Source organism: Lampetra fluviatilis, chromosome 7 (genome assembly GCF_964198595.1).
Source record: "Lampetra fluviatilis chromosome 7, kcLamFluv1.1, whole genome shotgun sequence".
Classification (NCBI taxonomy): domain Eukaryota; kingdom Metazoa; phylum Chordata; class Hyperoartia; order Petromyzontiformes; family Petromyzontidae; genus Lampetra; species Lampetra fluviatilis.
In genome coordinates this window covers 14871283-14943371 of record NC_136281.1, presented here as the reverse complement: position 1 = coordinate 14943371, position 72089 = coordinate 14871283, and the positions used below count along the sequence as shown (strand labels likewise).

Here is a 72089-nt window from a genome sequence, read left to right as displayed (position 1 = left end):
AAGCGGCCTGGCAGTGAGTGGAGCCGAGCTTTCTGCGACGATGTAGAGCCCTAATTCTAGATTTGAAGCTTTCGTGACCTAAGAATATGATGTAGAGCCCACTGGACGTGGCTGGGATGGTACATTTTTTTTTTCGTGGAGTATCATTCAATCATACTTGACTCTCAAGACGTGAGCACATCACGAATTTTTTTCTTATCTTTTTCTTGCTCATCCTTCCATTGTTATCCGGGAAGGCTGCCAAGATGAGCCAGCGAATGGCACGAAATGTTGATAACTCGCGTCTTCACGTCGGGTGGAACTTAACGAGCAATCTGAGCTTAAAGAAGAAGACGTTTAATTATCGCAAAGTGAAGGGAAGCGCTGGAGACAATAGACTAGAAGCACATTTATTGTTAATATAATCGGGTCATACATTTCAAAGTGTTTATTTCAATTGGCCAACGTTGCATTTTTCAGCGTTCATTTTCTTCATGCTATTTCATGATATGCACATGTCGTGTGACCTGCTTTTTTGTGTTGAGGTTTATCGTCCTTCCCCCGCACCTTCGAATAGCACGGTTGGCTACGTACGGTGCGAAAGAAGTTCAACGTACATACATACATACGTGTGTTTGTTGAATCACACACGTGACATATCATTATGAAACTCGAAGCATTGTAGAATTCATCATGGCGTCACCTGGTCTCGCACCAATTGAGACTAGGCTCTAAAGAAAGCTGTCTCTGGTGTGGACCAATCAGTTTCAAGGACAATGCATATATTATTAGAGTGTAGTTTTTTCTGCATTTTGACTGCAAGTATTGTGGTTAATGCAGACATGATTCCTTGTAAAAAAGGTTTCAGTTGTGTTGCCGAAAAAAAGGGGGAAAACCCCTATTATTATATTATTATATTTTTATATTTTGTAACTGGCAAAGGAGGTCCAATGATGTTCGAGATTTGAAGCTTTCGTGACTGCAAGGATTTTACCGAAAAAAACAAAGAGTATGAGTCCAATGACATCGTTTGATGTGTTGCTCGGATAACGCTTCTGCCCTGTGTAGAAGAGAAGTCCACGATAGACATCTCGAGGGGCTGTCTATAGCTGGCTCTCGTGGTGGCCCTTCCACCAGCAGTGGCACAGAGCGAGCAACCGCAGGGCTGCGCCTTTAACGCGTTCACATTTTGACTGTAATGCTTAAGACGTAAAATATATATTTTTTGTAATGTATATAAGATAAAAATCCGAGCTGTATTGTGAAATTGTTGCATTGAATTGGATGTAGACGTGTTTACTTTTACGATGTATCCAGATCTTAAGATCCATAACATATGTATAAGCCAAAAAAGTGGAATGTTTATGAATATATATTCCTTAAGCCTGTCGCATTTAACTTGCGCCCGTCACTTACATCACCAAGGCCCTCGGCGCAATACACTTCTTGTAACGATATCGCGTTTTCTGCCAATAAAAAAAACAAATCCTCTTTTCTTCCCTCTGCCCTTCTCTCCCCCGAACCCCCACTCCGTTAACCAGCCTCCCGATCTAGTTAATCGCAAGCTGATGGGATCATTATGTCCAAAACACAGATGACATTCTTTTATCCAACAGGGCACCCTCGCTCTGCAGGCAGTGCAAAGAGCCAGTGAAAGGCGTGAATTAGCACCAGCTAAGAATCAATGCCTCGCAGGGGGCGGGAGTGGGGGTGGTGGTGGTGGGGGGGGGGGGGCACGCGAGGTGGGGGGTACGAGGTGGGTAAGGGGTTAGCAGTGGACAGGGGTGGGGAAAGCAGAAGAAAATTGCACAAATTGCAGGCACATTTCGTAGTGCAATCAACAATCAGGGCTAAGACCCGGTTCGCCGTTTCCTGCTAGTTTTCCCCCGCGGCGCTGGATGTGGTAAATTACCACCTTCCTCGGCAGCAAGTCAGCGCTAATGAGCAAAATTGGTGAACCATTAAATGAGGTTATGTAAATCAACTCGGCTGGGGGCCCGACTGTGCACTGAGCGGGCCCCAAGGCAGAGTGGCAACGCCTTTGACTGGAATTGGCATAAATCAGACAAGGAAACAGAGTACTTTGGTTTGTTTATTTAAATTAGGAGAAATATTTTTTTCTTAATGTAGTTTTTTTGTCGCGGACAAATATGTGCGGTTTGGTAACATCCAAAGCGCTGGTAACGTCCAAAGCATTTGTTAGCATCCAAAACATTTGGATGTTAACAAACAACAACAACGACTAAGGTCACTTTTACAAATGAGACTGCTGGCTTTGGTTTCTTGAGTTTAATCAAACGGTTGAACAAAATAAACTATTTGGAAGCGTGTTTAGAGATGTTTCATGGTAGCATCTACCAGTCGTAATACGTATTGGTGCTTCGTGGAAAAGTCATAACCAGATTGCACTGACACGTTGCGTGAGCTGTGGCAGATTTCGGGTACTTGTCAAAATATCCATGGGTCGTATGTTCACTGCAACCACGCCAGTCGTTTTCACATTCATCAAATTGTGATTCATATCAAGAAGAAAAAAAACATTACTGTGGAATTTCCCCTTAATTCACGTGAAAATCAATCACTTACAAATGTTTACGTGAACAAAGATCAAAGATCCCCCATATAGCCTTAACAGACTGTAGGGGCAAGTGCTGTTAGCGAGCACCTATGAAGGCCGGAACGGTACACGAGGGGGTGGGTGGCCAGCACCACGCCCGACCGCCTTTGTCTCCCTAGCAGCGATGTTTACACACCGCACCAGGTACTCATTTGAGGCTGAGTCGACCTAGGGGAGGCCCAGGACCGGTTCAGATAATCCGTCACTGGTGTTTGCCGTGAGCGGGAATCGAACCTGGGTCGCCAGGTTCGTAGTGCAGCGCGCTAACCGCTACACCACCGCTCCCCACGCGCGCACACAAATCATGCCGCACAGCAACACGTAAACCCACGCCAGGTCCACACATCATTATCATTCATCTTATTATTTCTGAATAAGCGTCACGTTCGCCAGGGCAATCTTGACAAGAGCAGCTCCAAAGTTTAAGCGATCGCAGAGGTTTAATAGCTTATTGCCGATAAAAAAAAGCTTTTGCCATCTCTTTGGACGCGCGGAAGGGGCAACACTTTTTTTTGTTCCCTTGAAGTTTTCAAAAATTCAGCCCAGACCGAGGCAATCACGAGTTCGATTGGAGTCAACAGGGGCACGCGCACGGAGCGGGTGGGAGGCTCAGCGGGTTCCGCCGTGCGTACAAAGTAGTCTCATTACGGGACAAATTACACCGCAAACGCAGTAATCTCACCGCAGCAACTGTCCCTTTCAGCCAGATGCTTTTTGTTGTTGGTGTTGGCCGGTAAGAAGAAGAAATATACCCATTAAGCCCCGTTTCATTTCTCCCAGATTGGAGCTGAGACGAGTGTAAACAACTGAAATGTGCCCGTCGATTGGTACCTTCGTATTCTCGCGGTAGCCCCCACCACGCCAACCCTGCTCCTCCACCGCCACCATCACGTGACGTGCCAACGGTTTCACTGGTCCGCTGCAAATGGCACCGGCTGAGAAAAGTGTCACGGGCGAAAATGTTCGTAAGCTCGCTCATTCGATCGATCGCCAGCCCGCCAGAGGCGATTACGCTTAGCAAAGTTGTTGTGCGAGATTGTTTTTAAACTTCATAAACTATAATCTACTTTTTTTATTTTTACCAAGTAAAGCCCACTTTTTCAGAAGCGACCTTGGCCACAAATAATCGCTCAACAAAGTGGCTCATCATCATCACGTGGGCATTTATAGGAGACAAATACTCTAAACGTACGTTGATTCTAAATGTGGAGCAAAACAACCGCAGGACCCGGAGAAAAATCCACGCGATTACGGGGAGTACATGCAAACCTCAAAAATACAGCAGGCGTCAGGGTCGGGACGAACCCACGACCTCCTGCATACCGGGCGAAGTAGTTAACATCTCGCCACTGCAGCGCCCCAAACTTTATCTCTCCGAAACAAAGGAAGGATGCTTTTGCATTTGTGCGATGACGTGACGACGGTGTAAATGCATGCGGGGGGCATAGCTTGGCTATAACAATTAACGATTAAGCGCAATAATGTGTGTCAGTGTGGAACGTTTGTTGAAAATATTGTCTGGTGATGATGATTATAACTGTTATACACCAGCTTTCACGACCAAATATTACGATTTATAATAATTAGTGGGGGTCGGTTACTTACTGGTGGACTCTGTTCATAAAACCCGAGGAAGTAAAAACCGAGCCACCTACTCCGAGCTGAGGGGTAACCAACCCCTTAGAGGGGGGTCGTTGAGTTATCCCCTGACCCCTCCCCCCCCCCCGTCTCTACAGATATTGGCGGGCACGTGGGAGTCGAGTAACTTACTCGGAGCTAATTCAATTAATCTTATTAAATAACACTTCACCGAATTCACGACGAGAGGAAACAATCGGCTGATCGTTTATTGTAACATTGTAACGCCACCACTCTCTTCAATCGACGCGCATCTCCGTGCCACTAGTTAACCACGTTCATCATTTAACGATTAACTAGAATCGCATTGTCACTCCACCTTCATAGCACCGCGATATAATTAATGAAAGGTTCGCGTGCACGGCTGCCCTGGTGGCGTCACGGCGTCTACTTAAGGACATTGTCAACGCCTGATGATGCTGGGTGTGTAATCCCCAGCGAAACGTCGTACAATGAAATATTGTCACGCATTGTCGCGTGATTTTCACCACTCGTCCACGGTTTGGCAGACGAACCAAATCATAATAGAGGTTTACGGGTTAGATCGGGTAAATATATCCATGTAGCGTTAAAGCCGCCACCACCCGACACAGCCAATCAGTGAGGTTTGCCACGTAAACAAAACATAGCAATTCGTTACTCGTACAACACACCGGCGTGTTGGAGAGTAAACCCACTGCAACATTTACAATTCGAGTACAAACCAAATCAATTGGCGCGTTTGCCCATCGCGTGACAACTTGATTTGTTTGGTGGTCAGGTGGTGGAGGGTTCTGGGTAAATATTAACGTTATACTTACACTAACATCTCACCCAAAATAAACGAATTATTAACACGATTATGATGATGATGGCGGTGAAGACACGGTATTGGAATTCTTCACATTTAAATTTTCTTTTAATGGGAGAACTATTGTGCCATTTTCAAATACAATTTTTTTTTCAAAGTCTAAACCATTATATCCAACAAATGCAATATCACAGATAAATATTACGCAAAGGACAGACCTTTTAGTACTCAAGGGCTGGCACAACATACAATCAAAAACATTGTGTATTCATGAAGAAAGGATATATTTTGTATGTGGACTGTGGTCATATAATATTTACTTTGACATTTTTATCCAAATAAATGGATGTTACAAGGGAGCAGGGGTGCAGCTGTTTCTGGCACTGATCTTGACCACCTCGGTTCGATTCCTGGCCACGGCTAACATCACTGGTGAGATATCTGAATCGATCACTATCACGGTTTTAGGGCTGAGGGAGGGGAGGTTATTTATCAATGACAAGAGCTGTAAATTATCATGCTGTACTATATTAGAACAAAAGTTTTGCTGGCTGGCAGGACATCACGTCTGGAGGGAGGAGACGGTCAAATCCGAAGCATGTGTGGGCTGCGAGTTTATATAATAATTACATCATAATGGCTGTAACTCAATGTACGACTCATATCATACTAATACAACAACATATGCATGAGATAAATGGACACAATACGCCCACAATCCCTACTCCAAGCCAGCCGAGCAGCTTTTGCGGAAAATATCGAGGGAGAAATTAAGCAATGGTTGTATTTTTCAAGAGAAGCAATGCGTACGCTCACGAGAGCGTGGAGCCGACCGACGACTGCGTCTTGCCCAGGCACCCACCAGCTCACAAGGGAGGGCAGCTCAAAATGTGCTGTTGTGGGGGGCACCAGTGTCGGATTATCCTAGTGGCACAAGCAGCTACACATGCTACTGGCCCCGCACTTTCAAGGGCCCCGCGCTAAATGCTTTTAAGCTATCAATTCCGTATAAGAATAAGTTTTCCCCTTTTTTCTGGCAACAAAACAGTTGTGTTAAGATGTTAAAACAGCAAACTGAAACCCTTTACAAGGAATCATGTCTGCATTAACCACAATACTCGTGGTCAGAATGCAAAAAAAAACGTACTCTGATAATATATGCATTGTCTTTGAAACTGATTGGTCCACACCAAAAAGGGGAAAACCTATTCTTATATTTTGGTACTGGCAAAGGGGGTCCCATGATCTACCAATTCCGGTTCAGTTATTCTGCACTTTCTCTATTACTATAGTACTAGACTGCCTTCAACTTTTATGAACGACTGGGTGTTTAAGGTTAGCGATTTGTCGTATTATCTGGCTGTATAGCAAATGAAAAAATACAATTACTTTCCTATGCAAGTTAAAAATGTGTTTTAATATGTTTGATTTTATATAGGGCCCCTTTATAACATATGCTACAGGCCCCGCACTAACTTCATCCGGCACTGGGGCCCAACAACTTAAGATATGACCATTCACTTGGGTCAGATACTCCACAGACGAGAGGGCCCCAATACAGCGTAGATAACTCCATATTATCTCCTGCCATTCCGACTCCCGCGAAGTTCCCTTTCCCAAACGCAGCGAGCCTTCTTGGCATGAGATGCTCACCTCTGAGTGGAATGTTTCTATGACCCTGTGGCTGACGTGGTCAGAGAGCAGACGCAGTGCCCCGTCCGTTGTGACACATGAAACTCGGCCCTGACTCTCACGCCACGGCGTCCCCCTGGAAGCGAATCAAGCGTCCGAGAGATGGTTATGGAGGCGGAGAAAACCGCATCGGTGACGTACGGACGGACACGCGAGCACCTGGCGATGCGTCATTAACTCCTGGCCATGCGTTCGTGAATTCCGTTGACGGCAAATGGTATCGCACATGCGTCCGAGAATATGACGGTCAGAATCAGAGTACAGCGGCGTGTCGTGAACGTAATGGCAGGATTCGATGATACCTTGAGAAGTAAAGCAAACCAGCTACAAGATCACACTGAACATCTTAAGAGCGTGCGTGGTCTCGGTACAGCTTTGTATGCGCGCGCGAATTGGACGTTGAAAAAGGACTGACAGAGATACGATATTTGCATTCGAAATGTATTGCTGGAGAATACCGCATCTCAGCGCGACCCAAATAGTGTCAGTGAGAAATAAAAATGTTCGACATAGAAGAAGACCTGATGGTGTAGGCGGCGATGAGAAGGAAACTGGAATTGTTTGGACGCAATATGTAGGATAGACAACAACAGGAAAATAAAAACATGCGTGTTGTTCGGTAAAACGGAAGGAACAGGAAAGAGAGGGAGACCTACTGGCTTGAAGACGACATCGCCAGAGGTCGGTGCCAAAGAGATGTGGCCACTACTTGAGCATATTGGCACAGGACAGAGGAAAGTGAAAACAAATGGCGAAATGTGCAGTGGACACCGACGGTCCATCTGGCCATGGATCGTGATTATGATAAAAAAAAATCGGTATTTATATTGGAGGAATCCGATGAGCTATGAAGCTCTTTTTCACAGATGTCCAGTAGTTTGATGATGATCGTAAACGTGTAAATAAATAAATAGATATAGATTTGAAGCTTTCGTGGCTGCAGGGATCCATACTCTTTGGTTCTTTCGGTAAAGCAGATGCCGTGGCGTGATGGGAAACGCACTAGGCTTGTGATTCACGCAGCGTCGACGCTTCGATCTCCCGACACGGCAGGCGAGACAATGTCCAGGTGCCCGATGTCCACCCAGCGGCATAAACGGGACACACCGCAGTTCATGATCGGCAGGTCATCAGCGGTGGGGTAAAATGTAGGTGCTTCCACGTCTTCCAAGATGTCTGGTCAGCATCGAAGAGTCGATCACTTAGTGGCAATAGGCGGTTGTTGTTGTTGCCTGCGGTAGGGAGCGGTGGCGCCGTGGTTAGCGCACTGCACAGCGAATCCGGCGACCCTGGTTCAATTCCCGTTGACGATTAACAATTGGTGACGAATATCTGAAACGGGTGTGGGCCTCTTCTAGGTCGACTCAGACTTAAGTGGGTACCTGGTGCGGTGTGTAAACATCAACACTGGGGAGACAAAGGCGGCCGGGAATGGCGTTCGTCACACCACCCCTCGTGTTCCGTGCCGATCTTAGGAGGTGCTCGCCTCGCTTGCCCCAACAGTCTATCCGTGGCCATAGGGTGATCTGTATATTTGTGTGTGTGTATTTGTATGTGTGTATGTGTGTGCCTGTGTGCGTGTGTCTGGCGTGACAATGACCACTCGACCCCCGCGTGTGCCGTGCTGCCCTTCATAAGGGTGCTCGCTAGCAGCACTTTTCCCAACAGTCTGTAAAGGCTATATCGGGGATCTTTGTCTTTGTGCAAGCGTGCGTGTGTGTGTGTGCATCGCAGCGAGTGTACACGCTGGTGTTAGGGCACGGCAAATTTTCATCAGAGAGCGATTTCTGAAATCCGTGACATTGGCCGGTTGAGAGGTGTTCTGCTTTTCAAGGCCACTCAATGGGCTGATTACTGCAGATACGGGCAGCAATGTCTCAAATCGATCTGCTGCATGGAGAGATGGGATGGGAGGGGAGAGGTGCGGGAGGGGGAAGGCGAGGGGGGGCTATCAGGGACGAGGCACCATCTGCTCTGGCCTGCAACACATTCCATGCAGCTCTCTTCTAAAGTGCTCGTAGAAAATACTAATGAGGACAAGATTGGTGCCGCAGGCCCAAATTATTTCGCAGAAAAAAGAGCACACGGAGATTTGGCCCGCAAAGCTGAAAGCCGCAATCAATGGTGCTCGACGATCGATAAGTTACCTTCATAACGATATTTTAAAAATATATTTTTTTAAAACACAAAGCAGCCGAAACCGAATCATTATGTAATGGTCTCTCGACTTTGTAACGTAATAAATAAGAGGCATTTCGACCACGTCTATGTGAACATATTAATAAATTGTCACATCAGTAGCGCAAAATGTTCATGTTTGTATACACGAGGGTCAAGCATTCTTAGAAATTATTATCCAAGTTTTAATTGAAAACCTGTTATATAATTACTCGACAAGGAAGACAAAAGTGAGGACACATTTATTACATTCATTTTAACAAATTTGTGATTACATTTCCAGTGTTTAAACAAATGTTCAAACTCACTGCCATTAACATTAATGAATGCACGAATTCACTTTTGAGTGATGTTAGGTCTTTAAAAAGAGAAAAGATTGCTACTGTCATCTATGAACATTCATCCACGACGTTTTGTTGTCTCAATTCATTCCGTGGCCTTGCTCGAGTTATGTAAGCGACAAATTTGAGGTGACCCCAGCCAGATTAAGAAGATAAATGAATAGAAATAATGATAATAGACTAAACAATGAAAATTAAATGCCAGTGTTCAAATAAATTAAATAACCCGATTTGTCCTGAATATTGGGCTACCCTGTAGTCTTTGGGAGAGCGATTTTTAATAAATAAAAAAGCCCCATCAATTCAGACGCGAATTTAAATAATACATCTCATTCCCCCAAGATGGTATTGTGTAATAATCGTTGCCAGAAACGGCGAACCTTTTGTCGCTTCAGTAATATTCACAAAAGCGTGACACCAACCACAGCAATCTGCGGCGAGGTCAAAGGTCGTCGTGGCAAACGTCTCTAAACGCGCCCCCCCCCCCCCAGACGTCGAGAATGCCGCAGCGTGGCATTGTTCCGCGGGGGGGGGGGGGTACTTGTGGCATTGAGGGGTGGTGGTGGTGGGAGGGGGTGGGGTCAAGAGGTGGGGCGTACAATTATCTTACGATTGTCTCAGCTCGGCCCTGGGACGCGTTCCAACTCACAACAACAAGAACAAAAGTAAAAAAGCCCGACGCGACCTTGCGCGGAAACGCCGCCGTTTGATTGGGTGGAGGCAGCTTCGGCTCAGGTTATTTGTTTACATCGAGTTGTTTCGTATTTCCGATGCTACAATTGCTGTTGTCGTTGTTGTTGTCATTGTGTGTTATTTAGAGCGGTAGTGTAGCGGCTAGCGCGCTGCGCTACGAACCCGGCGACTCGAGTTCGATTCCCACTCACGGCAAACACCGGTGACGATTATTTGAACCGATCCTCGGCCTCCCCGAGATCGACTCAGCCTCACATGAGTACCTGCTGCGGTGTGTAAAAACATCGCAACTCGGGAGACAAAGGCGGTCCGGCGTGGTGCTGGCCACCCCACCCCCTTGTGCACCGTTCCGGCCTTCATAGGTGCTACTCGCTCAAATCACTTGCCCCAACAGTCTCTTAAGGCTATACGGGGAATCTTTGTCTTTGCTTTTATAAGCGCTGTCCACACCTTGATGGGCTGTATTGTCTGAGAGGAATCGTCAGCTCTGCAGCAGTATCTGAATCCCGACGTAGAACGTGGTGCGAGATTCGGATTCGACGTGTTTGATGCCTCTGTGTGACTGCAGAGATTGAAACGTTACAGAATAATACAACGGCTCGGGATGAAAATAAGAACGGTGTCAGTGGAAATAGACGAGCCAACGTCTCATTCACATGTCCGCCTCTCCACGCTAAATATATATTAAAACAATTTACACAACCCAATGGCACAACCGTTGGGATGTGTACTGTCTTGAAACAACAAAAATACATTTGGATCTTTGTATCTCTCACAGAGCCGAGCAGCCCCTCCCCACCCCGACTCTTTCCAGTGTTAGAAAACCGCCCGTGGAAGCAGCTATCACAGAACGGCTATCTAAAAGTTCCTTCAGGTGACCTCCGGTCCACAGAGTAAGGGGACAGCACTCTGACATTGTACCCCACTGCACGTGAAAATACGCGTTTTAATTCTCGGCACTGGATATGAGCGAAATTAAGTGTAGAACGAATTGTAACGCGACATTTTATTTTATGTAGAGTAATCAGCCACAGACTGAACACCATCAACTCACTAGACCTGAGAACCCCCACCTCTGATCGGCACGGTTGGTAACGTACGGTGCAAAAGAAGTTCAACATACATACGTATGTAGCGTCAACGATTCAGAGACAAAGTTTATAGGAGGCACCTTCTTTATTAACAACTCCCACGGTCCCGTCCACATACTCTTGAAAATTATTTTCTAATTGTATTATATGGGCACAACCACCAAGATACACTCCCTCCCGCACAGACCGCTGTAGGCTGTATCACAGTCTACCTGCCTGCGCCATGTCTTCAGTTGGCATTCACGGTTGTGTGCATTCATTTGTCAGTTTTGGTCACAAGCCTACGTGTACATATAAGTGTGAATTCTTCCCAAGGCCAAACGAACATCGCATAGGTGCGTAGGTGTTCCATTGCAAGAGCAATGTCTAATTCAATACGCTCTCGCCTGGTTACATTTGCATCCTGTAGATGTTATCAAAATATGTGCTCTAGAAAGAGATACATTCATCAAATATATTGCACATATTATCATCTCTAACTAGAATATAGTGAACAATGTATTTAACTAGAACATGAAGCAGGGGTGGTGAAACTTTCTGACTCAACGCGCCACGTGGGAACATCTTCATTCGGCCGAGAGACGCGGGTCACAACAAGGGTGGTCACGTGAGGTGGTCACGTGGTCGCGCTGGTTGGCTGCTGAGCTTCGCATTTAGAAATCCGTGGGAGCGCCCTGGGAGTGCGAGGGGGAGCGGAGTGTCCCGAGTCGGTTGCGCTTCCACAGATTTCTCCTGTTTTCCAAATAAAGTATTTTTTTTAAAGTTACCAACAATGTACATGCGGCTCTATCGACATTCAGGGGCGCAGCGACGTGAAGAAGAAGACTTTTAAAATAATACAAATTGTGGTTATATCTGCTTCTTATTGCCAGAAAGGGTATAAAGCCTCTTATTTTTCTCCCCCCCCCCCCCCCCCCATAAATTTTATACTGCAAAAAAAGTATCCCATAGATATTTGATTCTCCGTTTATTATTTAGTTTTGTCTTCAGTTGATTCGAGCCGCACTTGCATGACCCGCGAGCTACGCCTGGGGCTCCCCCCGGTGGAGGCTCGCTCGCTCGCGCGCGCCGGGGAAGCAATTCGGCCCCAATGTTTTTGTTTTGGGTGGCAGACATTGGCTCAAACGGCTCGCACGCGTGGGCTGTGCGATAACGTGCTCGTTCAAAACAAAACAAAAACCCCAATATTTGTTGCTACAACTCAAGATTTGGTGCGAGCGAGTGAAGATTTAAGTCCAGTGCGACCACTGTGGGAGAACCAGGTGGGGGGTTACACCTTGAGCTAAGACCACGGCGGTCCATCGTTCAAAGTTGCAACATCCGCAAGATCTCCGCCAAAGTGACACCGTGAAATCAGAATGATATTTTATTTATGTACTATTATTTTTGCAAATCGCTCGTGCGTTCCCGGATTTTATCCCGGTTGTTCACCCAGGGAAACCGATGATTCGAGTTGATTAATACTGCGATCAATGGGTCACATACGGAAGGAAGCGATGGTGAAGTGTTGCGGCATCATAGAAAATGGTCACAATGACTCTCCACCCCTCCCCCACCCCCGACATACATGCAGTGACTTGTGCTGTATTTTAATGGTCTTAGCATAATTGCCATCATCATCATTCATCATCGTCGTCAGAGAAACGCGACGGGCTTTTTAAACGACACTTTGAGGAATTATTCACGAGAGGTTTTCGCACCGGAATGAAACACCTTGGTCGTGGAACGACGCCGCAATCATTCATTCCTCTTTTTAGAAGAGAAAAAAAACGCAAGACAACTTATTTGGGAGGATGGCAGACTCATTAGCTTTCTATCATTCACGCGCGCGCACGCGCACGCACGAACTGTTCACGACATCGTGGGGAATTCAATAATGGACCTTTCATAGTCCAAACAACAACGTGGACCCCATACATCATATTAATTAGATTCTGTATCTATATAAAAATGAATGACAAACACCATGAAGCCGAGCTTTTGTAGACCATGAAAAGCCATTTGATTAAGTTGAGTCTGATGACGTCCTCCATGGTATACAGGGGTGGGAGGGGGGGTCTGTTGTCCAAAGCCGCGCGGTAGCGAGATGTTAATTACTTCAAATGGTACACAGAAGGTTGTGGGTTTGATCCCATCCCTGATGCCTGCCGAATTTGGAGTTTGCATGTATTTCTCCCCGTGTTCGCGTGGATGTTTCTCCGGGTCGTCCGGGTTTTCCCTCGACATTTAGAAACACGCGTTTAGAGTATTTGGCTGCTGATCTACATTGCCACGTGATAAGCCACTTCGTTGCGCAACCATTTGTGGCCAGGTGGCTTCTGAAGAAGAGCTGCAAAGCTCGGTGGGCATTACCTGGTAAATAGGAGAAACATATCGTATTACACTTCACCACGCTGCTCAGTGTCGGTCTGTGAAGGGGGGGGAGCATAGAAGTGCAGCACAACAATGGCCCGTTATAAATAACCCGACGAACACACGGGCGAACGAGCGAGCAAGCGAGCGAAGTGACCAACCTTGAACTCGACGTGACCCTCCGCTCACCGCTTCACGGACACCCAGAGTGAGACGTTGACTCATAAAGGTCAAGGGGCAGCAGTTCTGCTCACCGCTAGGGTCACCGCGATATTGCGACATTGCGATATGGCGATATGGCGATATGGCGATATGGCGATATGGCGATATGGCGATATGGCGATATGGCGATATGGCGATACGGCGATATGGGTACGATATCTAAACGGTGACCGCGATTTGCGTCGAGCTCAAACGAGCATTGCGGCACTGGTGATCATCTCCTTGCAACCCGAAGCCAGTGACGGGAATTCCACATTCCTATGGCAGTGGCGAGTCCATCCGTAGCACAATCATTGTTGAGTTCCACACAAAGTAGATACTCAATTTTGGACATCGGAGGGGTGATGGGCGACGTGCTATGAATAATGGAGGGACATTGACCGAAACGTCACCGATTATATATATTTGTGTTATTTTAAGGCCACGGTGTTATTGACAATTGTGTTGACATTCATGAAGAATTATGGGGGTAAACCCCCTGAACCTCAGGACCCACCGACCCTTCCCTCCCCCCAGAAATATGTTCTGGAGCTCAGCACGGGACAGCCTCGGGTGAAACTGTTTCCCTGACTGGAGGTAAAACAAATCACAGAAATACGAAAAATGTAAAGAAACTTTTTACACTATGAGATCTCTTTTACCAGTGGCAAAATATAATGGTAGGTTTTTACCCTTTTAACTGGTACAAAACTGACACCTTTATTCAAGGCATCATGTTTGCAATGACCACAACACAAGTAGTCAATAAAGCAAACAAAAAGAAGCAACTCTGATAAGGATAATAATATGCACTGTCCTTGAAGTTGATTGGCCCACACCCGAGACGGCTTTCTTTAGAGCCTGGTCCCCATTGGTGTAGGGCCAGATGACACCTACGCCTTCTGGTGTCATCTGGCCCTACACCAATGGGGACCAGGCTCTAAAGAAAGCCGTCTCGGGTGTGGGCCAATCAACTTCAAGGACAGTGCATATTATTATCCTTATCAGAGTTGCTTCTTTTTGTTTGCTTTATTGACTACTTGTGTTGTGGTCATTGCAAACATGATGCCTTGAATAAAGGTGTCAGTTTTGTACCAGTTAAAAGGGTAAAAACCTACCATTGTAAAGAAACTATGGAGCAGTAATAAGAGAAACATCCCACGTACAGACTGTTAGTGAGCACCTATGAAGGCCGGCACGGCTCACGAGGGGGTGGGTGGCCAGCACCACGCCCGATCGCCTTTGTCTTCCCAGTGGCGATGTTTACTACACACCGCACCGGGAACTCATTTGAGGTTGAGTCGACCTAGGGGAGACCCAGGACCGGTTCAGATAATCGTCACCGGTGTTAGCCGGGTCGCCGGGTTCGTAGCGCGGTGCGCTAACCACAAAACGGATCTTACGCAATCAATTCAAACAAGCTGTCCATCATAGAAGTTTTTTTTGGGGGTTAGGTCACGCGATAATCGTGACATCGCGATAATCGTGACATCGCGAAAACGAATATCGTATCGTGGGAACAAACAAACGAACACGCACCCAGGACGCTAGTCGCGGTGCAACACCGCCCCCTTGCTGAGCGGCGCGCGCAGTGCGCGAGACACACGCGTTCCGTGACCCCCACGAGCCCCCATCACTCGGTGGAGCCGGCGGCCACCGCTCGCTCGCCTCTTCGCGTGCTCGCTGCTGCGACGTGTCCAGCACGTGCTTTGTGTTTGCGGTGTTGGTGTTCTTAATTGTGGGGGGCGGGGGGGGGGGCGCAGTCCCGGATGACGTGGTTCAAGGCAATAGTACGGAAATCGACGTTTCCGTTGATGATTGTGATCGCGCACTGGCTTGGTACATTTGCTAAATAAACCCTTATGGCAAAATCGTAATTAATTAATTAATTAATTTGTTTTGGCGACTCCGTCCCACGGCGCGCACGAACGCCGCGACCCACCAGAAACCAATCCTCTCGTTCTTCACCCAAGCACCCGTCGTTGCCAACATTGCCGTGGTCACAAACAAAACTGTGAAACTTTGATTAGCGCATCGTGTAGAGCTCGTCGAGATGAATATATTGCCGTGTCGTTCGCCTTCAACAGACGTGAAATGACGTCGCAACGCAGTTCATGCGAGAGCCGGGGGGAGGGGGGGCTTATGGGACCCCGGGGTCCCGCCATAAGCTCCATGTCTCACCGTGGTTATTCATTCGCAGCGAATTGCCAATGCGCTGCTGGACGAATGCCTCCCAACGCCGCAATCGGTCTGTTTGACCATACTTCACCACGCTGGTCAGTGCGGCTTTGGTGACGCAATGGGTGGCCGAGGCCCGGCTCAGACATCGCTCGGCAGACGGATGTTAGCCGTGGCCTGGAATCGAACTCAGGAGCCCGGTTCGGAGCGCAGCGCGATAGGTTTTACTGGGACACGTGGTTTGGATGTGGTTCTGAATGTCCCGCTTTCGTGTGGCTCCTCCGACCGTGAGACGCGTTTAGTTCGCTGTCCTTCCCCCGCTCCTCCGATGGATCACGGCTGGGCTACGTACGGCGCGAAAGAAGTCCAACACGGTACACAACGTACGTGCTCGCTGAGACACACGGCATCACTACACCCCCCCGCCCTCGTGTCTCCACCACGAGGCTACCTGGGCGACACCTGTGAGTGTTGCGACGGAACTCGCTGATAAAAGTTGCCGCATAAATGACGTCACGCGATTTTGGACGAGTCAGACCCCCCCTCAAATATGACGTCACAAAGTTCTGCCCCCCCCCCCCAAAAAAAAAAACATGCTTCAAATCGCTTTAAACTATTGTCATTGTAGTGCGTATTTAATGCGGCGCTGCACTCTGATGTTGTAGGAGAAAACATTTAATAAAAAGTCTATGTAATTAAGTAGAACGTGTTGTCTATATTTATTTAAAGTTGCGCATTTTGATGTGACGTCACATTTCTCACCCCCCCCCCCCTCCTCGTCACACATCGTCACAAATGTCTGACACCCTCCCCACCCCCCCAGGTACGTGACGTCATTTATGGACGGCCACTTTGTTGTTGTTTGTAAACCAGAACGTGGCGATGGTTGCGTGGCGCACACAAATCCTCGTCTCTGCAACGCCCGTCTCCTTCCCCGTGCAGGGGACATGGAACGTCGGCCCAACGTTAGTCCACGGGATTCCAACCACGTGCTTAGCGTCGGATGTTTGCTGGCTTACGATTTAAGATTCGCAGTGCACGTGCGGTAGGCAGCGCCTTGTTAAGTGTTTGATTCTAAGCGTCTGTCACTTCGCCGACTGACACACGACGGGATGCATTGCAATAGATCAGCAAATGCGTAAAGTAAATAAATATATATACCGCGCTAAATATATATAAAATAGGCGACTCTTCGGTGGGAAAGTTATTTTCCCTGCGATGTGATCACTTTAAAGGGAATTGTTATGAATTGTTATGAGTTTGTGTGTGTGTGTCCTGTGGGGAGCGGTAGGATAGTGTTTAGCACGCTGCGCTACGAACCCGGCGACCCAAGTTCGATTCCCGCTCACGGCCAACACCCGTGACGATTATCTGAACCGGTCCTGGGCCTCACCGAGGTGGACGCAGCTTCAAATGACTACCTGGTGCGGTGTGCGGTAAACATCGTTCACTGGGGAGACAAATGGGGCCGGGCGTGGTGCTGGCCACCCAAACCCCCCTTGTGCACCGTGCCGGCCTTCATGGGTGCTCCTCGCTAACAGCACTTGCCCCGACAGTCCGCTTAAGGCGACACCTGGAGGTGGGGGGGGTCTTTGTGTCGTGGGTAACATGGGGGGGGGGGGGGGGCCGAGTGATGCGGAAACTCAGCTAGGAATCGCGCAACTGGAGCGGCACAACATCATTGTGTGCGAGGACGCAGTGGTTACTCAAGACCCCGTGCCGAGCATCCATCTCAGAGAGGGCGGTGGGTTGGAGGGGTGGGGGGAGGAAGTGAGGGGCGGGGTGGAATAAGCCCCCCCCCCGCCGCCCCCTCCTCCCCCCCCATACAAAATATCCACAGTTTTGTTCAAATGACCCTATTTTGGGGTAATCACGGCACAAGATGCTTGGCCACGTTGTCCAGTTGAGCAGCTGAGGCCGCAGCTGTTTGATTGCCGCGTGGCTTTCGCCCCCCTCGGCTTGAAATGAAAACTGAAGGTGCGAGGAGGGGAGGGGAGGGAGGGAGGGAGGGAGGGAGGGAGGGAGGGAGGGAGGGAGGGAGGGAGGGAGGGAGGGAGGGAGGGAGGGAGGGAGGGAGGGAGGGGAGGGGAGGGAGGGAGGGCTCGCTGGTACCACCCCGGGTCTTCACAATCAGAATATTTATTCATCTTGGAGGAATCCGATGTCCAGTATGGGTGGGTCAGAACGTTAAAACAACAAACAATATTGAAACACGATAGTATAGGAAAGGTAAACAAGTCACTTAAAAAATACATACATATACAAATACAACTTAACGATGGTTACCTGACCAGGTAAAGCCCACTGAGCTCTTCACTTACTTTTCAGAAGCGACCTGGCCACAAATGACGAAGTGGCTTATCATGTGGAAATTTATAGCGGTACAAATACTCCAGCCGGCCTGGACAGCCCGCACCGGATCCTGTTGCTAAGAACTTGACAACACGAATATCTGACACGTTTCTGGACCTCCCCTATGTCGACTCAGCATTAAATGAGAACATGTATCCATGATAGACCTCTATTATTGCACATTACAATACAGTATCGATAAACCCACGGACATATTTTTTTTCACAATGTTATAATTTTTATAGTACAATGGACTAAATACGGCGAGAGATGGATGTGTCGTGGCCACAATCATTCCCAGCGCGCTAACAACCCCACAGCGCACCGTTCTCTGGCACGCGCACACAAGCTCGCACATGTAATGGGAACCAAGATTGATATTCCTCCACAAGTCTGGCGACCCACGCCTCATCCTCGCCATTGATCAATCAGCGCACGTGCACGGCCGGACTGGCCGCGCTCATAGCACCGTCCGTCCACGCGATGCGAGATGCCTCGGGTATATCATCATCATCATCATCATCGGTTGCATCGGAAAACAAATAAATGTGTTGGTGAGCGCGCCGTGGCTCACACACACACACAAAAACAAATTAAACGTCGCGACAAAAATCCAAAGTGAATAACGAGAGAGCGCTGACATAGAAATGGGTGTAGATGTTGGTGGCTCTATAGATTACGGGATGCGTGCAGAGAGAGAGAGAGAGGGGAGCGAGAGGTGTTCTATCCCCTCTAGAGGCTGCCGTATCGACGGATTAGGTGGATTATTTACTTCGCGCGATCGTGAGAGGTGGCTGCGTCTTGGGGGAGGCCTCCACCCCAGCAGTGGAGCGGCCGCGACTGATGACGACGACGACGATGATTGACAGCGCTATCTTCACGCACGCACTTAGCCCCCCCCCCCCCCCACTTGGTTATAATAGCAATGCCCTTATTTACCCAGCAGCAAAGCCTCGCTGAGTCACACGATTCATTTTCGAGAGAGGTGAAAGAGAGAGAGAAAAAGCCCTCCCCGCCCGCATCAACATGTTTCCGCCAAATCCACTTACGAGTGTATGGCCTCCATGTGTGGCGGATGAACCGAGGGCACCCCGCATAGAGGCCTCACCACACGCGCGCGCGACGAGAGGGCACTCAACGCGCCGCGCCGACCGGCTCAACAATCCACCGTTGGCTCTGCCATCTCGCGGCCACCTCCGCAGGCCGTATGCCCCGGTCCGACGGTAAACGTCGAGTTCGAGGGCGAGCCAATTCATTGGCTCGCCCTCGAACTCAGAGAGACGCGATGGAATCGTAGACAAAGCGGGAAGGGCGGTGAGCCACGCTGTGAGCCTGGCGTCCGCCGATTTCCCGAGCTCTCGCGGTCCTCTTTTATCTATTACGATACTTTCAGCCAATGACGGAGCGATGTAAAGATGTGGGAGGAAACCGGAGCACCCAGAGAGAGAAAAAAAACCCCCACGCGTGTGATTGTCAAAAACACTCAATCCCGTACGGATGGAACAGATGGGAGTGCACGCTTTGTTGTTCACCGCCTGCTTCTGGAGAGCCGCGGTACGTGGCACCTTCTCGGCGCCCACAAGGAAGGGAGTTTCGCGACGTTTGTGCGAAACTCCCTTCCTCGTTGCCTCCACAGTGCTGGGTGACAGGCCACGTGCATGGCCACCACCTCTGTCCGGCTGCACACGAAGCAGGCTCACTCTCGCTTAGCTTCCAACATCTCCACGAGATTAGGTGCGTGCATAACGGTTGGCTATGTACGGTGCGACAGATGTTTAACATACATACAAGGTGCTGGACAAGTGTCAAAGGTTAAACCTCCAGAACCAGGGTCGCCACGAGGCCCCGTTTGGTGTAGAGACCAGAGTTGTCACCTGTCCTGGTTTTCCCAGGCTCGTTCTTTGGCTGCAGTAACTATCCTGGGAAATCTACAAGTCTTCCTGGGACATTAAACGTCCCAGATTTCGCCAGTTATAAACTCAACTATTTACCGCTATAATGAGCCAATAATGTCTGTGTGTCCCGCGTGTGACGTCACTCCACGTCGGCCAGCCCCCCTCATTAATAATCATAAGCAGGTGACGTCACTCCACATTGAAACAGCCCCCCTCATTAATAATCATGAAGAGGTGATGTCTTCCAAATGGACACCCCCCGCCATTAATAATAATAAGCGGGTGACGTCACTCCACATGGGGGGGCGAGGCGCCTCCTCCCCCCTCCTCAGCGTCAACTCACAACCCTCACTACAAAGGCAGAACCCTCACGTCACGTGATCTCCATAACGCTTTTGAGCCATAGAAGTAAAAAGGACGTCATGATGAACAAGGGATTATAACCTTTAAATGAAATAAGTCTGTGTCACCGCGCCCTTACAAATTGCACACGAATTGATGCAATGAATATCACGTCGCGGTCTGCTTTTCCCTTGCAAGTTTCAGATTTACTGCAATACACCCGTTCTTGGACGGGCAAAAGTCTCGTTTATTTTTTATTTTACCAGGTTTGGCCCACTAACCTATAATAGCTCTTTTTCAGAAGCCATCTAAAATGACAGTTCAACAAAGTGGCTAATCACGTGGAAATTTACAGCAGCCAAACACTCTAAACGCGTGATATTGTTTCTAAATGTGGAGGGGGAAACAGGAGGAGCCGGAGAAGAAGCTACGCCGTCACGGGGAGAACACGCAAACTCCAAATATACAGGAGCGATCCACAAACATGGCTTGATTTGCGACATTATTTTCAGGAAATAACAAACATATTTCGCCAGTGTGGTTGTACGGAGGTCTACCGGAGTATACAGAGTTCTGTGACACAGGGTCGTTCACTGATAGTTCCAAGAGTCCTAAGCGGAAAGGTCCTTCTCATTGCCACGCAACAAACACAATTATAGCCGGATGTGTTGAATATCCGGCCCCCAAAGTGCACGGGTAAAATCGGTCACTTGACGGGATCTCAGAAGTAGTTCTGTGACAACAACTTCCGTGGAGCTCCTTGTTTCTAACACGCGGGACGATGCCTTCCGCCATGCAGAGGGTTTCGTGTGGATTGTTTTTTTCGTGCCCTTGCATAATTCTGATCGAATCAGGAAGTGGGGTCAAGACAAAACCCATTTTTTTTTTAGAAATGTCTGCTCTCATCCGCCCAGCCAAATTCCATTCCCCTTATGCGCGGCGCACTCCTCCCACAAACCGCCGTGACCCTACCCCTCTTTTCTAATTATAATCAAGAGCCTTCTCCGGAGAGGAAACACATGCTGCGCTGAAACCAACCCCTCGTGATGAACCCCTGTCTTTGTTGTAAATAGGGCTTCTTAGTACACAGAGCCACTGTGTGCGCTAATACAGTATAGCGTCTCTCTCTCGCTCGCTCGCTCTCTCTTTTTCAATCGGACCCTCCATGCCCTCTTCATGCATTGAAATTCCTCACGACGGACTGGCGTGAAATAGAGCCCAGTGTTGTTTCGCATTAACAGACGCGCACACACGCACGCGCAACTACGGAGACAGGGAGGATCGCACCTCTTAACACGCGACAATCTTGATTCATGGAAATTCGAAGAGGAAATGACAAAGTTGCTCCCAAAAGACAAAGATCCCCCGCATGGGCTTAACAGACCGTTGGGGCGAGTGCTGTTGGCGAGCAGCACCTATGAAGGCCGGAACGACACACGACGGGGTGGGTGGCTAGCACCACGCCCGACCGCCTTTGTCTCCCGAATGGCCATGTTTTTTACACACCGTAGCAGGTACTAGTTTGAGGCTGAGTCGACCTAGGGGAGGCGCAGGACCGCTTCAGATAATCGTCACTGGGTGTTGGTGGCCGTGAGCGGGAATCGAACTCGGGTCGCCCCACACATCGCCACACTCGCCCAAATCGCTTGTGTCGTACGAACTCCAACAGCCTCGCATGTTTTGTTTGTTTCGAAAAGCCTGGATGTTGAACTGCACAACTCAAAACTCAGGATAGTCGTTGAGCGAACGAAGCTGACAGCGTGACTTCCCTTCACACACATTTGGCCATGCACAGACACAAACGAGTACTTTCGGACGCATTCCGTCCCATCGGCTGCGCGGCCTCAAGGGAGCGGGTTTCGTTTCAGCAGCGTTGGTGCAAGATGAGCAAGCATTGGACCCGGCGTCGACGTTCAGTGTATCATCCGCAGAGGCAGGCTTGCTTGCATCAATGCTGCTGAACTGCCTGCTGTTTATCGGGGGGGAGGGGGGGATATAATGCAGTTTCTGTGAGATATGCGTCGTAGGTCGATACAAATCTACACGGTACACACCACAAAATCGCGATGAGCATCTTTGTGTGGAGAATATAAATAGCTAATGTAATAAGCAGACAACCCGGCTCCTTCGCATATCTGTTTCTTCACGTAAAACATTATTATTATTAATAAGCGTAGCCTCGTAATCTAGTGGTAGTGCCTTACGCTGATAGTCTCCATTATAAGTCAACCAAGATTTGTTCAGGATAATTTCGAGTAGGGAATTAAAGCCCGGATAAGGCAAAGGGACACTTCCGGTAATAGAACGGAGAAAAAAAAACATTCAGCACATTCGTTAACTAACACTGCCTTGAAAGGCAAAAAAAATGTGTTTAGTTGTTTGTTAGTCTTCCTTGTGCCACCACTGCCAGCGACGTATCACCAAAATAATTTGTTTTGTGACTAAAGCGCGCTTTGGAAATAAGCACACATAATAATAACAACAGCAACAGCAATCTCAACTTGTAACACGCATCCGCCCCACAGTGTCCGCTCTCACCCTCGTAGAGAGAGGACGACTCAGTGGCGCAAGGAGGAACCACACGCTCTGCGGTTCTCTGTATATGAAGGCGGTTACGGGCCAATTAATGGGTGTTTACGTGTGGAGGGACACTGGATCACTGGAAGAAAACCCTCGCCTCGTATGAAGGAGGTCGTGGGTTCGATCCCGACCCTGACGCCTGCTGTATATTCGGAGTTTGCGGTGTCTCGCTCCCTGTGGGCGCGTGGATTTTTCTCCGGGTCCTCCGGTTTTTCACCACCCATTTAAAATCAACATCACGCCTTTAGAGTATTTGGCTGCCATGAATTTCCACACGATGATAAGCCACGTCGTGGATCGATCATTTGTGGCCAGGTCACTTCTGAAAAAGAGCTACATTTAGCTCAGTGGGCCTTACCTGGTGAAATACAAAAAACATATAGTTAAGTTTTAGTTTACACTCTATCACATACAGATGGAACAGGTGGAGTATAACGCCTTATCCGGGCGAGCCAGGATCCGGCCCCTTCCTCACGCCCACGGCGAGTCTTCTGTGCTGTGTGGGATCTACCGACTCTCGCTGCCGCCTCCACGGTAGGAGGATTTACAGGCCAGACCCGTGGCATTTCATTTAGTTTGCCTGTCGAAGTCGCTCTGGAGGCGAGTTGGAGCCAGGTCACACACGCGTCCCACCTCCCCATTCACAATATTCACGGGGGCATCAATTTGTGACAACTCTTTGTCACAGCGGCACAAGCACCTCTTGCACGAGCCTTGTTTTGCCAAAACCATCATCTCGTGGCCCTTTAGTTTTGATTTTAGCTTTACCCCTCGACTCTTGACTCACGAGCACGGAGCGACAGAGGCGAGGCGAGTCGAAAGCGGCGCTTGAGCATCTCACGAGGCACTGCGCTCGTGGAAACGTCCGTCCCGGCATCTCCGAGGCAACAGAAAAAAGACACGGCACGCGGATTCTCTACGCGCGAGCGGTGGCGCAGCTGTCGAGTTGTGCAGGCGGTGCAACTGCACCTGGCGGGCCCCGCGGGGCCGGGGAGGTCCAGGAACCCGGGGGCTGTGATATTCGTTCGACAAGGCCCCCCCCCCCATGTCATCCCGTGCACCAGGGCCGATGCCAACCAGCGTGGGAACCTTTGGGGTGGTGGAGGAGTGGACGGTGGGGTGGGATGGGAGTGGGGGGAGAGCAGAAGTCCAGCTTCCCCCCCCCCCCTTTCACAGCCCGTACCCCCGACCACGTTTTATAATTCTTATCGAGTCGTCAACTGTTGGCGCGTGCAGTACGCACGTGGTCAAGTTCGCGGGCGGTGAGAGCGAGAACGGAATGCACGACCGGCAAAAGCAGGAATCGTACCGTCGCCGAGTGTTTTCACTTGCGGATGGAAACCGGAGAACCCGGAGATAGTCGACGGGTGCGAGGGGGCAACACTGTATCCGCGTACAGACGGAGCACGTGGAGGCCACGTTTGCCATGCCGCCGTGGCCCGTTTAACATTTGTTTACCAAAAAAAAGCATTATATATAAGAATTAGGTTTTACCCTTTTTGGCAATAAAACAGTTGTGTTAAGATGTTGAAAACACCAAACATAATTACATAAACCTTTTGCAAGGAATCATGTCTGCATTAACCACATATACTTGTGGTGAAGATGCAAACAAAAAGACATGCTCTGATACTATATGCATTGTCTATTCTTATATTTTGATACTGTGAAGGGAGGTCCCGTGAAAAGAATGCATTGACAGTGACATGTGCCCCTCCCCTCCCATCATCGTTGTGTGTCCGACGTGACACAACCCCTGCATTGGACGCCGCAGAGAGAAAGAGAGAGCGCGCGGTGATAATGAGCTGATGTGGCGGCGTCACATCTGATTGAGGATTATCGAGCCGAGGTATCTTCTCAAACTCACCCCTTTGTGTCTCAAGCTCGCGGCGCTGTAGTTGACCCAATGAGCAACGTTCATATTCTTAGGTTTTTTCGGTAAAGTCACGTAGGTAAAACATCAAAATTGTGTTGCCTCCGAAACGTCGTGATTTTTATTTTATTTTATTTTTTATTAATTTTGATGTTTTACCTACGTGACTTTACCGAAAAAACCTACGAATATTAATCCTTGCAGTCACGAAAGCTTCAAATCTAGGAGCAACGTTCATTGAACGTTCGCGCCGATTGTCCCACCAGCGGCACACCACATGTAGTCGACGCGGTCAGCTCGTGTGTGCGGTGGGGTAAACTGTGGGTACTACCCGGGCCCTTTCGAATCTCTTGTGCCTGCGTTGACTTCCTGCGGTGTGCCGCTGGGCCACAGACTTTCTGGAGAGCTCTCGCGAACGGAGGCCATTCCGTCGGCAGTGAAGTTTGGTTGCAGAACTGCGCCTTGGCCTCTGGATGATGATGATGATGATGATTACCTTTTTGGAATGATAGTGACGAATAGAACGAGTCGCCCCAAGGACACTCAGACAGCAGCAGCATTCAAATCCACTCACTGCCACCGAATGAGTCAGGGTTCATCAGCCAATTCTCTCCATTTGCATGTAGTGTGGAAATTAATTGCTGTGGGAATTAGGTCATAGACTGTTTAATTGCAGGTTGATATTCAAAGTCGCACCTTTTTTTGTGGACTGCGATGCTTGGGATTTAAAAACTGCTCACCGACGCGTTACAAACTGTGCCATGGGTCCCGGTTCAATTATTTAATACGTACCGGCACAACTTACGAGATTGGTGGTGGCTACATGGAGGATGATGATGATGATAATAATAATAACAATACTATTTCCGACAATATGGTAATATGCAATATACTTCCAAATGCATATGCTATGAATGTGCTGCGCCAAATACATTATTCATACGCATCTGTTTACCGATCATGATGCAGCGTGATAGTTTCCTCGGGAATAAACACCTGTTTGTCTGTTTGTGTTTTGTTGTTGTTGTTGGTGCTGGTGGTGGTTTTGCAGAGGCCCCCTTTGTTGGGTGCTGACAGTAACGCTCGTTGGCCGTGTGATGCGTTACGGGCAGTGCGGCAAAGGGCCATTATAGACCCACGCGTGAGCACGTTCAATGCCCCAACTTTATATATATACATAAAAACAAGAATTAGCAAAAATGTGTTCTTGACACAGGGACGTCCGTCCATATGAGGGGCAGGGGGGGTGCGGGGCCCGGGGCAAATCACAGCGCGTGAGCCCCCCCCCCCCCCCCCGACGCTTTCAAACTAAACCCGAAGTATTACATCTGGCGCCGTAACGTCGAGCCCCCCCCCCCCCCCCAAAGCGCGGGGCCCGGGGCTGTCGGACAGATTCGCCGTGTACCCTTGGGATGAATCTGCCTATGCATTACGTATTGTTCTCGTTATTATTATTATTATAATTTTCACGACAACTGCCATCTTATCTTATTTATATTTACATAGCGCCTTACTCCAAGGCGCTTCACAACAAGTATACAATTGTAAATACGATGATAGTGAGCGTATTCAAAGTGATTGGTGTTTTAGCTTTGGTGACAAGAGAACGGGCGGGAGTGGTTGAAGAGGGGTTGGGTTAGTGAAAGGGAGAGTGATAGGGAGAGTGATGGGAGAGTGATGGGAGAGTGATGGGAGAGTGATGGGAGAGTGATAGGGGTAGTGATAGGGGTAGTGATAGTGGTAGTGATAGGGGTAGACCTGGTCATAGCTGGGGGGTAGGAGAGATGCGTTACATCCCTCCGCTGACACTCCGTGGACATTTATAGCAGCCAAATACTCTAAACGCGTGTTTATTATAAATGTGGAAGGAAAAACCGGAGGACCCGGATAAAAATCCACGCGACCACGGGAGGAACACGCAAACTCCAAATATACAGCAGCAGGCGTCATGGTCGAAATGAACCCACAACATCCTGCATACCAGGCGAGGTAGTTAACATCTCCTAACCACCGTGATGAAAATGAAAAAGAGACACGCAAACTCCAAATATACAGCAGCCGTCATGGTCGGAAATTAACCCACGACCTCCTGCATACCAGGCGAGGTAGTTAACATCTCCTCGCCATTGTGTCGCTCCTTGGTGCTTTTTGTGTAACAAGAAGCCGCTGAAGACAGCGAATTAAAGTTACACGATGAGCAAACATGTACAATTGCATCCTCATGAGATGACGATCTAAAAAGCACCGTTCTTGAGAACAATATCAGGGACAGAGCTAAATGAAGGAAGGTTGATAATTGTTTTTTTACCCGTTTATCTGGCAACAAAACTGACACCTTTTTTACAAGGAGTCATGTTTGCATTGACCACAATACCTGCAGTCATAATGCAAACAAAAAACATAACTCTGAAAATGTGCACTGTCCTTGAAGTTGATTGGTCCACACCCGAGACAGCTTTCCTTAGAGCCTAGTCTCACATGGTGTTGGACCAGATGACGCCAAAAGGCGCACAACTCAAAGACACTGCAGGTATTGTGGTCAATTCAAACATGACTCCTTGTAAAAAAAAAGGTGTCAGTTTTGTTGCCAGAAAAAAGTGTAAAAAAAAAAACAATTATCATATTTTGCTACTGGCAAATGAGGTTCCAATGGTGGAAGGAAGGTTCATGCGAGCCCACGTCTGCGAAAGCGCGTGACTCGTTGAGGGAGAGGGAGGGAGAGAGGCTGTCCATTCGAGCACTCTCCAGGCTCACCTCTTGCTTAGCCTGCGAGATGTGGCGCGATCGGGCGCCTTCCAGGCGATCTGGTCATTCCGGGGAGCCGCTTTTAGAGCCTTCGAATTAAAACGGTTATTTTATTTCTTGTTGTTCACCGTAATTCCTCTCCGTGCTACGTCAGCGGAGTATATATATGAATGGGTCACCCTGCACGTATTCACGTCCAACGCAGCCAGCGAAATATGACTGCACGTCACGCAGCGGTAAGGGGAAGTTCTGTAAAAAAAAAGAATAAGAAAAAAAACAACTGTAGAATTTCGATTTAAAGCTTTCGTGACTGCAGGGATTCATCTTCTTGGTTCTTTCGGTAAAGTCACGTAGAAGGGGTTAGGGTTAGGGTTGTTTTATTATGTTTTATTTTTATTATTTTATTACTTCCCTTCTACGTGACTTTACCGAAAGAACCAAGAAAAAAAATAACTGTAGATACAGCTTAGGTTTAAGCCCCGTTCAATTTTTCAAAGCTTTCTTTAAACTCCCAAAGGTTAAGCCTTCAGACGGGAACGGCGGCCACGTCGCACGCACGCAGTATCAGCAACGGCTTCGTGTGATGAGCGCCGGCGAGCGCCACGTCGTCAACGTGGATTTGTCGTTGCTGTTGTGGTTGCTGAAATGAAGCAATGCCGCGGCTTGCATCATCTCGTTCGTATATTTTTGACGTACGTTGAGCCAGTGGTGGACATTCCACATTACCAATGGCCGGCGAGGGGTCTCTGTTATTGTAACTTGCTGATTCTGCGCCCTTCCTGGATATTTGTGTAAAAAAAAAGCTTCATAGCTCATCGGATTCCTCCAGGATAAATAAATATTCGGATTCGGATCATCACTGTTGATTTCTTTCGTTCAATCCCTCCATAAAACGGTTCCCATTTTTTTTTATCGCCCCCCGGGGAGATGATGGACCCGAGCCAACCCCGCAACCAGGATGTGTAATCCGCAACCTTCCGGCTTGTTGAGAGACGCTCGATCGATCGCTCGCTCGCTCGCTCGCTCACTCACTCTGCCCTCGCTCGCCCCGCGGTTCTAGGGAAAGCGAAATCGTCACTCGCCACGGACAGAGTGGGGGCTCCTGACCCCGTGAGCCCACGCCCGCGTCTCCAACGTCGCACGGACAACTACAACATTTTTATTTGACTTCAAATGGAAGCCCATCTGGGGCCACCTACGCGGCAATAGAGGGCGCAGGCGATGGATGAAAAGAAACCCCCCCCCACCCACCGCCGCCGCCCCCTCCTCTGATTATGTTGTCCAACGTACAGCGCAGCTCCCGCTTTAAATGCGCGCCGTGAAGCACCTTCCATTATGCGCTCTCGCTCATCGTCATTACCTAGAATTCAAAGAGCGGCGGCGTCTTAGAAAGACAAAGGGGGGGGGGGGGTGGGAAGAGCGCCCGGATAACAGGCGGGTTTTTGAGACCACTTCCACTGCAGGGAGAGAGAGAAAAAAACCACGCAAAGACAAAGCTCCCCCGCATAGCCTTTAAACAGACTGTTGGGGGGGGGGGCAAGTGCTGTTAGCGAGCGACCTTATGGGGGCCGGCACGGCACGCGACGATGGTGGCTGGCCAACAGCACCTCGCCCGGTCGCCTTTGTCTCCCCGCCAAGTGCCGATGTTTACACACCGCACCAGGTGCTCATTTGAGGCTGAGTCAACCGAGGGTCATTGGAGGCACCGAATCGGTTCAGATATTTCTTGCCGCTGTTTATCAGAAGAATCGAAATCAGAATATTCATTTTTACGGGAGGAATCCGATGAGCTATAAAGCTCTTTTTCACAGATGGCCTGTTGGGGCGGGAGGGTCTTTGTCGGGTTCGTAGCGCAGTGCGCTAACCACTGCGCCACCGCTCCCCACAAAAACAAAGATTCCCCGTATAACCATAACATACTTTTTGGGAAAGTGCTGTTAGCGAGCACCTATAAAGGCCGGCACAGCACACGAGGAGATGGGTAACCAGCGCTACGCCCGTCCGCCTTTGTTTCCCGAACGGCAATGTGTACACACCGCACCAGGTACTCGTGTGAGACTGAGTCAACTTAGGGGAGATCCAGCTAACCGGTTCAGATAATCCTCACCAGTATCGACCGTCAGCGGGAATGGAACTCGAGGTCGCCCGGTTCGTAGCAGCGCACAGCGTGTTGACCACTGCGCCACCGCTCCCCGCACAGACGAGCGCTCGCGCGAAACAAAATAGGAAAACGCGCGTGCGCATTTGCACACGGGAAATATAAAGCGAATGTAAATAAAAAAGAACTCGCGGGGTTCATGGAAAAAGCCCGTTAATCCCGGCACCGTAGACACAATCGGGCGCTTTAAATGAGCCAACGTGCAAGCACCCATTCGTTGTTGTTGTTGTTGTTCCTGCTTACGGCTCTTGCTGTTTGCCTCCCCCGCCCCCGTGTCCCCCCCCCCGTGTCCCCCCCGTACACCCCCCCCCCCCCCCACCGCTCTCCATCAATCAGAGGAGACGGCGTCTCTCAGAGGCAATTACGAGGACGTGCCCCCCTACAAAAAAAAACAGATGCGCACGCAAACACAAAAAAACACACACAATTAATTTGTCGCGCTCCGGCGGTTGAATGGGGAAGGTCATTGTCGCTAATTGAATACAAGATGCACCCCGGTTTTTGTTTGCTCGCCGAACAATCGAAAAGGAATGGGAGAAATGGGATTCTGTGGGACATCATTAATTCAATCTATATTAATTTTACTTGTGATAATGACTTTTATTTCGCGGGGCAAAATCATTATATTATTGCGCAGAGGATATGCGCTCGCGCTCTCTCCGCCGAAACCCCCAACCACTCGTGCGGTTAGGTCCCTGGCACCGCAAACAAATTACCCCCAGACAGCCCCCATGCCTCGCGAAGGTGCGTGTGTATATACGTGGCGCGGTAGTGTAGCTAACAGCACTTGTCCCATCAGTCTGTTAAGGCTACTCGGGGTGTCTTTGTCTTGTGTGTGTGTGTGTGTATATATAAACTACACGCACTGCCCATGTGCGGCAAGACAATATTCGAACGACGCAGAGAAGTGCTGATGGCATTAGCTTCTTTTGGTGCCGCTGTTTGTTTCGCTCAAATCATCCGTGTCCCTTACCAGAAATATCAGCCGCCGTCGCAGTCACTTGCGACGTGACATTTCTGTTGGATGTTTTGCGCGCGCCTCCCCCCCCCCGCCCCCCCCCCCCCCCCCGGTGGTCGCGAGTGAATTCCTCCTAATTTGTCGGTGACCTTTTAGATGCGCGGGAGGGAAAAAAATGGCAATTTGACCTTTGAGCTCGGCCTGTTTTTGCAAAGCGGATTTTCCAGGAGCGGTCTCGGCTGGCTCCAAGAGCGCTAGCGCGAGAACAAATGGCAGATTAGGGACGCGGGCCGTAATGAAGCGATAGCGTAACCGCACGCACGCGCACGCACGCGCACGCACGCGCACACGCGGCCGCGCGCGCGAGAGATGTAATTCTCGCCGCGGCGTCTTCCTGTGTTGGCTCGCGCCTGATAATTCGTTATCGTTGGAGTACAAAGCGGACGGAATGGGGGGAGGGAGGGGGAGGGCATCTGTAAATTATAGCAAACGCGCATTAAGACCGTGAGGTCACGATGTGCGTATGTATGTTGAACTTATTTCAACCAACCCTGCTAATCGGAGGTACGTGGGGGGTGGGGGGGGAGAGGACATCAAACCAAACACGTAAAGCAGTTGTTGGGAAATTAGTTGAAATCCAGAATTTGTTTTTAAACAAACAGTACCCAACATTGCGTTTGTGAGCTCCGTGTCACATCACTATAACTCCCCGTTTTGCAATGTCTCGAGACGACAGTCTCTATGATAAGCCCTGAGAATGTTAGCGTGTCTCGACTCGGTCACCGAATCAGCGATGAACTGCGTGACAGTGAATGGGTGTCAGAGCATTTCATGGTCATAATAATAATATTAACAATATTGCATGTCAAATAACATGTTGTATGTATATTGCGTCTCAATCGACAGACGCCATAAAATAATACTTAGTTACATTAAATAAGTGTGGCGAAACATAAGATAACATAGGAATTATAGCCACAGTGACGGAGCTCTCATAAGAGTCACAATTAAAACGTAACATGAAAGAACGTATGAAAACTGGGTAAACATTGGATGAAATATTAAAACCAGTTCCGACATCACGGCCATGTGGCACCTCCATGCTATGTGTATCCCATTACGCCGAGACGAACTTGCCCGTATTCTCTAATCCACGTGTTCCTCTTCCTGTCGCTCGGTGTCATTCCAAGCACGCGTGTGTTACAGTTTTTTTGCATGGCCACAGTCAAACGTTTCCCGATCCATTTGTCTCATCGGGCAAATTGTTGACAAAACAATCTCCCACGACGGCCTTCGTCCAGCAGTGGATTTTCAATTTGCTGCAAGTGCAATGTTTATTCAGGATCTAGAATGTATCTCAATTGCTAAGGTCTATTAGGACTGAACACCGTTGGGCACTTTCAAATGCGGCCGTCTGGAATGCTCTTCCTTGGGAAATTAGGAAGCCACTGGAGCAACGCACTTTTAAATCTAAATTGAATACGCATTTCTCTAGAGGAAGAGGAAATGACGGGGCCAAGATGTCAGGGGATGAGAGGGCCATGCTGAGATGAGAGGGAGAAGTGGAAGTGAGCTGCACGGAGTGGCGTCTGTTTTCAAAGGGGGCGGGGGGAAGAGAGGGATTCAGAGTGATGTAGGGAGTCACGTGATTTAGGAGAGGCTTGAGCTGACTAAGACATATAGATGGGCATTGCAGACCTCAGTGAAACACCAATTATCTGCATCAATAAATATCCGTTGTTTGACCATACTTCACCACGCTGGTTAGTGCGTGTTGGTGAAGGGGAATCCAGGACCGGTTCAGATATCACCCGCCAATGATGATGTTAGCCTTGGCCAGGAATTGAACCGAGATGGGCCACGGTTCACAGTGAAGTGTGCAAAACCAAACGCGCCAATTTCTCCCCTCACGCACCGGCCGCGTTCGAAATAAATTTGAACAACGCTTCCAAGGAGTCGTGGAGACCCATGCCATTCCATAGCAAAAAAACATAAATAAACACGTAAAAAACACTCAACACATTCGTCAATAACACCGCCTTACAAAGACAACGTAGAACACGTTTCAGCCACGGGATAAGGGGCCTTTCTTCGCAGCACAGAGGGCCCAGAGAGAGATATTGAGTTTCTCTGGCCATTCCGTCGTTGGGATTCCCAAACAGTAACATCTGGAGGAAGACAAAGGTGGGTGGTGGGGGTGGTTGTGGTGGTGGTGGTGGTGGGGTTAAAGAAAGAGAGAGATATGAAGGAAATAAATAAATAACTTCGCACCACTCCCTCAATTAAATCGTCCGCCTAATAGAGTTTGAGCGGCCCGGCGCTCTTTAGCGCGAGCAATAATCTAACGGCGCAAATGTTTGAAAATCCGCTGGGTAAATTTGCGCAGTGTTTCGCGGCGACGGCTGCTCATTAAGGGTGGAGTCCCCCCTCCCACCACCCCCCTCTTGTCACGGAGCGATTAGCTTGGAGAGTCCTGGACAGAGGGCGACGGACGCTCTCGGCAGCCTACACCGAAGAGCCCCCACACCGCACACCCCCCCCCTGTCAAGGCGCGCGTGACAACATAATCTAATTTTACAAGCAGCCGACACACAGCGTAAGGTGTCTCGCAGTGGGGGGGGGGGAGTGTTTAAAATATAAATGTATAAAGAATTCAAATCACACGGCGTTTTCGTCCTGAATCTCCGATTAGCAACACGTGCGGTGCGAAAGAAGTTCAACGCACATGCGTTCCGTAGTGAAAAGTAATGATGACAATGTTCTATGGTTCTTTCGATAAAGTCACGTAGATGGAAGGATAAATAATAACAATAAAATAATACAAATGAAAATAAAGTGAATACAAAATAATAAAAATATCACGACGTTTCGATCGCAACACAAGCAATCGAAACGTGATATTTGTGTATTTTTTTGTATTCTTTATTTGTATTGTTATCATTTTATTGTTATTATTTTTTCTTCTATCTACGTGCCGTTGCCGAAAGAACCATATAATATTAATTCCTGCAGTCACGAAACTTTTAAGACTTTTTATGATGACAACATTACAGCCCTTTCCCAATCCACTGTTGAATGAAGGCATATCCCCGGGGCTTTCGCCATACTTCACCACGCTGGTCAGTGCGCGTTGGTCAAGGGGGTGTTGGTGGGCCCGAGGACTGTTTTTTAGATATCACCCATCACTGAAGTGAGTCGTGGCTGGGAATCGAACTCAAGATCAGTGCTAACATACGTTAGCGTCTCGGCTGACACGTACACAACACACCTGCCAGCACTTATAGGTGCTAGTGTGGCGGTGCAGTGGTTAGCGCACTACTTCCGCTACGAACCCCGCGATCCAAGTTCGATAACCCGCCCACGGCCAACACCAGTGACGATTATCTGCACCGGTCCAGCGCCTCCCACTGGGTCGACTCAGCCTCAGATGAGGCCACTAGGGAGACAAAGGTGGCCAGGCGTGGTGGTGGCGGCGCGTGGTGAGTGCACTGTGCTACGACTCAAGCTCACGGCCAAGAAATAAGCAGTGGCGAATATTTGAATCGGGGCCAGGAGGGTATCCCCTAGGTCTACTCAGCCTTAACTAACTATCTGGTGCGGTGTGTAAATCAGTGGGGAAACAATGACCGCCGGGCGTGGTGCTGGTCACTCCCCACACCACCGCCTCCCCTTCGTGTGCCGTGCGGGTCCTTGTTCATAGGTGCTCGCGAACTGCACTTGCCTTAAGGCTGTGAATGACTAGACGGGTCATCTTTGTTTGTGTGCGTCGGTGGTGCGAGGGAAATTAAGGACCCTAAGTAAAAACACCTATTTGGGGGGGCCTCAATAAACATTTCTGAACTGACACAGTTGTGTGAAATATTGACGGTAATAAACTAACGTCAACTAAATTATGTTTAATAGTGTTCGTAAAATTATTCTGTTTTATTTTATCTTATTCTGTTCTAAGTCTGATCTGATTTTGGTGCACCCCAATCACTACCCCAACCCTCCTTAACCACTTCCACCTGTCCTCCTAACTGCCACCATAACGACACCACCGCCACTTTTAACAACAACCGCACCCTTTATTGTCACCACTATCATCTCACGTACAATTCCATGAGTATCGTTAAAGCGCCTTGGACTATATGGTTCTACGTAAGATGAGATTTTGTCTTGCATCTGGGGGTGGGCGCTTTGTTAAAACTTTGGCTCCTCGGCGTTTGCATCCTTTGCTCATTAAGGACCTCGCGCCGCGAACGCGTGCGTCGCACGCAATCGTGAGCCGACGTGAGAACAAGGCGATTGAAAGTGACCGTGGGTTTTTGTTTGTTTGTTTGTAGTCACAGGCGCCACAACAAAGCATAAGCCCGAGCCGGTGCGTCGGCCGCATCTGTTTCTAGGTGGCCAAGCGTAGCCGCTGGGACCATCGTATCAATGGTTCTCCAGCGCATTGGAGGTGCTGTCGATGGACACAATATGATCGCGTGCGGTTGTGCCAATAACGTAAAACTCACGGATTGTACCGCGTGGTGTACGGCATGATGATGGCACCGTGCCACTATACCGTGGTGCCGAACAACACGCGTTGCACAACCCTAACAACAACAACCGCCATTCGCCACTAAGTGGCGGTGACGTCACCACGACGCTTGTGCCAGGCCATGTGCACCTTTGAGGCCACGTGAAGTGTTGAACGCCCGCTGGCAGGAGGTCACGGGGCAGACCCAGGTGTCACGGGTCGACTGACTGAATGACTGAGATGACTGGCTGATGCACCACCTGTGCCCCCTACTGTGCCAACTTGCTGTGCTTTAGCCACCCGGCGCTCCGCTCGTTGTTGTGAGCGTCGCTCCTCCGCTCTCCGTTGTTGTTGGAGGACGACTGCCTCCAACTGCCCAGTAGCGTCCTTCACGAGCCTCCTCCACAGAGGCCGATCTTGACACCGCTAACAACCCTAAACACACACAGGGAAGAGATGCACAGCACGGCTGCGAAAACACCTTCGCAGTCGTATCCACGAGACGAGTCGCACAGGCCATTTTTTTAAATCGTGGTGGATGATGTCAGCCTTCTCGTGGCCCACCCGGCTACGGGAACGAGGTTTACGACGAAGTTCATAACAAATGACAACGCCAAGGGAGCCGTAGCATCGCCAGTCGACCCCTGGGTTACAGCAGAAACAACTAAGCCTGGCAACAAAGGTCTTCCTCAGGGCCATACGAGACGACCCATGCCCCAACCTCCTCCCCCCCTTGGTTCGTCGATGCCATGTAAATGTCGAGGGCCGAAAACAGATGTCCTCGCAAAGATCCTTCAAGCAAGAAGCCATCGGCAACCTTGCTGTGTTCTCTCATTTAAAGGAGTAGTGGACGAGATCCACTCCGCTTCTCAACAGACAATTGAATTTATATAACAAATAGAAAATCGCATCTTTCATCTGCTGGTGTTATTCATCCATACGAAAGAAGGAGACGAGTGTTTGAACAAGTGGTGGTCAAGAAGTACTCGTTTCATTCACGAGCCCGTTGTCGTGATAGATGAAATGCTGTTGCCAATAACATCTGGCAACCCAGCTATACTTCCATAATATAGGGGTTTTTTTTGGTTTAGATCACGTAAATTGTTATGCAATTTAACCCAAAAAAAACATTTACGCGATCTGACCTCCAAAAAAAACCTGTATTATGGATGATATTGATCGCGAAAGCTTACATATTAAACCAGCTATACTTGTTTTACACGCGTAACTCTGCTGATGGTACCCAACAGAGTGCACCGGTTTAAACAATATCCGCTGGACACCATGCGCCTGGAAGGTCAAAGGTCATTTACGGAGAGAAAACAGAGGTCGGTTTAGATGCCAAGAAAACTACTTTAAGAGATGGCTTTTAATGAAAAAAATTCTAACGAATTTGGCGATCCACTGCTGCAGGCCTCTCCGTCCCATGCCAGCAGTCATGGGGTTATTTTATGACTATACTTCACCACTCTGGGCTCTCTAATGCACCACGGATCGGTGAAGGGTTGGCGCAGGGGCCCCACCGAGGAGTGGTTCGGATATCGCCGCACACTGACGCGAGCGATGGCCCAGGAATCAAACTGACGACACTTGGATTGACAAGGCAGCGCTCACAGCGGTGACACCGCCCCACCCTGAAAGAATTGAGGTACAGGCACCACAAATGAGCTTGCGCTGAGATTCTGATTGCCTCGTACGCGCGACATAATGCTATTGTCATCAAGGCCATGGGATTCATTTTGTGACGCGTCCGATTTTGCAATAGAATAAGCACATTACTTTTGTGTGTATGTTAAGTAGCCCTTGATATAAACTGTTTTCCATTATACAAAATGCAATATAACGTCGGAGCAATGTACAGGATACGTGTGTCTAATTGCACTGTCGCATTCCATTTCGAGCACCCCAGCACTTATTTGTGAAGAGATGCATTGTATCATAGCGCCATTGAATTCTGCTCGTCTAAAAGTGCACTTAAAAATATAAAATGCAATTATTAATGAAGGCAGTCATTTGGCTTTAAGTAACAAAAAAAATTCGCCCGTGGACTGCAACTGTCATACTTTTCACGTGCAATTTGGCATTCCATATGATGGCTATAACAGTGACAACGTCCTTCACTTACCAAAAAAAACATAATCAGCCATGGTGTGTCGACCGCCGGATGGCCTCCCCCATTCCATCACCATCTCTCACCTCCGAATAGCGCAGTTGACTGCTACGTACGGTGCGAAGGAAGTTCATCATACACACCATAGGTCACAATCTATGTCACGCCTGCACGACCTGACCTCGTCGCTCCGTCTCTGCTCTCATCCTCTTGACCGCGTTCTCGCTTTTTGGCTGCCATTGTCACTATTCTCATCCGTCGGCCATTACCATAACCCAAACCCCATCTCCAAGTCCACTTACGTCAATGCGATGTCTGTAACTTGTCTAATCCCTCCCCCTCCCCCCCCAATGATCCATGCGCTCCACTGTCTCTCGGTGTAATTCCAAGCATGTAACTCGCCACTCTTGTGTGTCCTTTTCAGCTTTTTTTGTTCCAAATGCTTTGTCAGTGGCTGTCTTTACGGACGTATGCCACGGCAGGCAACGTGCATTGATTCAGAACTGCCTTTGGAGACGCATTGGTATGTTGCCTTTCATTCTAAAATTTTATTTCCCCAAAGCACTCCATCCTGCTTCTATTTACCTCTTTCTTCCATCATTATGATTTAAATCCGTCTTACGTAATTGCCCTAGATAAACAAACATCTGTGTCCCTGCGACAATTATTTTCTTGTCTTTGGCGAGAGAAAGCGTCACCGAATCTCGTTTTTGTAGTTGCATCCAGGATGGTTCGCTTGCATTTGGATGTGTGGCCAATGCGTGTTTGGCATGTGCGAGTACCTGGAGTAAACACACACACATACGAGGGAATATCGCTTAAAGTTGCGCACAGACAGATGCAATAATTCATCTAATGTATTGAATACGTCAAAGGTACCAGCAACAGCCGGAGCAGAAACAGCAAAAAAAAAACAACCCATGCTCGGAATTTCGGAATTCACATTAACACAAAGAATTACATGGCGGCTAAACTACAGCGTCAAGATGGTGATAAGAAATGAACAAATGGAAACCGCACATTGCGTTCAATTGCAAAGTGCTGCAGGGCTGTGAGCCGCATTATGGCTTTAACTGGGGGCTGCAGGGGAAAAAAAAGAGGCTTGGCTTGAAAGTCGAAGAGATAATCTCCTGTATCATCACCTCGGGCCCAAACAGGCTGCCTGATCCGTGGGCACACATGGGACGCGACACGTCCGTTCGCTCTGCCAATGTCCTAATCACGCAGCGCCGGATCGTGCGCACGAAATGAAACAGTCGCGCGCGAAGCGGCGTGGCTATCCGAACGCCTATTATTATTATCGCGGGCGCCGGCAAAATCCGCCAACCGTTTGTGAGGCACACAATCCTATCTCTGTTCCATCTGCCCCTGGGACGTCCCAGAACGCTTTTTGTGTGCGCGGTGTGTGTGTGTGGACAAATCCCAAGCCTGCTGCCACATTTGCGCATGCTGCAGCAATGCAGAAGTGACATTGAGCCTCGCCAAAGCAATTCCTCCCCCACCCGCATCTCCACGCCTCGTGGTTGCGGCTTGCAAAAGTCGCTTGCGTTGGAGAGCTTCGCTCTCTTCAAGATGGAGAGCGAGCCGAGTGTCAATTATTGGCGCTTATTATTAGGGGCCTTGCTTTTGCCTGAGCATTCTTCTCGGGGCTAATGTGCCATCAAGGTCCTTCCAAATGGCGTCTGAGAAAGACAACTGCATTGCTGGTCACTGCGGAGAGCTCATATTACCAATGAGCATGCTTTCGTAATTGTTCCATTTCATCTCCGTGAAACAATGTTTTTTTTCTTCCCGGGTTTCCGTAGCCACCCACCCAACCCCTTACGAGACCTCTGATCAGTGCCCTACCTTATTACAGACCAATTCAGACCTTATTGGTCACCCCGTGCCCTTATAAATCTCAACGTTCATCCTACAAAGAGTCCTATCACAAGGGTGAAACACAACACAAATAGTCAAAAAAATATTTTTGCCCGTATTTGAAACGGCTGTACGCCGTATGGACCTGAAAACTCAATTCTCCTGTACAAGAATACGGGGTAAACCGTGTGGGTGAACAGGGATGTAAGATCACGAACCGGTCTAAATTATTGCATTCAGTACAGAAGCAAAACAAAATGACACGCAGCGGTGTAGAGTTGAGCAATTACTACTTTTTTTTAAGTATACAAACTCAACAAAAACACATCGCTAGTGCGGTAACATTTTCCAACGGATCACGCTTGCCATTCACGAGTTTGGGCTGTTTGACGCCACTTTAATCAACGAAGCACAGCTGTGATGATTTAAGATATATATAATTTTTCTCTCCCTCTGACATTGCCAAGGGTCCCTTCAAGGTTAACCGTGTTGACACGAGGCTCTTTAATTGGCATGTTGATGCTCGACGTGATTAGTTTCTCATTAGCCCTTCAAATAAGGCGCCGTACAAACGCATTCTTTGATGGACACGCGGCAAAAGTGGCCAGCTGTATATTGGAGCCACGAAGAGAACGAAACAAAAACGCATTCATCTTCTTGGTTCTTTCGGTAAAGTCACGTAGAAGGGTAATAATAAAGTAATATAAGTATAAAACATAATAAAATACTTCTCACGACGTTTCGGCCACAACGCAAGCAGACGTCCTCAGGTGAAGAACAGGTCTGTCGGAAAGACAGGTCTGTCGGAAAGACAGGTCTGTCGGAAAGACAGCGTCACGTTTCGGCCACAACGCAAGCAGCCGTCCTCAGGTGAAGAACAGGTCTGTCGGAAAGACAGCGTCTGAATGACGCTGTCTTTCCGACAGACCTGTCTTTCAGACGCTGTCTTTCCGACAGACCTGTTCTTCACCTGAGGACGGCTGCTTGCGTTGTGGCCGATACGTCGTGAGAATTGTATTTTTATTATGTTTTATTTTTATTATTTCCCTTCTGCGTGACTTTACCGAAAGAACCAAGAAGATGAATCCCTGCAGTCACGAAAGCTTTAAATTGAAACAAAAACGCATTCATTTTGCGTTTCTGAATATCGCATTCTTCACGTGCAGACTAATGGGTCGCGGTCCGTGACCTCAAAGACGTCGAGTGACATGTCACATATATGATAAGGGAAAATTTCTAAAAGGGAATGTAATCCGATACGTAATTGTATTGTTCAGCACAGCGACATTTTCAGTGTTTTACATACTCTGGGGTAAAAAAAACGTGTTCTCGTATTGTGCTCCACATTTGAAGCAACATTTCGCTGTGCCACTTTGAAGCGACAACAGAAATTACAATTTGATGACGCGAACGGGCATCACAAAACCTCGCCTTTGTAAACTCAGCATCGTTGTGCAGAAGCAATTTCGCAGGAACGAGTCTTTAACCTTCTTCGTCAATGCTTCCATTCATTCCTAAATGTGTCGATGCAGCACAGGAAGGTGCCACGATCACGTAGTCTGTAGTATCACCAACTTCAGACCATCACCTAAACAGCTATATGGAGTCTTCAACAAGCCACAAATCTGGCCAGGTGCCAAAGAAATTGGCATTTTGTAGCAACACAATTTTAAGGGAATATCAAACTGGCAGCCTGTGCAATGTAACAGGAACGATCATGCATACAGAATGATTATGTTGAGGAATTTAATTGGCAATGGATAACGGTGACTCTTCTGCCATGCGTCGTCTATAGGCCGTGATGCTACCACGCCGTTTGCATAGCGGTCCTGCCCGGGAGAGCATGCCTTGGCAGGCAGGATTGCGATGCCACGGAGGGTCCATTTACCACCAGTTTGTGTCTTTACATCTTGGGCAAGTCTGTGATCAATTCGAATAGCAACATAACTTTAAACTTCCATTGGTATTGGATCATTTTTACAAACAGTTATCATGCCCCCCCCCCCCGACTTTACAGATAAGACGGGTGGACTGTAAAAAACGCATGTTTTCAATCTTAGCTGGAAAGAATACAAACGTAGGCTTCACGTGTTTTGGGAAAGACACGTTTTAATATAAAGAGTCCTAAAGTATACATTGTAAATTATAAAACATACAGTAGACCTGTTCTGCATTTCCCAGCGACAAGTTATATTAATTAAAATAGGGACATAACGTGCATTATTACAATTACAGCCCTTTGTCAACCGACTGCATGGTGAAGGGCTTCTCACTCTGATTTAGTCTTGAAAGCTGCTTGACCATACTTCACCACACTGATCAGTGTGACGAACTGATGGGGCGTCCCAGACTGATTTTTCACTTGCCAGTGACGCTAGCCATGCTTGGTAATCAAACTCGGGTTGCAACGTTTACATCCCAGTGCCTAACCACTGCGCCACCACTCTGCCCGACAATATACGTTAACTAGCTTTTTCTGGAAAAAAAATGCGTTGAACAGTCCACCATACTATTTATTATGTTTCTATCTACGTGACTTTACCGAAAGACCCAAAGAGTGTTCAAACATGTTCAGGGGTAAAAGCGTACGCACAAAAAAACATACTCCCGGGGAGATCTGATTAAAAGTCCGAACGGCAACAAACTTGAGGAATTGCTGTTTGCAAACTCTAGGCGCATCACAGGCTTTTTTTTATTATTACTATTTTATTTTGCCACAAACCCGAGATTGAAGAAAGAAATGAGGCTCGCTCGCACACGCAGTCGGTGAAGGAAGCGAAATTAGTCTCACATTGCACACGCCTCGATAGCTCGCCGGCAATGAATTCCATTTCCCTCGGCGATATGAGAATCTGCCCCATTTACTTGGGCTCTAAATTAACTTGCCCGAGTCCCTCAGACGTGCTCAATTATCCGCTGGGCCAAAGCTTCAAATTCTCCCCTACGATGTCACTTCTCGTTCACTCTGTGAATTTATTTCGAGGATATATGAATATTGTCAACTATAATTTGCACTCCTTTTGATTGAAGGAGCCTGGGGATATGTTTTTTTTCTTCTTTCAAAATGGGTTCATCGCTTGCATGTAAAAGGTTCTCCGCCGTTTCCTTTTGCCGTTGATTATAAAGACACTCAGCATGCCTGCCATCACAATCTGTATTATGCTCCTCTGACAGAATGCAGTCGGCTTGGATAGGCCTTTTTTTTCCACCGTCTTCATTTATAAATGCAAACAGGACAACCAGCCCACCGATCATGTATAAAGGACAAAAACTTTCATTTTCATGGCAAAATAAATAAGCCATTATATACCAGGAATCAAGGTTTGAAAAGCAATATATGGCTGCAGCAGAATACAAAATGATTTTACACTAAGACGTCATCTTTTTTTAATATCCAACATTGGCTCTAAAATCTCTTTCACTAACACCATTAAGAGAGTATTGACTTCCAAGACAATACCATTCCAACCAATCCATTGGATATATATTTTTTATAAAATGGGTTAGGCAAGGTCAGTTTGTGGCACAAAGACATGAAAAATTTCAGTCCTTTACATGTGTAGTGACATCGCGGGATGTCACTGTGAGGTGCCGGCCCTAGAGTGGCAAGGCGTGCGCTGATCGATAGCGCTGGATGACACCACGCTCAGCGTGCAGTGCCGGCGCCTACAGGATGGGGTGTGGGAGTGCCGGCCATGGAAATGGGGTTACTAAAAGCCGTGGCACTCTGGTTGACCCCAGAGGACACGTGACCGGTTAAGTCTACACAGGGGCCCCAAGTGGGTGCTAGGGGTGGTCACGTGTCAGGGTCGAGATCCTGCTCGAGGGTTCTGGAAGGTGGGCGTGGCCAAGGGCGGAGCCGGCCACGCCGCAGAGGATATAAGCCGGGTCCCCCAAAGGGACCGGCGTTGTTGTTCATCCTGAAGAAACCTTCGTCTACGTCCTACAGAGTCTCCAACACGTGGACCGGGACCCAAGCTGTGGTCCGGTCCGTTGTAGCTAGTAACGGCGTGATTAGCGTGGTTAGCCTGGTGGTCACCACCAGAGGTTGCTAGTCTGTTAAGGGGCAGTTACTCCGTGTGTTGGTGTTAAATAAATGTGTTGCCGCCAAGAGTACGACTGCGACTCAGTTGAACTCACTACACATGTAGTCTTAAGATTCAAACCAGCTGCAGTGCTATTTGGAACATTACAGATTCATTGTGTCACCTGCTGTGCATTACATGTTTAAATAATTATATTTGATATGCAGGCAGTACCCTTCCAAACAGCACGACTATTGGGGTGCGCATTTATTAAAATTATAAAGTAAATTGCAACATAATTCAAGGATTTCAAGCGTCAAAAGTTTTCTAGACCAATTTACAGCCTTGCAAATAAACGTCGTAGGATTTTGCCATTAATATTATTCATAAGAGATTTTTGAGTCAGATCGAGCAAATATAAACCCGTCACAGCCAATTAGTAAGGTTTGTCATTTAAACAAAACATGCCAATTCGTTACTGGTGTGTTGGAGGGTAAATGTTGTGGTTTACTCTCCAACACACCGGTGTGCTGAACCAGTAAATTACCATATTTTGTGTACGTGGCAAACATTACTAATTGGCTGTCGGATGTTGGCGGGTTTAACATTTATACTTACGAAAACTAACCCAAACACCTCTATTATGAATTTTTTCATGTTTGGAAACATTTCATGTATTCCATTGTGGTCATGAGTTAAGTATCTTACTAATATTACATTGCTATAAAACAACGTAGGCCACTATCAGGAAGGCCAAATTAACTTACACATCTTTAATATGAAACATTATTATCCTGGATATTTTTTATATGTTTAAAGTGGTGGAACAACATTTTAAACAGTTTAAACTTTTAAGTTTCTTCCATAACGCAAAGTAAACTTCATAAATCATTGCAATTAAAATCAAAACCTTTTGAAATTGTTAAGTCTCTGCCCCATCTGTCCAGCGCTAAGCCTCTCCTTTGCACAATCTGCAACGATGACGCTAGCTGGCTGGGCGTGGCCTGGCAACAACCAATCAGCATTCAGTGGCCAAATCCGATACCCAAGCCTTTAAAAAAAATTAACCAGCTTGATGCTCTAACACCAATGGAGACTAGGCTCTAAGAAAAGCTGTCTCGGGTGTGGACCAATCAACTTCAAGGACAGTGCATATCATCATCATCAGAGTTGTTTCTTTTTGTTTGCATTTTGACTGCTTGTGTTGTGGTTATTGCAAACATGATGCCTTGTATAAAGGTGTCAGTTTTTGTACCAGTTGAAAGGGTAAAAACCCATTACTACAGCTTGATGCTTTCAATTGACGATCGAGTCACCGGGTCGGCTGTGCATGCCGGGAAATGCATTCACTCGTGACAACCGCATGAAGGCACGGGTTATTTCCCATTGTTAACAGAATCACCGGCACAGCCACTAAGACAATTCCCATTTTCGCAGGAAAATAGCGAGGACTAAATGAACGTGGTGTGATCATGTGGCCCAGTAGTTCCCTCGCTGGGATACAAACTTGGCGACCCGAGTTCGATGTCCATCCATGGCTGAGTGCACTGGAAGAGTGATATCTTAACTGGTCCTGATACCCACCTTGACCAGCCCACACTGCAGACCAATGTGGTCAAGTATGATCAAACAACTGGCAATGGCACGATATCAGGGGGAGGCCTTTCTCCAGGAATGGATTGTCAAAGGGCTGAAATTTTTGGTAATTATTATTACTACAGCACGACAAACATAACCTATTTTACTGAAGGAGGTAAACCTTACAACTGGTGATACAAATAAGATGGCGACAGAGCCTTGCAAAATGAAGAGACAGAACAATACAAATGTAAATCATTCTTGTGAAAATGCATAACTAAATCACAGTAGCACTGGATAATGTAAAGCACACACCAAAAAGCATAACAACATCTAAATGCATCCACATTCATTGTTCAAGCCTCGCTAAAAACCTTTAATCGTAAAAGTCATCAAAGTCATCTGCCCTTGCTTCTTGACCACGTGGACTCAGGATGACATCAGCGTCTGAGATACTGTCGTCCGAATCGCCCCAGAATGCTGGCACGCGGAGACGGGGGAAGAGAAGGGAGATTAACTCGCACGCGGCTCGCAGCTCTGCAGTATTATCGCACTCAAAAACACATTGCGCAGGCCGGCATTAGAAATACCACAACCGTTTGCCTTTCACCGTTTGCCTTTCACCGTTTGCGCCAAACAGGTCTTCAAAGAAGTGCAAAATTGAGAAAGCCGAAAACCCAAAGCAATCGAATCATGGTTGTTGAAAGACTCGGTTACAAGTCAGCCCACAGCAGAGGCTGGCCTGAAATGATTCTCCCCAATATTTTTTATTTTTTTTTACTCTGCACATATTACAAATTCAAACACCCAAGTATTCTTTCATGCAGAAAATTACTCTCCTTCCATCTGGAGATGCAAGATTTATGTAATGCATTTCCCTTGTGAAAGGTATACAGTAATGAGAGATGCCTTTCAGAATTGTAACATGCTTTGTAAAATTGCACCTCACATTGCAAATTCAAACCGTTGCTTTAATGAGTAAATCAAAGACGTGCAATTCAAAGGTACACTTTTTAATATTTTATATGTTTAATGTTTTTTTTTATGCAAAAACAGGACCGTGAACAATCGAATTAAACCGCATCAGACTGTATCATGTTTAAAAGCTTTTACCTTGGTATTGTCTACATATTGTTTCATTAATGAGCAATAAACAAGTTTCACTCGAACTTACTTCTAGTTTGATTAAGAAATAAGGTGAATTGCAGTTTAACCCAAATGGTTAATCCCATTATCTGGGCTTTAGCAATATCATCAAGCGGCTTTGTTCCCGTACATACCTTTCTTATTAAATCCTGAGGCAGCAGTGGTCTGCGATTCCCTTTGGTAAAGAAAAAAAAGACATTAAATAGGACCTTGAAATTAAACTTTTCAACTATGGCCGTTTTTCAAAAAGGTTTTCAAAACATGTCTTGGACTCACGATTTTATGTGCACACAACATATCCTGCTTTGACAATTTTAATGTTATGAATAAATGTGTGGCGATGCATCGATTAATATCCTTTAAGCTTATGTTACATGTGTAGTGACATAGAATTAGTCACTAAGTAGCATAGCGCTGGCTGCTGGCAGGGAAGGGGATCTGCAGCTTGTAGCAGCCCTGACAGCAGCAGGCCACGTGATAGACCCGAGAGGGATCTAGGGTAAAGGTTACGGAAGGGACACGTCGAGGGCCGCTAGTAGGTTCTAGAAAGGGGGTGTGGCCGGGGCGTAGCGAGGCCACGCTAACAGGATAAAAGGGGACCCTGAGCGGGAGCTCGGGGCCATCGTTTGGAGTGGGATCCCTGTCGTCGTCCATCTGATATATTACGCTACTCGACGTAGTTGGCTGTCTTAGTTCAGCGCCGTCAGTGTCAGACGGCTAAGCGTTGTGTGTGTAGGCTAGCAACCAGTGTAGAGTTGCGTTTGAGCGAGAGGACAGAGTGTGTAACAATGTAGGGTATGTATTGTATAAAGTGTACAAAGTGTGCTCGGTGTTAATTAAACAACTGCCTCCACGAGTTATGTCTCCAAGTCAGTCACTACACATGCACCGAATCGTGTGAAGAATCAATGTTTTTGGATGTCTACGGATTGCATGTAATGGCTTTATGTGACCCATGCAGCCACTAGAGGCGCTACCATTCAGTACAATAATAAACAAACAATAGATTCTGAACTGAATTACAACTGGGGGCTGAATCTTTAAACCTTTAATGATGAAAATAGAATTTACATAAAATGCACCGTTATGCTACTGCGTATAGTTCCCTGAAATAAACAAATAAAAACACATATGTACAGCAACAAATCGTTTAGGATCACAGGTCACTTGTTGGGGAAAAGTGTGGGTACTTCCCAAGATGCCTGGGCATTGTGGAGAAGTAGGCCAAATACCTTCTAGAGCAGTTCTCCAGAGCTCTCTCTAGTGGAGTCCCTTCAACCTGCAGTAGAAACTAAACTAGTATTATTTTAGCAGGAAAGGCCCACTGAGCGATATGGCTCTTTTCCAGAAATGACCTGGCCACAAATGATAGCTCCACTAAGTGACTTATGATTGTGTAAATTTATAGCAGCCAAATACTCGAAACGCATGTTTATAAATGTGGAGGGAAAAAAGCGGAGGACCCAGAGAAAAATACATGCGACGACAAGGAGAAAATGCAAACTCCAAATATACATATTAAACCAACAACCTCCTCCTGTATACCAGGTGAGGTAGTTAACATCCTACCACCGTGGCACCCAACGGGAGCACGAACTATCAATTGCAGGGCTGCACCTTTACCTTTTCTGGAGTTGGGATAAGCAACATTTAGCGGTGTTGTTTTTGTGCTCGTAGCGTTGGCCATGGTACGGCGAGCTATTTAGTCACACACACACACACAAGCAACTCTTGCCCACATTTACACCTTGAAGATCTCTGGACACTTTCCAGCCAAAACATGTTTTACCTTGGTCCCCGCGGGGGCGTAGTGCCAGTCGCTTCATTTGGTGGTGAGTGTTCCGCGTTGACCGCGAGAGGTTTGGGTGATGGAGTTTGGGATCGTCCGTCGTTGGATGATTTCACGGGGCTGCTCCTACTGCCTGAAGCTCCGGGTGAAAGCTGCACTGCCCCTTCCAGATCCCTGAGTACGTGTCAAATGGCAGAATAAATTTCAGTTGGATTATATATACCAAAAAAAACTTAAAACGTTTCGGGAGGAACAGTCGCCGTTGATTAAATTGGAAATAGGTACATTCTAAAGTCAAACAGGTATGTTCTCAAGTCAAATTTCAGTGTGATCACTCTGTCATTACAATCAATGCTCACGTGAGATTGTACTCTGAGCCACAACAGCAGTGACGACAAACAACACGAATAAATGTGTTTACAGAATATGTAATAAAATAAAATATATATATTTTTTGTACAATCACCTTGATTGGACACTTTTCTGTCGACCTGGAGATAACAAGGCTTCTATGTCATCATCATCATCATCGTCGTCGTCGTCAGATTCAGCTTGTGTGCCATCATTCCTCAACAATTTCTCTGCACCTTGATGGATACGTAAAAAAAATACATGTGGATGGCAATCAAAAAAACAACGCTATTCTTAAAAACCATTACACTCTAGCGGAGCACAGTCTTCAAGTTTTGAAACCTTTTGGATAGGCGTTTGACATTTTACAATGTCATGCCATATATATAACAAAAAACAATATGATGACATTTACTCAATTACGGAAAATGTGAATGGCACTTTTTAAAACCCGGAAAAATGTTCGTAGACGTATCGTCATTACTGGTGTTTCATTATCGGAACGATTCCATTAAGTGAATGTGCCGACGTTCACGTGCAGAACTGGTACGAGGCAACAGAATGTGGCACCTTCTCACCGCAAACACTTCCCCCGACAGGTGCTGGATATCTCTAGATAGAAACTACTGAACTGGAACACCGAGTATCCACTGTCCATCAATAGCCCTTCATCTTCGTCTCCTATGAACCTTCTGCAAGGCTTTTTTTTTCTGTCATCCCGCGATCGAAACAGTGTTATGGGAAGAGGGGGTGAGAAATCAAATAACTGGCTACGTATGTGTAAGCTTTAATCTGACACGGTAGTGACGGGGATTGCAAAGGCTTTCAGCCAGAGACTGAGTAACAGCAATGCAGCTTAACTCGGCAGTGATAAGTTGCAAGAGAAAAAATATCTATTCAGCAGCACTATGTTCCGAACATAGAAGCCGTGACCTCTAGATGTAACAGATTCTAAAGCAACAACCATCACGCTAATGCACTGTTACACTTGGAAGTACTATTGTCGAGCATAAGAAATCAAATAAAAGTACTACACGTCTTGAAATTATTCTCGTCGGTCACATTCAAACGCAAAATAATGCCGATACCATTTTCAAGCATTAACAGGCTTAACAATAACATTAATAAGTACTTGTGTTTCATCAACAACTGACCAGTCTTTCAGTCAAGATAACAATTCTGCTTATTGCACGAGCATCGTGTATTTTTTGGCGGAGCTGGGAAAGGATTGTGAATTGACCACCATGCATACTATGTAGGTGTGTGTGTATGAATGCATTAATTTATTAACATCCATATAGCCCACTCTCGTGATGCACGTATGACATTCTGCTTGGAAGGGAAGATAATTTTGACTAGGGCAGAGGGGTGGTATTTCCTCGTTATTCGCGAGTGATAGCAATTTGCATGTTATTTGGTAATTTGACTGCGATTTGTGAGTGAGAGCAACACAAATGGAATGGTAATTAGTGTTCCCTCGTTATTCACGAGGGATACGTTCTGGAGATGCTCATGAACAGCAAATTTCGCGGATAATGATATTGGCCTACCAAAACCTATCTTTGTAATGAATTACCTTCAATAAATACATAAGCTATTAAATACATTAAAATTATCTCATCACTTTCTCGCATCACATTCTCTCTCATCGCTTAATCTCAGCACTTTCTTTTTCTTTCTCTCTCTCTCTCTCGATGCAGTCGAGTAGAGTTCCAGATGAGATGTATGTTGAACTTCTTTCGCACCATACATAGCCAACCGCAATGCGCGGGTAGCCAAAATCTCGGATATCAAGTGCGTGAATCACCAGGGAATATTTTTCCCCACTATGAATCCAGCGACCTGAGAACGATTCACGGCCACGCAAAGCATCAGTGGCTCCTATCATCTGAATTTCCCCTTCACCAATTTACATTGACCAGCATGGTGAAGTATGGTAAAAAATCACTCATGGCCAACAGTAGATGGGGGAGACCTTCATCCAGCGGAGGCTTGGCAATGGGAAATGTAAAATTATATCACCTTCTCTCGTCTCGACAGTCACCGACTCCAGTATGTAAAGTGTGTGATCAATCTGGACTGTCATTGTGAAGAGCAAAATGCACATCTATGCGAAGATGCAAAAGATAATGCATTTTCAATTAAGAAGTACAAAACATGACCGTAGTCATCTATATGATAGTAGTGGAAAACATCAGCTAATGTTATTTTTTTTCAAACTGTGCCGTGCAGAAAGCATTTTTACGAAGAGTGCTTTATTTTGTTCATCATTACTTGATTCCTTTGGATCCAGTGAAGGGGCATTATCATCAAGGGTATCTTGCTTCAGTATACATTGTCGCATCTGCTGGTATGCTTGTGACTCTGCAATGAGAGAATGCACAATTTGCGTGAAGACTGGAGAGAGACGGACATACACGACTATTTGGTAATTACAAATGCCCTGCACTATGTATACCAAAGGCATATATACCTACAACGGCCGATATTTATTTACGACACAATTTTACTGAATTTTACTCCAATCCTTTTATGAGAAAATGATTTTTCTACATCAAAAAAAACCTCTTTTGAGTCGCAAATTAGCAAGGCGAGTTCCCGCTCGTTCGTCATTTCGTTGCAACTTTTATAATTCTTAACATACCTCCAGAACAGACAAGCTCAAACAACAAACTTCCAAACCAAAAACGGGTGAACGCTACAACAGATTGGCGAATTATTTTTTTCCCCACATCCAAACAGCAAGGAACAGCAATCGCAGAGCCGCAAATCAATCAGCCAATCAGTGAACAAAGTCCTTGTGGCTATTTCAGCGCTGTCAAAGCTCTGCAGCTAGGTAACCTCAAAGTCCTTCACACAAGCACCCGGGCGCAGCCAATAAAAACACCGTTATAATCATCTCTTCAAAATTTCTGTCCCCTAAAAAAAAAAACTTCAACCGAGGAACTCACTTGAACGCTGATGGCTACAAACAATAGCTGTGACAGGATGGTGGAAGCCACTTCAATATGGCCTTCTGAAAATTACAGGACTAGATGGAACGAAATCTCGAAGCTTTCCGTAGGATGCAAAGATAAACGACCCGTATTGATTACTGGCTTCTGCGCTAATAAGAAATTTGAGAAAGGATTTATGTTGTCTAATTGTATTCTACAGATTTTTGTTTTGTTTTGGCCAGTAAAAACCTCGTGCAATGTGAATTTAGCTTATGCCCGAATGTTTTACTCTGTACGATGGTTTTTATTTATTTATGTTTATTTAGTCTCGTTCATTTTGCAATTTCTGAATACCTTGAGAACACTTTGCCGTGTTTTAGTTGTTAGACACATATATCAAATCATGAAAATGGTGTATAGAATATATTAGAGCCAAGATATCAATTTCAAGAATATCACTCCAAGAATTACTTGAATGATTGAGGAAAGAAAAGCATCGGCAACCGAACGGCTTACGTGATAAATATAAAATAGGTCCAAAGTACAATACTTTTATAAAATGTCACGATCAAATCTTTTTTCCCAGCCTGTGCTCATTCGCAAGTGTCATTTTACAAAACTGTACAGCATTTTTCACTAAAATTAAACCCAAGTTGTAATTTTGAAAGTGGAGTGGGTGAATTCGTAAATTAACCTTTGAATTCTACACACGAATTGCTAGACATCTGAATTTCTATGAAGCGTTATAAAATGTGACCACATTGTTAAACAAACAGTAATTACGAACGAGCTAAATCATTGTAAAAACAGTAAAACAATACCGAGGGTTTTAACCAGCTGGGCTTGGCTCAGTCTGTCGCTCTTGGACAGAGATCCCGAGTCATCTGAGGCTGCCTGACTCAAAGACCTGTCAGGTGAAACTGCTTCTTCTCCTTCTAGAAGATTTTTCAGGAGTTCTACTGCCTGTGTGTGTTAGCAAAATGAGAAAAGAAAAAGAAAACCTCTTTCGTGTTAATTAGTAACAGTGTGTGTGTGTGCAACCACATTTGTTAAACTAACACACCCCATTTCACATTCTTCAAATGCCTCAATAATAATAATGCCGATTATTTACAAAACACGCAAAGCCTCACCGAGTCTCAAAAATACATGGCGAGTGAAACGCACAAGGGTGTCGAGTGGAGTATACCTTGGGGAGATGCTCACAAGTTTCAGAGACAAGCAGTGGCCCAAAGAGAGTGGCGATGTCACTGATGGACAGGGCCCCGTGGTGGATGAGATGAAGAGCGTGTTTGTACCAGCGCTCCCACAACAGCCCCGAATCCACTTGCAGGTGGGCTCTACAAAACATGTGTTTACACCATTGATTTTCTCTGCCTGGACAGTCTGTAAACATATCTGTTTAAGCAATGACGAAGCCAATATGCTGAATGCCCTGTTTTTCGTTGACAAAGGCCCTGTATGTTGAACTCCTTTCGCATCGTATGTAGCCAACCGTGCTAATCGGCTATATCAACTGGGAATGTCTGCTCTGCAGTCGGCGAGCATCGTGACTTCTCGACAGTAAAAGTCGAACACGTTTCTGAGTCCCAATACCAACGACAATTTAATGGAATTTAAAACAAATACAAATATATTACTTTGGGGAAAATCATATTTTATTTTAAAAAATGTGAACCTTTTCACAACTTTGGAATGACTCAATATCACCGGTACTGTGCCTACAACAATTGCACAAGCTGATTTAAATCGCTACAACTTGAAGAGCCTCTGTCCCTGAAGATGCTTACAAACGGCCATCATCAACACAAACATACTTTGTCAGAAGCCAATTGTCTGGTGACGCAGTAAGCCTCACCGTAGTGTGTCCGCAGTGACTGGAGTCAGGTCTGCAGTGAGTAGTCCCTCTGGCAGCAGGCAACCATCAGTCGTCTCTTGGGACAACCTCTGCAGCTGCTGCAGAACCACAGCTCCCAGCATGCTCAGCTCTGGCCGCTCTTCTTCCAAAGAGCCACCGCCACTATTGGAAAACCTGGAAAAGGATGACAGCGTCAATTGAGCGGAAATGTTGATGAGTGTAGTTTACATATGCACGGTATTCATAATCACGTCGCTATTCAGTAGCTGAACTTGTCTACTCAAATCATTGCAAGTGTCATCACTCTAAACACTGTACAACATTAATACACAGTAATATATATGGGAGTACCCACACTTTACCCCAAAACACGCGTCGATCGGCCGTTGTGTGCCCTGTTTATACTCCTAGCTGGACAGCAACGAGGGAAATTAAGAATATTCACTCATTTGTTTCAGCTGCCACGCCGCGAGATCAAACCGGTGACTCCTGTATTGAATGTCCAGTATGCTAGCCATTACACCGTGGCGACATAAAGAACTAAATATCACTATTCTTGGTTCTTTCGGTAAAGTCACGTAGAAGGGAAATAATACAATAATAAAAATAAAACATAATAAAATAAATTGTGTCTTATTTTTATTTATTTTATTATTTCCCTTCTACGTGACTTTACCGAAAGAACCAAGAATATTAATCCCTGCAGTCACGAAAGCTTTAAATTTAAATATCACTAATAAAGGAGGTTTTTTGGGTTAGATCGCGTAAACAAAACATACCATTTCGATACTCGTTCAGCACACCAGAATGTTGGAGAGTAAACCCACATTTACTATTAGAGTACGACATTTCGCTGGCGATTACAATCAGCTTCATCAGGCGACAGCCAGAATTGCGGAGAATTCCACCAACGCTGGTGTAGGGTTTAACAACACATTTATATTTACTCTGTGAAAATCTATAAATATGTTGGATGTTGGTCGCGAAAGCAGACTTGTTAAACCAAAAAAAACCATCAAGTTATTTTTCAACGGCAAAACACAGATGCGCACACCTGATAACCTGCGCCATGTCAGCAGGGCGGACCGCGGTTGAGATATACAGCTGAGAGCTGCCTGCTTCCTCACAGTATCCCAGCGTCTGCTCAATGGTTTGCAGGAGGTAGAAAAGCCCCGACACCGTCAACTCTGACCTGCGCACACAGATAGCCAAACACACTCGTGTATTCCATTGCACCATCACGTGCATATGCAACTGGCCGCAGACGCAATACGTAAAAGATACACCCTATAGCTCTACAGAGTCTCAGGGCAATTGGTGTTATCGAGCACCTATTGAGGCCGGCATGAACCACAAGGGAATTGCGTGGCCAGTATCTTACGCGCACACCTTTGTTTCCCCAGTACGGTACTGCTGTTTGCACAACGCAGGAGGTACTCGTTCAAGACTGAGCTGACCTAGAGGAGGTCAAGGACCAGTTAAGATAATCATCGCTGATGTTAGCCGTGCCTGGAAATAGAACGTGTTGCTGAATTCGTGCCGCGCTACCGCACACCAGTGTCATGGTTTGCAGTTCGATGCTATCGATCAGTGCCAGGAATATGTTCATCATCGACATCGGCATCACCATTGCCATTATTGTCAGTGCACAAATATAAAGAACTATATTAATGCTGTAAAGTGCATACTGCACAGACACGCATTCATGTCTTCAAAAGCGTACACGAACTATGCACAGACGCAGCACACACACACACACAAATGTACATATTGCGCACGTAATGCACTATACAGGGTACTTGTATTGAATAATTTGTAGCTGCCTCAATCAGGGTTTACTATGGATACATTTGCAATATGCACAAAAATCAATAACAACGAAACATATAATTACGTGAATTAAAGCGCACGCACACAACCAATCCATGTGGGTGAAGAATAGTAATGTTTTAGATGTTTCAGGTTGCTGAGGAACACAAATGTACCTTACACATACACTTAAGCTTTCATCTTCTGTTCTGAGTGCAAGGCAGAGGGGCAATTTTTGATTCTCTAGGGTTAAGCATATGATCGAGGTTTCCATCAGAATACACAAACTCACCAGCATTTGTTAAGAGCACTTCCATAAATGCTCGCAAATTACACCAAAAAGATCTGCACACCTAAATTACTGACAATTACTGGAAGTGAACAGCAAAGGCAGCAAACTGCAGGCAGCATCTCCTTTTTTTTTTCCTCTCGAGCTCCAGAGTAATTTGGATGTGAGCACTGAAGCAGTGATCTGCGGCACCGTGAACTCCCGCGGACCCGGGGTTTGATTCCTAACCGCGGCTAACATCGTCGGTGATGAATGCTACCGAAACCGCTCCCGCATCACCAACTCGCCATGGGCCAGCGTGGTGAAACAGAGTTAAACAATTTCGATTTAAAGCTTTCGTGACTGCAGGGATTCATCTTCTTGGTTCTTTCGGTAAAGTCACGTAGAAGGGAAATAATAAAATAATACAAATAAAACATAATCAAATCATTCTCACGACGTTTCTCACGTTTCGGCCACAACGCAAGCAGCCGTCCGGCTGTTTGTGTTGTGGCCGAAACGTCGTGAGAATTATTTTATTATGTTTTATTTTTATTATTTCCCTTCTACGTGACTTTACCGAAAGAACCAAGAAGAAGAGTTAAACAACTTCCGTGATCAACACAAGGTGGGGGAGGGTCGTCATCCAGCAGCACTATTTTTGAAAAGAGTATTTCTTTAAATTGATATACAATTTTTTTTAAATCATATATTACCATATCCAGATGTGGACAAATACAAGATTAACAATTATGTTCACACGGTTAAGTTGCATGTACTTGTGGCAAGATTCACGTTCAAATAATGCAAAACAATGATTTAGTGCACGTTACGTTGTACCCTATAATTTTTGTTCATAGTCAAGCGGGTGATCAATCAGGCGGTGCTCTCTATCTCTTGAAAGCAGCCGATTTCAGTCCCTCTCACAGATAAAAAAAAACATCAGGGTGTTAACACAATCAGGGGGGAATGCAATAAAAGATCCATCATAATCTTCCCTGGTCCCAGGCTTTAATCTCTGCTCGTTGATTCCCTCAAGACGATAGCGGCAAGATAGACCTGTCAATGTTGTCAAAAGGAGGCAGCCGAGATTGCATTTATTGTAAACAATCACGGAATCTATCATGGGGGGACCACTAATGAAAATACGGGTAGGTGGTATGTGGCTGAAGAAATCTGCCACTCTGACCTCAAATCTGCCAACTTCTACACCACAAATCCAGCATCGAGTCAAAAGTGTGGGCCTAAACCCTCAGCAGGGAGCTATTTGTCCACGCAGTTGTACTGCGCTGCAGGAGAGAAAGTGCTGCGGCAGTTCTTCAGTTCAAGTCACAAAATGCAGAGGTCACACGGGGGGAGCCTAAAAATAACCCTCTCGGTGATGGGGAAAAGTGGCAAGTATGTTTTCAATGCCACAACATTTATGTTATTACGTACTTTTCGCTTGCAAACACATTTTCGTCTTGGTCGTTCCTCTCATCAGCGGTCTGTTTGTCTGCTGATAGTGGGTGGTCCGCACTTAGCATTTGAAGCACAGTGAGGACAATAGGCCGGATGTAGAGGTCAGAAAAAAAAGGGGAGGAAAATGAAAGGACGCACCCAGAGATTAATCTCAGCTTTGTAGTAAGTTACATTCAAATGATAACTTCTACTATGGAAGCGATCCTGACATATTAATGTCTATACAGTACTAGAGAATGGCATATGATAATAATCGGTGAATGTAAAGTTAAGTCTATAGACGGAGAAATATAAATACGATTTTTTTTTTGAACATTTACATTTATACATTATACATATACCAAACATTCAATCAACTTTAAACCTTACGAATCAATAAGCCAATATTGTCAAGTGCATATTAAAGTAGTAAACAGCAATTTTATATTATTATCTTGAATCTATGCAGCTAGAATGAATGCCCAATTCGTTTGTAGCTTAAATGCATATTAAAACATATTTAATAAAAGACTTCGGACCAAGAATCGCTTTTTGGCAATACAGTTGGCAGAACCGTGATAGGATGCAGCTGAGAAAGTGCTCTTTGAGTCATGCAGATAAAAAGTAACAGAGGAGCCGTTTCATAAATGTCGTACGTGCTTTGAAAGAGATCAAACTAGATTTCTATAAATCTCTTCACTCTCTATCACATCCAATCCCTCAGGTGCAATTTCACAAATTTTACAGTACTTCCTTATGGATATTGTTTCAGACCACCACACGGGTATATATTGGATTGTTTAGATAATGCCATAACAACGGAACATCTAATATTGTACGGTGGTATTTTCAGCGCACAATATAACAAAAAACCTTCTAGACGTTTTATTAGTATCGACAACGCAAAACCCTTCAGAAAATGTAACGAATTTTAATATTGAAAATAAAGCACTGTATAAAAATCCTACTTCACCCTAAAACATCAACCAAGATCCCCTCCAATCTGCAAAAAGTACGCTTTAAGTAATAACAAAAAAAATCTCCGCATGCATCAGTGACCCCCGTGGCATTGTGGAAGCCTCAATGGGCCTCTGGGCCTCAGCGTATGCTTGCGACATAATTGTTCCGCCATTTTCCAGTAATTTCTAAGCCGAGGTCTCGACCTTCACCCCTTTCAGCACCAGAGTTCTCCACCAGTTGCCCAAGCAACAGAGAGAGAGAGAAAAAAATATATATTTAGACTCTTCCAAGATATTAATTGAGACACAGCATTACTGCAAGGCTATAACCCCTTTCACCGGTAATGTATAGAGCAAGCGTTCATACAACATTGACCATTCCCAACAGATTATGAACACAATATTTTAGGCTATATATTATAAATATAGTTATATAAGGTGTAATGACATGCCCCTCATACATGCCACTGCCCTGGCTGACACATTAAAAGCATATGTATGTGTGTGCTCTACACTGGAAAGGGGTTAGGGGTTAAGGTTAGGGTTAGCAGTTACCCTTAAATGGAATCTTCAACAATACTACACGTGACCTTCCAAACAGCAGCAGCAGCATCCAACCTCTACAAAATTGACACGTTCACCTCAGCCATGCCTCACTCCATGAAACACCTCGGAATGTCAGCTTACCCACCGCACAACGTGTTACGAGGCTGTTCTCAGAAATAGACATGAGATTGAAAGATTTCCCCAAGGGGCGTCCCAGCAAGATGAACTCTGGGTGGTGTGTGCGGAGCGCGCTACAGACCTTATTAACACGGAGTAATAGGTTTCCTGCAACAAAATAACCTGCACGGCCAACTCTATTTTGCTGCCCATGCAACAGTTGCTCAGACTGATAGAAATGAGGGAATATGACTCGAGCGTGGCGGGAACTCTGTATGTACTTGCCGGAAAGTCTCTGCGCAATCTCACACCTGGTTACCTAACACTCAGAACTACACATGCTTTCGCTACTTGCTGTCAAGTCATATGTTGTGAATGTTAATGACGTTGGGAAATGTTTTCAAATGTGTAAAAGTAAACATGCATTTCTCACCAGCTGTTGGAAAGTTTGTTTGTAAAAATATATTCATGCGATTGTTTTAGGGGTTTCATCAAGAGGATCGCACGTGTTCAAATTTGTAACGGTAATTATGTAACTCACATGGTCAACTTCCTGCAAAATTTAGATACAGGGGATACGTCTCCGAGGCGTACCAACTCATTTGAAATACTCCATTGAATAAGTACATGATGATACTCTTTTCACTGTAGCTTAAAATTGTCCTGATTCAATGACAACTTCAAATGAAAACCTTGCGTAAGATTTTTTGTCCTCTTATACAAAATGTTTTGGCTTTTATCATGTTGTTCGTGCAAATTGCATCTCACAATCCTGAGCAACAACAGCCAAACTTGTAAAACTGCAAGGCAGTGAGCCAGCACCAATAAATGATCCAAGCTCTGCAGTCCTCTTACATATTAAGATGTTTTCAGCCAAGTAATTAGTGTTCATCAAAAATGTTTAAAACCACTACACCATAAAATATATCCAGTTTTCTACTTGAAGTGTTACATGGCAATTCTCTTTTTTATTCGTGTAATACTGTGCCCTAAAATGGGGAACGGTAGGGTAGTGGTTAGGATGCTGCGCTACGAACCCAGCGACCCGAGTTCGATACCCGCTCACGGCCAATACCAGTGATGATTATCTAATTCGACTCCGCCTCAAATGAGTACCTGGTGCGGTGTGTAAACATCGCCACTAGTGTGGTGCTGGCCATCCACTCCCTCGTGTGCCGTGACAGCCTTCATAGGTGCTCGCTAGTAGTACTTGCCCCAAAAGTATAAAAAGGCTATAAGGGTGATCTTTGTCTGGTGTCCTAAAGTTACCAGTACTGTGGTTAGGTAACATCCTTAAGAATGCCACAAATAAAAGGTTCGATTTACTTAAAACGTCGTGATAAATAGCCTGAAACTATCCTATGACAAACTGACTGTCAAAAATGTTATCACAATTGTAAAGTGTACCGAGATGAGTGCATATATGCATTATGATAGTCTGAAAATGTATTGATGAAAATGATCCATCATTTGGAAGGAGACCGATCACATTATTACTTGGACAAAAACATTTCTGGGGAAAGCAAGATGATCTGAAAATAATTTGCGCACAAGTCAACAGTGTCAAAAGTGAAGAGAGCTCAACATAAACGTGGCAAAAAAAAAGGACACATTAGACTTAAATTTTTGCGTGTTTTAGCTTCTCCCTACTCCAGAAAACATTCTCCCCTTAGTGGAAAAATCACTATAATCACCCGAGGCAATAGAAGGGCATCAAATGCATTGATTATATGATATTGCTATGCCTTGCCATTAAATGACTTGACCAAGGCAATGACGATGTGTTACGACAGAAAAAGCACATTCCAAAACACTCCATTAGAATGTTACCCAAGGCTTTTTGGTGCTCTTTTTTGCACGGGTAATTGTGCGTCATTTTTATGGTTTTCCATTGTATAGGGCCAACCAATTATCTTTACGTGCATTTGTCGTTGGTTCAATACAGATTAAAAATGACCATTTAACATTCCGTATCCCGATTTGGAGTGGATGTTGCATTTTTGAAATTATAAAAACAAGTGCTGCGTTACTAAAAGAAATGTGACAAGCAATGCGGTGTATTTAAATTTCATGCGCACGTAAATAATGTATAAACCACCATACGTAAAACAGCAGTCATTCTACTGTATAGCTTTTCACGGTTGTGATGAACTGCACCCCGATACGTTTTTTTGGGTTGCGCATGGCATGTTGTTCATCACCACGTGTGACATTTCAAATCCACTTGCTGGAATATTCTTTAAGAACTAAGTACAGCAGTTCCAGAATAAACTGAAGAGTTCCCAAGGAAGCTCCCGGCATGTGTAACGAAAGGTCAGTCACCGTGCCGAGCGCGTGCCAAGCACGATGGCTCGCCAAGAAACACATCGAAAAATATAGTAATTCAGTATTATCACAGTACTTCATACGGCATCACACCTGGTGATCAGTATATGCAGTACTTTTATAAAAGGAAACGCTAAAACAATCAAAGATGTCATCTACAATTACCAGGATTGTTTTATGCATTGTTATCAATGCATAAACACACCTGTCTGACCTATTTTCTCTCTCTTTGCCTTCAGCACTGCCCTCATGCTCTCTGCAATTTTTGTCCTTTTCAGAATTTCCCTCTTCTTCCCCCTCAACCTTCGTCTCTTGTTTCTCTTCAACAACAACCTCCACGTTTTCATCGCAATTTCCCTCCACCTTTTCAAAGCTCAGTGGTGCATTATCTATTCCAATGTCATCCGTTTTTTGTGCGTTCTCCTCTGTGAGATCGTTTTCAATATCTCCACAGACAAGGGCCGTGTCAACAGTTAGTGGAAAAGCCGCATCTTCAGCTTGGTCGTATGTCCCATTATCAACGTAGCCATCTTCACATTTGCTGACTTTACAAATTGGAATGTTGAGTGGTTTTTTTCTACCTATTTTGTATCCCCTTGTCTGCTTTTTTGAGTTTTCTCGTATGCTTGCTTTTTTCAGTTTCCATTTGTGTCATCTGCTCTTTTGTGTAATTCATGTTGACCAAGACCATGCCTTCTTTGTGTTGCACAGAAAAGCCTTTTGCGTTTGGATTTTTTTTTCTCGAAATTCGAACTCAAGACTTAATCTACTCGAAAAAAAAATCAAGCAAATCAACCACTGCACAATAACAAAAAAAATATTCTCTACAATTTCTAAATGAACAAATTAAACTAAAATATAGAGTGGTCACGTGAACAATTTACGAGAAATAATGTAAATGCTGACGCAATTTACAACACAATAACCTCTATTGTATACGAACATGGAGGACAATAACAGGATAAGGGATGCGATATTCTCATCAGGCAGAACATATATACATGAAAAGACTTTTGGCAGACTTACATGAAATTTTCCACTGGAAACATATCAGAAGAGGAAAGGTCTCTGTGTTGTATTACTACCCCCCCTACTGGGAGCCGCAGAGTGAAAGCTCTTTTGCCAATCGGCGATGAAGCAAAAGGGAAATAAACGTAGCGTTCACCTAAATTTCACTCAGGATAATTTATACCTGTGCAATACACATTTTATCTCAATTGCATCAAATTTTATAACAAAGTTAATGTTAAAGAGCCTGAAAACCAAGGTCATTCTACTATTCCCCATTTCCACATACAACCATCATCCACCCCGTTGCTAAGATTTTATCTTTGCCATCATGATTTCTACTTTGTAATTATATAAGTGTCATACTTTTTTGTTGTATTTATTTTCTTAGAATTTGGCAAAGAAAATTGACATAAAACCATTTAACTTGAGTTAGGAATATTGTTTTTTTGCCGCAACCCACATTTTCCACATTGAATAGTATAATTAACCTTCAAGTCCTAAATTGCTACTAACCTTTAGTGTTTCTAGATTTGAAGCTTTCGTGACTGCAAGGATTCATACTCTTAGTTTTTTCGGTAAAGTCACGTAGGTAGAAAATTGAAATTAATAAAAAAATAAAATAATAAAAATCACGACGTTTCGGAGGCAACACAAGTCTCCGTCATCAGGTGGGACCGTCACAGCCAGAGTTGCTGTATCAAGATACTTTACCGAAAAAAATAAGAGTATGAATCTTTAGTATCCCTGTTCACTTGCCATGACAAAAAAAATCAACGTGCTCATGAAGCCGCACCAAAGCCAAATTACCCCAAGAGAATGAGGAATTTTCTGCTGTAAAATTCAACTTACTGTGCCTCAAAGCTTGTGCTCCTGGCTGCATTTGGAGTTGATGTCTGGTCAGGCCTTGGGTCCAGCTGATAGGTCACGTGCCGCTGTGCCCCAGAGCTACTGCCCATCTCTGAAGGTTGCTTTAAATGTCCCTTTCTCAAAGCACTACTGTCTCTGACAGACGTCAAAAACTCCACCTGGGTAGACGGTTCTTTGCCAAACCGATCTTGTGAACCATTTTCCACTCTGGATGCACCTGTAAAGTTATCATAATGACAGAGCCATAATCTATTAATGCCATATCTAAGTTACTATTCTGCCAAGTTGTAATAAAAATACATTAAGCCTCAACAGAAGTTGTCTCGCGGCTTTCAAACTTGAATACATATACTTTTAAGTTAATATTCACTATTCCAGTTTAACACACAGGCTTTCGAGACCAATATCATCCATAATATAGGTTTTTTGGGTTAGATCGCGTAAATATAAATGTTTCGTTAAACCCGCCACCACCCGACACAGCCAATTAGTAAGGGTTGTCACGTAAACAAAACACATGTCGTGGATTTGCTCTCCAATACACCGGAGTGCTGTACTAGTAACGAATTGGCATGTTCTGTTTATGTAACAAACCTTACCGCCTGTGTCGGGTGGTGGTAGGTTTAACGACACATTGATATTTACACGCTCTAACCCAAAATCTGTATTATGGATTCACTATGCCATACGCAAGAAGGCAACAACTCTTTACCACAACTTACAATTTATATATACATCTAATTATATTTCATTAGTGTTTTTTTTATACAGTAAAATTATCTAACTGCTGCCAAGCAGTGCTATTTACAATAGACTACGGTAAAGTCAATGGCAGCAGTGTTAATAATTTTAAGAATACACGATACATGTGGACAGGTAATGTTTCATACCTTCTTCAGAAGATTCACCGTCTGTCTCCGATGAACGAGAATCCACATTCTCAAGTGCTGGGTCTACAGCTGCCTTTACGTCAGTCTGCATGGCGTGGCCACTATTTCCCTGCGACCTTTCCAAAGATCTACTGCCATTCACATCCGACAGTTGACTCGACGAGCTTTCTTGCGATTCCGGACGCATTGTATACCTCCTTTGGTAGTTTGGGCCAAAACTGGCTTCATCGTGTACAATCCCGCCATCAAGAAAGGGGCCATCATCTTGGAAATGGAGCTGTCCACCAATATTTGGGGTTGAGGCAGCAGCTGGTAAATGATGACCAAGGCCCAGAGACACCCCAGGCAGTGTGTGTCTTTGATATGTGGGCACACCGAGCTCAATAATATCTGCTCTTTTGCCTAATCCATAATGATCCATGAACCCTTCAGCTGGATGGCGCAGTCGTGAAAACGGCGGAGTGGAATCATTGTCATTGTCTTGTTTTGCTCCTGCACACTTCAGAAAAGGTAACAAAATAAGCACGAATTGCCATTAACACCAACCAAAAGACTTGTTATAATTCTGCACGCGAATACCATACTTCAAAAGATTCCTGACAGCACTTTAATTTCAAAGATGCAATGGTGCTAAAGCACATGCTAAGCATTTGCAAGAGAGAGAGAGAGAGAAAAAAAAACAATTGAACAAGGCCTACTCCCTAATCTGTTATAATACGAACATTAAACCCAATTAATGCATAAGTGGGTACTTGCAACTTGTAAAGAACCCCTCACACTGCAACAACACAAATTCTGTACAGCCAGCCCTGCAGTGTCCGCTTCTTGACATATAAAGCTTTAGAGCACTCCTCTATCTGCTGTTGAGAGGCTTCTATTTCTCCAGTTGCTTTAATAATCCATGTTTCACTGTATTCATAATGCAAATGCTTGATTGAATTCAAAAGGCACCCAGTAAGGTGCATATTGGTGTTTAGATGTAGAGCTTAGCAATGGTCAAAATACATTTTAAACGATCTCTTTTGCCTCTCTGTAAAAAAATGAGCGTGCATAGCAAATAACACGAAGGCAATGTTGATTGCATGGAATTTATAGGCGTGCAAAACAATGATATGAAAGATATATACATTTTATATCGACATGTGTTTGGAAACCTCGAGTTAGCTTGAAAAGATCTCGCCAGATCCAACCAAAATTCCAGTTATTCCTAAAACCTATAAACAATCGCCCACCCAATCAGACCATAGTCACGCATGCTAATAGGGCTTCAGCCTTTAAGATAGGCCCCCATCAAGGGGCAGATTTACGAACAAACTACATGATTAAAGCCTACGTGTTATAACCCACACAATGAAAGATCCAAACTGTTACTTTGCTTTTGCAAATGCTTCATACTAATAACAGAACTGTTATTGAGCAAATATTAGCCGTGTATAATCTGGAGTTGCCCACATACCTGGAGGATTTCTTGTTTTTTTTTCCCCAGCTGCTCTTTCCAAGATGGATAGAGCTGCTCGACCTGCTTGTCATACTCCAGCTAAAGTCACATCCATGTCAGTACTGTGTCATTACAAATCTATATAATGTAATACATGTCCCTTATTTTACTAAGAAGATGAGTTGTTTACTATATTTGACAATTTTGTTACGTTTCATTTTATAAAAATGTTAATGATGAAAGCTATTTCAGGAGCTATAGTTAATAGCGTTAATGCCGAATAACCTTTATACACTGGCACATTTCAACCAGGCCAGCACAAGGCCCACAACGATATCGACACTTTACCACTGACTCTTTGACAAGCTGAGCCAAAACCAAACTTTGATCCGGTGACCCCCAACAAGACATCCAATTCTGCATTGAGGCCAATCAGGGCCAGAGACGGGGCTGGTGACGCAACAATTACTGGATACGTCATCATCACGATCCATGGATAAAGTATTTGCAAAAATGTTACTTTTTCTCCCACCTATTACATGTTAAACTTCTTAACATTCACGAGGAAAATAAAAAGATACTCCACTTTTGTTTGACAATGTGTTTTAACCCAGACAATGTGAATGCCGTCACATGTAACACAGCCATATTTGTATGTAAGTATGTTAAACTTCTTTCACACCGTATGTAGCCAACAATGCTAATCGGAGTTACGAGGAAGGACAGCACACGAAACACAAAAAGCAGTTAACTGAACGCGCGGGGTTTTTTGCAGCAATTATCACGGTTCGCAATTGATTTTTAAGTTCGGCCACGTAATCAACTTTTGGGGGCCTTGTCAAAAAAAAACCCTACATGAAGAATCTCAGCCACCTTCATACGGCGTAGAGTGTCCGTGCGGGCTGCGAGCGCGGTCGCGTGTACGTCGATTCGTTCGCAATCCTGCAGCAGCTTCTGGTTGCGATGACGAGCTGTCTGCTCGCGTCCGCACACCTCCCGCAGGTAGTCCTGGAGCTTGGTCACCTTCAGCCTGGAACTGACCAGCGGTTGAGGCCACAAATACACCTCACATTTGCCATAGTCAACGCAGACTTTTTTGTTGTTGGAGTAAAAAATTGTTTTAAAATTCCACTCCTTACAAAGCACTATGGCCCCCATATGTCCATGTTTGCCCACAAGGTACGATGCGAGATAAATAGCCGTTATACATGTTAATTATCACATCTTTACAATTCTGTAAATTTGATGCGTAGTAAATATTAATTAATAACTTACATTCTATGGTCTGATTTGCTGTATGCAAATAATTTTCTTTCCAGCTCCAATCTTTTTTTCTCACTGAAAAAAACACACAAATTCATCCGAAATGTTTACAGCGGTACAAGCACTCTATATAAACTCGAAAAGTGTAATTGCCATGTTATTTAAATAGCACGCTCCTGTGATGTATGTAATGTGTTCAGTTTCAATACACTGTCATGTCCCAAACGCAATTGTTCGGAATTCAAAATCCTTTAACGCAAGAAGATGCATGTGCCAATAAAACAAATACTGCTGTAAAAGTGTCATGTGTCCTGAATCTATAATACATTGTTTGATGCAATGTATTGCTTTATTTACTATTCCGAATAGATAACACATCAGGATGTGTATGCTGTGTGTACCCTATCTGTCCTAGCATCTGACCTTATTCTATCAGCACCATACTATAAGAAATAGGTGTTGTATCTCAATTAGGTAAATGTTTTATTTAAAAAAATATCACATCTTGTTTTGCTTACAGCTGTTTGGCAGGAAGATATCGGCATGAATAGCGTTAGGGTTCCCACACGATGCAGGCCTGCAGCACTGCGTGGTTTACTGCACACGTTACAGCCAATCTACTGCTGGATGAGCACGTGGTTGGTTTTTGACCATACTTCACCACGCTGGTCAGTACTGGTGAGTGACCGTGGGGGGCGGGGATAGGATCACAGTGCAGCGGTGGATTTTGTTCAGCTGCCCCTACGATCCGAGCATTCTTCAGGCACGATACTGCAGATCTTCAGTTTAAAATCAGAATCTTTATTTAGACTGCGTGAGGAATCCGATGAGCTATAAAGCGCTTTTTCACAGATCTAGGGGCGGCTCAGAACGCTACAATACTAAAACACGACAGAAGTGCAACGTATGGGAAATGTAAACAAATTAATTAATATATATATTTATACAATTAAAACTATTTGATCTTACCGAGTAAATCCCACTGAGCTATTCACTTATTTGTGATCAGCGATTTGACCATAGGCACTGTGCAGAATGTTCCAGATGTCTTGCGACCCCCCATTTAATTCTCTAAAACTTAAAAACAATGTTTAAGGTTTCTTGAAAACAGAAATTAATATGTAGAGAGAAGCATTTTTAAGGGTTAATTCATTTGGGGGGGGGCGGTCACAAGACATCTGGGCCACCATGTACAGCACCGTGTGTGGGTATACATGTTGTATATCAGCATGCTTATTCGACAGTAGAGTATTAAGGACGTTATCCCGATCTGTTAGTATAAAATGCATGATAAACAAACGTTACATTGTCATCCTTTGCACTGAGATAGCAGATTTGTGTTTAAGGCCTGTACCTGCTGTGCAGCCTTTGTTGCATCTCCGACACATTCGCATAATACCCAACGGGGTTATACGACATATCTGATAAATAGCGACCAAACCTGCACAAATATCGTCGAATACAACGAAGAATAAATGTCTAATTAAGCAACACAAAGAACAATGATGCGGCCGATGCGACGAACGGCGAAGGGAGGGCGGAACTTTTTTTCCGTACGCAGCGGCGAATTGTTTCCCTCGGTGCGGGGGGGGAAGAAAAAATTAACACTCGCGCGGCTCATTGGCGTGATTCCCTCGCTAAAATGTTTCTCTTAAAGCACAAATCTCGTGCTCGTCGTCATTACACACACGCACAATAGCCGCGTACTAACATCTAATTGGATTTTTTTTTGTTTTCCCAACATGAGTTGTGTGTGTTTGTGTTCAAAGGCTTTTGAAGCGCTGCATGAAATAGTTCCGTTTCGCACGCCGGGCGGGCGTCGTCACGGCAACGCGGCCGTTACTCGGCGTGCTCAATGAGAGAAGAATTAGCAACAACAACAACAGTAATATCAACAACAATAATTATATCAACAACAACAATATCAACAATAATAATATCAACAATATCAACAATAATAATAACAACAATAATATAAACAACAATAACAACAATAATATCAACAACAATATCAACAATAATATCAACAACAATATCAACAATAATAACAACAATAGCAATATCAACAATAATATCAACAATATCAATAATATCAACAAAAATATCAACAACAATATCAACAATAATAATATCAACAATAACAATAATATCAATAATAATATCAACAATATTATCAACAATATAAACAACAATATCAACAATAATATCAATATAAACGTATCTGTCCTTACACACAACAACAACAACAACAACAAAAGTTTATTTTACGCGGCCCATCAGCCATCACGGACATCAGAGATTGCATCATTTGAGCAGCCGACTTGCGTGCCGTGTCAACCCACGCGCTTTAAACTCCGTATTCTTACTCTTTGGTTCTTTCGGTAAAGTCACGTAGAAATAAAATAATAGAATACGACGTTTCGATTGCAACACAAGCAGTCGTCATCAGGTAGAACTAAATTTAAGAGAGAGACAAAACACAAACACGGAGACGCACAGACAGATACACAAGCAGAGATAAGACACAACGTATTATGTTAGAGGGCAATTGAGTTTTCAGGTCCATAGGGCGTACATCCGTTTCAATAGGGGCAGCAATTTTTTTAAATAAATGCCTTTGTTTTTCTCCCTTGTGATGGGGCTTTGTAGGGTGAACGTTGAGATTTATAAGGGCACGGGGTGACCAATATGGTCTGAATTGGTCTGTAATGAGGCAGGGGCACTGATAAGGGGTTGACAGGTATGAGACTGCTGTACAATAATCATCATCATCGTCGCGTTCCATGGCCAGATAGTCCAGTGGGTGTCCACTGCACTTTCCAAAATTTGTTTCCACTTTCCTCCTTTTAATGCTCCAGTAGTGCCACATCTTTCTAGCACAAATATCCTCAAGTAGTGCCACATCGATAATTGTTTTTTTACCCTTTTATCTGGCAACAAAACTGACACCTTTTTTTACAGGGAGTCATGTTTGCATAGACCACAATACCTGCAGTCATAATGCAAACAAAAAACATAACTCTGATAATGTATGCACTGACCAGATGACGCCTTTTGGCCTTTTGGCGTCATCTGGTCCAACACCATGTGAGACTTGGCTCTAAGGAAAGCTGTCTCGAGTGTGGACCAATCAACTTCAAGGACAGTGCATACATTATCAGAGTTATGTTTTTGTTTGCATTATGACTGCAGGTATTGTGGTCTATGCAAACATGACTCCTTGTAAAAAAAAAAAGGTGTCAGTTTTGTTGCCAGATAAAAGGGTAAAAAAACTATTAAATTTTTTACTGGCAAATGAGGTTCCAATGGTAGTGCCACATCTTTCTGCCACCAATATACTCAAGTTGTTGTCCATCCTACATAGGTGTCCAAATCATCGACACACTGCTCTTTTCATTGCTGTACTCTACCTGGTTCATGACTTAATCCATCGCTTCGCAACCAGTGTGCTGCGGTATTTAAGGAATTTCAGGAAATGACCCCACTGATCGCAAGCTAGGACAATTGCCGCACCGATTAACACACTTGGCTACGTACGGTGGCGAAATAAGGTTCAACATACGTACATACACGAACTTTCCGTGCCGTTCAGTGGATGATCCAGCCAACCACCCCTCTACCTTATGCCCTCTTCTCTCCATGGGTCACAAGATGCAAGGTTGGACCAGTGTTGGCCCAACGTTGATACGACGTTCAATATTTACTGGGTTTATATATGCGTCAATGTTGAGAATGAGGGAGACATGTTAAATAAATGCATGTTTCATCTTCTTGGTTCTTTCAGTAAAGTCACGTAGAAGGGAAGTAATAAAATAATAAAAATAAAACATAATAAAATGAAATAATTCTCGAAATTTAAATGCATGTTTACAAGGACCCACTTTTTCAACTTCAAAACTTAGTTTTACTAAAGCTATTTCTGCCACGAATGCCATCATCCGTCTAAAAGGGGGTCTCATGAACGAATTTGTAAATTGTGCTTAACACGTGTTTTTTTTTCCCACACTGCACTTAGCTGAACCCATTTTGTTATCCACAATATTACAATGCAATTATGTGTTTATACCCACACATTTGCAAAGCCTATTGCATGCCAACAGCTGTTCACCTGATTCGAAACAAAGCTGTCGTCTAAATCAATGTCATGGTCACAAAGCTTCTAAAGAATTATCAGCTGACATGTGGTAAACCCAATTTAATCTAATTAGACGTTAAGGTAGGCTAATTGTAAAATGACCATATTTACATTACAGTACTGTAGTTGCTTTTGCTGATTAGGACAACAAACTGATGTGTGTTTGGTAGGCAATTCCTACCAAAAAAACACCAGTGCGATATGTATACGACACGCTCGTTTCTTGAACACATAATCAGTATTCATAGAAAAGCATCGCCGGTGCGTTGTTGGTTTTATTAATGGTTGATTTACGTTGGACATTTTGAATAAATTTACACTAAAATCCTTCGCCTCAATGAGGCCGTGAAAGACTTTGTGATTTTCTTTGGCTGCCCCTTATAATGCAGTGATTTACATGCAACAATTGAACAATGCCAAATACAATTTGTCAATTTGGAACGTCGTACCCTCGCTAGTGGGGGACCACATACTCTCTTGATGTCCTATACAGGTCCACATTTGTAAGGCATTATTTATAAGTTCAGTATCACTTGACAACTGCAATACATATTGCCACTATTTTTGTTTTTATTTAAAACTTGCTCTACAGGAGAACTCTACAGGAGAAATATGCGGTCATGCGGGGGACCTAATATCACGAATCGTATTATCCATTGTGTCATCTTCGATTTCACATATCATTTGTAAAAAAAAAATATGTATAATCTCAAATGATAAAAAGAATAGGGTGGCCGGGATAATGGAAGTTTTTTCTTCGAACTTTACAGCTGCCGTGGATAACAAGACTCACGGGTAATAGGGTGGCGGGTAAAAAGGAGTTCTGTAGTTAAGAATGAGGCAGCAACACGTGACTCCCCTCCATATTGAATTTATATTTTCGCATCAGTAAAATCCTGTAATCGGTGTTGGGTGACCACATTAGCGTAGGTTTAGTTAGGGCTTAGTTTCCATTAGCTGCACCATGAACCATACAGTTCACGCAGGTACATACACGGAGTCACAGGGAATTCAGTAAAACACAGACCACAAGTTGCACCCGAGTGTTATGTCTTCTAACACATTTCACCATTGTCAAGAAACACTGCACTCACAGTGTTCTTCAGAAGTCCACATGCAATAAAATTAGTGCACCTTTGCACACGCATCCTCGTTTCTGCTTATTGCTTGGAGTTTAGTGTTTCTCAACGGTGTAATATGTGTCTCTGCTGAACGCGCCTGGTGGTGCATGGCTCAATGCGTCTGGTAGCTTTTCCAATTTTAAACAACGCCTTTCTTCTTACATTGTTGGACGAGTGAAGGCGCTTACAGTAGCAAACACACACACACAATAACACGGAGTAAGCTGGTCCATTCCCAGGGAATGTGGCCCGACATTGTGTGTGGTCTCACCACCAAGCTTTTTTCCCAGGGATTAAGCCGTGTAGTGGCTGCTCGCTGCCCTGACAAATGAAGCTGTAAGGGTTGCACGTGCAAGCGGAACAAGCGAGAAGAGCTGCCCCGAAAAGAAGTGGGCGGAAAAGGTTGACAGTGCAAGATAAATTAGCGACAGCCCCATTCATACAACAAGTGCAAGTTTGAATTGTTGGCGCCTTCTTTGCTCGCGTTCATTTCAAACATTGCGCAGGCCTCATGTTTGATTTTGCCCGTGATTATGCCCGTCGTCTGTAATTGTCACAAAATAATAACGTGGGCGATATGGTGTCCGATATTTAGAAATGCAAAGAGTTACAAAGTTGCCCAATAATGGATATTTTTTGTATTTGGTATATACATACAGTAATGTGCTAAATTAATACGTGAAATATGCGTGATTTAGCAGAATATATTGTAATAATGCACGCCTTTGATTAATGTACTTCCACTCTCAGGTGATATTGTATTTTACAAATTCATCTTAATGCTAATTCATTGAATAAACTAATATAAACTATCGCACTGAGCCTCTAAGTTCGTATTCTACAGAGTAATATTGTAATGTATTTGTAGAAAAAGATTACAGATGCATGTGCTTTCATTTATAATGTGTTCATGAGTCATCGATAAAACGGTCCATGGACAACTCTCGTTTCAAGACACGACACGTGTAAAATATAATGGAAACTTAAATGCGCCCAATTCGTCTATAATGGACATAGTATAATTGCGTTTGCGGCGTCACAAATTCACTTTCATTTGTTTTTGCTTTGTGCAGCTCAAAGACCACCTGCC

General features: G+C 45.3%; 1 protein-coding gene and 1 long non-coding RNA gene across 4 annotated transcripts; both read right to left on the bottom strand.

The window, feature by feature from the left end:
• Nucleotides 1-30051: 30051 nt before the first annotated feature.
• LOC144933308 (uncharacterized) lies at nt 30052-35870 on the bottom strand. Its single transcript, XR_013637012.1, has 3 exons — nt 35308-35870; nt 32698-32821; nt 30052-30074 (listed from the first exon to the last, which is right to left on the bottom strand). It is a non-coding gene; the product is annotated as an uncharacterized LOC144933308 (long non-coding RNA).
• Nucleotides 35871-41161: 5291 nt separating this feature from the next.
• On the bottom strand, nt 41162-67317 carry KIZ (kizuna centrosomal protein). Of its 3 annotated transcripts, none has more exons than XM_078858644.1 (16): nt 67098-67317; nt 65756-65818; nt 65354-65516; nt 64499-64579; nt 63043-63541; nt 62135-62369; nt 56325-56405; nt 53865-54002; nt 52811-52984; nt 52142-52292; nt 51774-51915; nt 50291-50380; nt 48132-48252; nt 47666-47839; nt 46011-46051; nt 41162-45210 (listed from the first exon to the last, which is right to left on the bottom strand). In XM_078858644.1, exons 1-16 carry the CDS (start codon nt 67160-67162, stop codon nt 45107-45109), a joined length of 2322 nt encoding a protein of 773 aa, XP_078714770.1. In that variant the 5' UTR covers nt 67163-67317; the 3' UTR covers nt 41162-45106. The 3 variants fall into 3 exon arrangements, with proteins under 3 accessions (XP_078714770.1, XP_078714771.1, XP_078714772.1); XM_078858645.1 differs by having other exon boundaries at nt 65354-65510; XM_078858646.1 differs by lacking the exon at nt 64499-64579.
• Nucleotides 67318-72089: the final 4772 nt, after the last annotated feature.

Excerpts from the sequence above, each read along its gene's own strand:
- KIZ (XM_078858644.1), bottom strand. The coding sequence starts at position 67,162 with ATGTCGTATAACCCCGTTGGGTATTATGCGAATGTGTCGGAGATGCAA. Across the intron at positions 65,517-65,755 it reads AGCAAATCAGACCATAGAAT|TTCCAGGCTGAAGGTGACCA; the intron begins GTAAGTTATTAA and ends ACCGCTGGTCAG. Across the intron at positions 52,293-52,810 it reads GTCACTGCGGACACACTACG|AGCCCACCTGCAAGTGGATT; the intron begins GTGAGGCTTACT and ends CATGTTTTGTAG.